At 38.1% G+C, this 72,089-nt stretch overlaps 1 protein-coding gene across 1 annotated transcript; it reads left to right on the top strand.

The window, feature by feature from the left end:
* Positions 1 to 52,904: 52,904 nt before the first annotated feature.
* LOC114651021 (olfactory receptor 52D1-like) lies at positions 52,905 to 71,236 on the top strand. Its single transcript, XM_051926152.1, has 4 exons — positions 52,905 to 53,056; positions 53,170 to 53,203; positions 53,252 to 53,396; positions 71,232 to 71,236. The coding sequence occupies exons 1-4, from the start codon at positions 52,905 to 52,907 to the stop codon at positions 71,234 to 71,236; spliced, it is 336 nt and encodes a 111-aa protein (XP_051782112.1).
* The last annotated feature ends 853 nt before the right edge of the window (positions 71,237 to 72,089 follow it).

The following is a 72,089-nucleotide window of genomic DNA, read 5'->3' as shown; positions in this document are numbered from 1 at the left end:
TCGAGGCAACTCAGGCCCCTTCTTCAGGCAAGATATCTTGCCTGAAGAAGGGGCCTGAGTTGCCTCGAAAGCTTGCATATTGTAATCTTTCTAGTTAGCCAATAAAAGGTGTCATTTTGCTTGGCTTTTCTCTTTGTGTATATATTAAATATTATATAAATGAATGCACTTGATTCTTTATTACGATACAGTACAATCCATTGTATCGTATTGCAAAATTTTCCATCAAGCAATTTCCCATGGTAGCACTGAAGAGTAAGTTATATTCAAATACTGCACAAACCATTCCACACCAGATTTTAAAATATTCTTGTTGAAAAAGTTGTCTTTAGTATTTTCAGAAAATAAATGCTTCCCTACCAAATTTTTAGTTACAGTAGAGCCAGATCCACCTAAATTCACAATCTTTCCTCAAAGACTATCTGTGTCATGATATGGATTCAAATTTATAGCAAAAAAGTTTGTGAGGCCCCAACAGCCTTCACAGACCATACCAAGACCCTTATGCCCGTTTGAATTAGGCCCCACTTAATGGGCTTGACTCCAAGTAGCTGGTGGTGGATTTTAGGAGGCCCAGGCTCCTCATGGACCCCATGATCATCAGAGGTGACTGTGTGCAGAGGGTGCAGACCTATAAATACCTGGTAGTGCAGCTGGATGATAAATTGGACTGGACTGCCAATACTGATGCTCTGTGCAAGAAAGGACAGAGCCGACTATACTTTCTTAGAAGGCTGGCATCCTTCAATATCTGCAATAAGATGCTGCAGATGTTCTATCAGATAGTTGTGGAGAGTGCCCTTCTTCTACGCAGTGGTGTGCTGGGGAGGCAGCATAAAGAAGAAGGACGACTTACGCCTGGACAAACTGGTGAGGAAGGCAGGCTCTATTGTAGGCACGGAGCTGGACAGTTTGACATCTGTGGCATAGCGACAGACGCTGAGAAGGCTCCTGTTAATCATGGAGAATCCACTGCATCCACTAAACAGTATCATCTCCAGACAGAGGAGCAGCTTCAGCGACAGACTGCTGTCACTGTCCTGCTCCACTGACAGACTGAGGAGATCGTTCCTCCTCCACACTATGCGACTCTTCAATTCCACCCGGCGGAGTAAACGATAACATTATACAAAGTTACTGTCTATTATACCTGCATTTTTATCACTCTTTAATTTAATATTGTTTTTTATCAGTATGCTGCTAGTGGAGTATGTGAATTTCCCCTTGGGGATTAATAAAGTATCTATCTATCTATCTATCTATCTATCTATCTATCTATCTATCTATCTATCTATCTATCTATCTATCTATCTATCTATCTATCTATCTATCTATCTATCTATCTATCTATCTATCTATCTATCTATCTATCTATCTATCTATCTATCTATCTATCTATCTATCTATCTATCCTAGCCCTAAAGGACTGCTATAGCATACACAAGACTAAAATGGTAGAAACTTCAAAAATAAACTTAAAGCTCCCAAATATCCAAAGTACCTCTCAAAGAAAGGAAACTGCAAAAAAAGTTTTGGTTGAAGATACATAACTCAGCAAGGAATCTTTAAAAATAAATATTTATTAGAAAAGCCAAAAATGTCAAAAAGGCTCAGAAACAAGTAAAAAGAACTGCATAAAAAAGCTATACAAAACAATGAAGTCCCAATTCATAATCAATAAGAATATACCAATATCAGAGTGAAATGCAGGAAATCCATCTAGAACCACACTACTCACAAAAACTCCAGCAGAACTTCAATGTATCATGTCTGAGCTCTTCTTGACCTAAATAGCCAGAGGGAGGGATCTTCGGGTTTCACAGACAAATAACATGGAACATAAGTAAATTTAAAGTGACAGAACATAATTATAAAAATAACAGAAAACACATAAAAATAAAACAAATACAAACTCAGAAAAAACACAATAAAATACACAAATACATGTAATACCATAACAATATGAAATCATTCTACATATTGCGAGCAACTGGCTTTCAATTTTTAGAGCTGATTTAATTGCAGAGAAAATAAACTTTCATACAGATACTGATGTGGAATTATATGCACATTTGCCTACATCCTTGAAAAGTGTCATATCTCATAGTAACAAAAAGCTTTACAGCTGAGTAATCGCCAATATATTCAGATTACTCCACAGCTGGTGTCTCACTCTCTCATGGACATGGTGCTTCTAGTCTCACCTATCTGCAGTTCAATAGCACTGAGCAAGATGCATTTGAATTCTTTTAATTCACTGGAACTCATGACAGGAGTGAAACGAGTGAAGACGTTTAACATTGTTGGTGTGTATTTAAAGGACTCCAAAGTTTTTCTTTAATTTCAAGAATAAGGTGTGTTTAAATTGACTTTTCTGACTAGTTTTTTGCATTTTCTGAATCCAATATGTGAGAAGTGGTACCAAAAGTGGGGTTGTACAAAAACAGGTCAACAATAGCAATACTACGCACAGCATGTCTTGCTTCCCGTTGGTCCTGAAGAGAGGGTCTATATATGTGCAAGACGTATGCTACAAAAAATAACAGCTACCAATGACCTTGAGTGTTTTTAATTTACTTCTGAGTGCAGACAGAGAAAAGTTAAGTTAACCTCATAGAAGGGCAAACAGCAGGAGGTTGAGAGGGAGAATATTACAGGAGGTTAAGGGGCCAGAGGGTGTAAAATAACTGTAGCAGTTATATAATCTAATTTCTTTGGCTTCAGTTTTTTAATTTTACCATTTAAATTAAATCATTTCATTTTAATTAAAAAAAGAAAAAGTTAGTAATCCTAAATCAAATTTTAAAAATGAAGCCAGTGCAATGCAAGTCCTGCTGGATGTTATAGACTTTTTAAATGACGGCTTGTAGGAGCCAGTCTTCTGTGGGGTCTACATCTGCAGGAGATGCCAGCTGATCCTGCACCTAGAGCTTAGGGTCACTGAATTTTAGAGAGATAGTGTGCACCCCTAAGGTGGTGTGGGATTAGATTCCAGACCAGACAGGAAGAAATAGGTGGGTCATGGTCACATGGTGCAAGGTAAAAGGTGCACTCTGTCTGGGAGCATCAACCCCAGAAATGAAACTGTCAAACCGTTTTTAGGTCCTTGTGAAGCTGGACCTCTGATAATTCAGAGGTGGTAGGCAGGGATGAGGAGCCCCAACAGACCCCCTCAAAACCACTTCTCAGAAACAGAGAGTTAGTGATAGTTGAGGACTCAGTCATTAGGGGGATTGAAGCACAGGTTTGCTCCAAAGATAGAGTCTCGCATGGTGTGTTGCCTTCTGGATGCACGGATGGGAGACTTCCCTGAAAGAGTGGATAGGCTTTTGGCCAGAGTGTGGGTGGATCCAGTTGTCATTGTCCATGTTGGAACAAATGACATACATAAGGGTAGTCTGTCACTCATTCTGCGATCCAAATTCAAAGAGTTAGGTGCCAGACTGAGGATCAGAACTGACAAGTTAGTCTTCTCTAAAGTTCTACCTGTGCCATGCACAAGTCCAGGTAAGATTGAGGAGATTAGAAGGATTAATGTATGGCTCAAATCTTGGTGCAGGGTAGAAGGATAAAGATTTATGGGGCATTGGGACTCCTTTTGGAGCAGATGGTGTTGGAGCGTAAAATGCACCAGAGATTCTCACATTGAAAGAAGGCTCTAGGAGTCAAAGGATAGGCAAACAGAGTAATTAGTTTTATTGCAATAAACAATAACATAGACTCAACCCAATTAAGGCAAACTGAGTTGAGCCCTGAACTAGCCAAAAGTTACAGTTTATATAATCATTTCTTATCATTTTGACCTCACTTGAGACAGCTCATTCGCTGCTCATTCTGACTCCCCACTCCAGCTGGTCTCTTCCAGGCCCTCTCTGAAACCACCATTATCATTTCTTGCTTCCCTTATTTCCTAAACGGCCCTCAACTGGCAGGTGCTCCCCTTTCTCTGACCTCGGGCTGTCTCCATTCATCATTCTCCCCCTTCTCTGTCCTTTTGGGTTAAGAAATATTTCTGGTTTCTCTCTGAGCTCAATTAAAAAAGAAATATGGCATATGCCTTTATTTAACTATTTACTTGGCATACCTGATTCATGTAAAAGTTCACCTTAATTTTTAATGCTTATAAAAGTTCATACTAAGTTTATATCTACTTGTGCTCATACATAACTTTTTATTTTCCATAATGGGATCAGTTCTTCCATGACTGGTTACATCTGAAACACTGGGGCACCAATATACTGGGGAGGCGAATGAGTATGTTAGTTGAGGATTGTTTAAACTAGGGAATGGGGGGACAGAGAGTTTAGGACAGGCCAATTTTAGATTTATACATGGAGGAACAAACAATAGTGTAAAAATACAAATGCATAGTATAAATTCTAACCCAATGTCTAAATGTAAAAGGAGTAACACATTTAAAATAGCTTGCCTAAATACTAGAAGTATCAAAAATAAGGCAAGTGAGTTGGAGTTGTATGTAGCAGAGCATAATTATCATATTATAGCTATAATGGAAACCTGGCTAAATAACGAAGATGGGGATGGGTAAAACATAGAGGGATACATATTTTTTAGGAAGGATAGACATAACAGAAAAGGAGGTGGGGTTGCTGTTTATGTCAAACAGAATTTAAATGCAAGTCCTCTTCAATTGGACGATGAGTCCCATTTTAGTGATGACATGTAGCTTCGCCTGGAAAGTATTATGGAAGAGGCCTTATTTTAGGTGTGTGTTATAGACTACCAAATGCAGGCAGTAATTTCAGCACACATCTTTTTAGTAATATCAAAAAGGTGTTTACAGGGAGATATTATAGTCATGGGGGACTTTAACTACCGTATATACTCGTGTATAAGTCAGGTTTTGAAACCGGAAAAACTGATCATAAAATCAGACCCGACTTATATGCCCGTTCAAAAAGGCGACACTTAAATTTTTTTTTACACCTTCTTGCCTCCTCCAATCTCACATCGGTTTCTCAGACACATTGAATTTTGTTGCAGCTGTGCAGTTACCAATTTGTTTCACCACTTCAATGACTTTTAATTTAAAACCAGCTTCACATTTTCTTCTAATCGAACGCTCCATCGTAGATAAGGGATGCTCTCATGATAAAGGTGTATGAAGATGTGAGATGCAAAAAACACAAAACAGTGCAAACATCACTTCAGAATAGTTTGAATATTATTGTGAGGTCACAAAGGCACAATACAGTACATAGAAAAAAAAAGGCAGTGTGCTCCATTGTTACTCTCTCAGGTGGATGTTAGCATATCATAATCTTTTGGACCAATAACGTGAGTTTTCCACATTGGACTTATATGACCGACATTATAAAATATTGGAAATTATACGGTAATTAAAAGATACAGACAGTGACATAGTGGATGCTCTAAACTTGCATTTTTCTAAGGTCTTCACAAGTGAGGAAGTGGATAACCTCCCAGCGGTAATTGGGACTACTAAAGAGGTTCTGAGTGATTTAGAAATTATAAATAGGCCAAAATCAAACAAATCACCAGTACCAGATAATATTTACCTTGAATTCTTAATTAAGGAGGCTAGTGAGCACATATATAAACACTTGACACATATTTTTAGAAAGTCTCTGTGCACTGGCAAGATTCTGAAGGACTGGGAAATGGCAAACATTATCCCGTTATATAAAAAGGGCGACTGGGTAGATCCAAGCAACTATAGGCCAGTAAGCTTAACATGCATCACAGGAAAATTAATGGACGGAATTATTTAGGATAAGATTGAGCAGAACTTGGCAAGTCCAGGAGTTTTTCTGAACAGTCAGCATGGGTTCAGAAGAGTTTCAGTAACATGCTGGAATTCTATGAGGAAGCAACAAAAGGATATGATCAAAGTGGAGCATATGATATTATTTATCTTGACTTTCAGAAAGCATTTGATAAGGTGCCACATGAGAGGATGGGCATCAAACTAAAAGAAGTGGGAGTTCAGGCTGATGTTTGTAGAAGGGTGCAGAACTGGTTCAGACAGGAAGCAGAGGGTTATTGTATGAGGAACCTTATCAGAATTGGCTGATGATAAGAGTGGTGTTTCACAGGTTGCTGCTATTTTTAATAGATATAAATGATCTGGATAGGAATATAAGTAATAAGCTGGTTAAGTTTGCAGATGATACCAAGATACGTGGATTGGCAGATAATTTGGAATCTGTTAAATCATTACAGAAGGATTTGGACAGCACACAGGCTAGGGCAGATTTGTGGCAGATAAAATTTAATGTCAGTAAATGTAAATTATTACACATAGGATATAAAAATGCTAGGTTTGAATACACAATGGGAGGTCTGGAAATCGAGAGTACACCTTATGAGAAGGATTTAGGAGTTGTAGCGGTCAGAGACAGTGCTCAGAATCATTTAAGAAGGAAAACAAAATGTTAGGTTATATAAAATGATGTATGGAGTACCAGTCCAAGGAGGTTATGCTAAGCTTTAAAATATATTGGTGAGGCCTGATCTGGAGTACTGTGTGCAGTGTTGGTCTCCAGGCTACAAAAAGGACATAGCAGTATTAGAATTATTAGTTTTAGAATTAGATTAGGTCCAGAGAAAAGTTATTTGGCACATTCAAGGGCTACAGGGGATGAATTATGAAGAAAGATTAAAAGAACTGAGCCTTTTCATCCATCCACCCATCCTCTTCCGCTTATCCGAGGTTGGGTCGCGGGGGGCAGCAGCTTGACCAGAGATGCCCAGACTTCCCTCTCTCTGGTCATTTCTTCTAGCTCTTCCAGGAGAATCCCAAGGCGTTCCCAGGCCAGCCGGGAGACATAGTCCCTCCAGCATGTCCTGGGTCTTCCCCGGGGCCTCCTCCCAGTTGGATGTGCCCGGAACACCTCACCAGGGAGGTGTCCAGGAGGCTTCCTGATCAGCTGCCCGAGCCATCTTATCTGGCTCCTCTCGATGCGGAGGAGCAGCGGTTCTACTCTGAGCCCCTCCCGGATGACTGAGCTTCTCACCCTATCTTTGAGGGAGAGCCCAGACACTCAGCCGCTTGTATTCGCAATCTCGTTCTTTCGGTCACTACCCACAGCTCATAACCATAGGTGAGGGTAGGAACATAGATCGACTGGTAAATTGAGAGCTTTGCCTTACGGCTCAGCTCCTTTTTCACCACGACAGACTGATGCAGAGCCTGCATCACTGTGGATGCCGCACCGATCCTCCTGTCGATCTCCCGCTCCATTCTTCCCTCACTCGTGAACAAGACCCCGAGATACTTGAACTCCTCCACTTGAGGCAGGATCTCGCTCCCAACCCTGAGAGAGCACTCCACCCTTTTTGGATTTGGAGGTGCTGATTCCCATCCCAGTCGCTTCACACTCAGCTGCGAACCGATCCAGAGAGGGCTGAAGATCACTGCCTGATGAAGCAAACAGGACAACATCATCTGCAAAAAGCAGTGACCCAATCCTGAGTCCACCAAACCGGACCCCCTCAACACCCTGGCTGCGCCTAGAAATTCTGTCCATAAAAGTTATGAACAGAATTGGTGACAAAGGGCAGCCCTGGCGGAGTCCAACTCTCACTGAAAATGGGTTCGACTTACTGCCGGCAATGCGGACCAAGCTCTGACACCAGTTGTACAGGGACCGAGCAGCCCTTATCAGGGGGTCCTGTACCCCATATTCCCGGAGCACCCCCCACAGGATTCCCCGAGAGACACGGTCAAACGCCTTTTCCAAGTTCACAAAACACATATAGACTGGTTGGGCGAACTCCCATGCACCCTCCAGGACTCTGCTAAGGGTGTAGAGCTGGTCCACTGTTCCGCGACTAGGACGAAAGCCACACTGTTCCTCCTGAATATGAGGTTCGACTATCCGACGGTCCCTCCTCTCCAGAACCCCCGAATAGACTTTTCCAGGGAGGCTGAGGAGTGTGATCCCTCTGTAGTTGGAACACACCCTCCGGTCCCCCTTCTTAAAGAGGGGGACCACCACCCCAGTCTGCCAATCCAGAGGCACTGTCCCTGATGCTCATGCGATGTTGCAGAAACGTGTCAACCAAGACAGCCCTACAACATCCAGAGCCTTGAGGAACTCCGGGCGTATCTCATCCACCCCTGGGGCCCTTCCACCAAGGAGTTTTTTGACCACCTCGGTGACCTCAGTCCCAGAGATGGGGGAGCCCACCTCCGAGTCCCCAGGCTCTGTTTCCTCATTGACTCATGAACACTCCTATGCTTGAAAATGGTGTTCGTTATGGACAATCCACGACGAGCACAGAAGTCCAATAACAAAACACCACTCGGGTTCAGATCGGGGGGGGGCCATTCCTCCCAATCCTTTTCAGTTTAAGCAAAATAAGATTAAGAGGTGACATGATTGAAGTGTTTTAAATTATGAAGGGAATTAGTACAGTGTATCAAGATGGTTATTTTAAAATAAGTTCAACAAGAACACTGTGACACAGTTGGAAACTTATTAAAGGTAAATTTCACACAAATATTAGGAGGAACCATAGTCACTTGGAATAAGCTACCAAGTAGTGTGGTAGACAGTAAGACTTTAGGGTCTTTAAAAACTAGACTTGATGTTTTTTTAGAAGAATTAAGTGGATAGGACTGGGGAGCTTTGTTGGGCCGAATGGCCTGTTCTTGTCTAGATTGTTCTAATGTTCTAATTAAAACTCAAGCTTTGTGAATGTAATTGAGAGCTGGTTCCAGGATAACACTGTGGAGTGATATACAGTCTCATATAGACTTAGTGAGAGGACTGGAGAGCACACAGGCCAATTGGGCAGTGAAAAGCTCCTTAGGGAGAAAATGATGCTCAACACAATTTCATACTAAAGCCACACCTTCAGAGTACTGCTCAGGGCACCCTAAGTTATGCTTGTTGCCTGGATATACTGTAGTCTCCCTGCAGGATTCTGCCCAAGCCAATCAAAGTAGTGATACTCCACTGTTTGTGAAGGAACAAATCAAACAAGTAATTTGGTTAGAAGACGTGGCTGTGGAAACTCATCAGCTTGTATTAAATGCATTTACATCTGCTGGGTCCACCTTGATCAGATCACCTAGGAGTGTCGCTTTTCCCCAGCACAATAATTGAGAGATCAGCCTGACAGAGGTGTCTTATTCTATGGCTGTACACAAGATAGGAAAAATGGATATGTTTTTTGTATTTCTGTGAAATTAGCAGGACAATAAGTACTTGCTTTATTAGAATCAGGCAGTAATCTCTGCATGATCTGGCAATTCCTGGTACAAAAGCTGAGCTGTAAAAGGTTTATGTGAGTAGACATTCACATTGTCCATGGTGATGTTTAACAATATGAGAGTGTACTATTTCCTGTGAAATACAGGGGGAAGACATACAGCAATTTCAGACACTTATACTTGGCTGATACTAATAGGGAAACTAAATTGTGTTTTCCTTCAGATCCCTAAGATTTGTTGAGCATGAGATTCTCCTGCTTCTTTAAAGACTGAAAATGTTCAAGAAGAGGAAGATCTCATCACAACTGAAGTTGGTATGGACGTTAATTTAGAAACAGAGCCAGATTTGACTAGAAAACATTGAGAAGAGACTCCTACCACAGATTTAGAGGAACTATTCAAAGAGTTCTGAGAAAAAAAAGTCTGCACCTAAACCGGATGGTGTAGTAACTTCAACTACCTCTTGTCAATTCATAGCGCTCCAAATATTACACAACCTTCATATCTGTATTTGCAAAAAGAATATGCAATTATAGACTTTGCATTTGTTTGGCAGGTGATTAATATTATAAAAAACAAGACGCCCAAAATTTGAAAATTCCACATTTTATGATAAAAAGGTGCTACTCATATTGAGTGATATCTGACTGCATCACTTCAGATTTAATATAACAGTATTTTTCCACACTCTCAAAGAGAGACTGTTTAACACCTCCTTGCATTCTCATGTGTTGGGTGGCCATCTTACCTCTGAAAAAATGATAGAATCTAGTTTGAAATGGTTTTTTGGGTAAATTTGGCTAAAAATGTAAAACAGTTTTGAAAGTTTTATCCTTATTGTGAGATACTGTCAGCACATTGACTTTCACGTGCTTCCGTTGTGTCAATGCTAATTTTACAGGTACCTTTTGAAAGAATTGGGATGGATATTGTTGAGCCCATGAGTAAAAACACGTATATGTATACTTTTATTAGTAGATTAAGCTACCAGTTATAACAAAGTGGTAGATTTGTGGAAGACAAATTTGCTAAGTGTGGTGAAAGCACTGACAGGTCATTTACTTCTAGACTCATGAAAGAATTAAGTCTTGCTATGAATAAGTTGAGCACAACTGTTTATAATCCTCAGATTAATTGATTAACTGAAAGATTTAATAAGACATTGAAACAATTTATTGGGTGTCTCGCTCATGATGACTTAATTTCCTGGAACACTGTATGGCCATTACTGATGTATGCTGTGAGATAATTTCTATAGACATCTAGCAATGTAAATTTGTTTGAACTGAATTTTGACAGACATCCCTGAGGCATGTTAGATATTTTAAGAGAAAACTGTTCGGATTGTGACATGGATGATCACAAATATAAATTAGCAGTACAGATTATTTCTTTGCAAGAAAATGTTTCTAATTTGTCTTTGTTTACGATGGAGCATTTGCAGTGTAAACAAGAAATGCAGAAACGTTCATATGATAGAAAGTGTAAGCTCTGTGAATTCCACAAAATTGATCTTCCTGTTCTTGTTTTGACTGAAGCTCATTAATTGCTAATTTTGTTGATTGTGCTGCCCCTTTAACTTATTTGATAAAGGGCCTTTAAGAGTTGCAGTACTATCTGGTTGGATGTCTGTGAAAAAGCTTTTATTGATTTAAAAGGCAATCTTTTTTACCTTGTTCTGTATCAGTGCATGCTCCTAAACTCTCTCTCTCTCTGTTTTCGACTAAAGAATTATGCAAATGGATGCCAACATGTATTTGTTGCGAGTTGTGTTATCTCAGGTTTTCAATGATCAGGAACATCCCATTATGTACCTGAGTATAAAATTGATCCTGAGTTAACATAGTTATTCCACTATTGAAAGTAATGCCTGAAGATAAATTGGAGAGTCAAAACACTCCATTATTAATTAAAGGATTTAAAGTTTACTTTGGAAAGCAATCATGCACTACTATAATGACTCTGTTGGAAAAGGCACAAATTCTAGACTCACTAGATGGTTTACTCAGTTCACTTTCCTATTTCACTGAGCCACCGTTAAAAAGTTGCTTCAATTAATGAAGTGAACAAAATTAAGAGGGAAAGTGGTAATCAGGTTCTGCTTTTGCTTTTTAGAGCTGATTGAATTGAGAAAACACACTTTCAGACAGATACTGATTCTCAAGATACAGGATTGGTTGCACCTTTGCATGCAGCTTTGCATAAGTCTCATATCTCACTATAACAACAACCATTACAGCTGGGCAGTTGCCAATACAATCAGTTCATTCCATGGCTCACGCTTTCTCTCTAATCGACTGCCCAGGGTGCTTGTGCTTCTTCCTCTCCGCAGCTGGATATAGCTGAGGAAGATGCCTTTGAATTTCTTTTAATTCCCAGGAACTCTAGACTGAAGTCAAACAAATGAATGCGTTTAACACATTTACGGTGTTTCTTTAAAGGACTCAAAAAGTGTTCAAGAATAAAATGTGTTTGAAAGGACAGTTCTGAGTGTTTTTGTGCAACTGTGAACCCAATACAAGATACTATTTTTTATGATAGGCAGTAAGTTTTATGTCATTAATTTTTTAATGAGACCCAATCACTTATTACTGTTAAACTATGATTTGGGGAGTTTTGGTCCCTTTGCTTTTGGAAACATATCACTATTGGATTTTTTTTCAGTATATGTACGAAAATGGTCGGCACGGTGGTGCAGCGGTTAGGAGACCCGGGTTCGCTTCCCAGGTCCTCCCTACGTGGAGTTTGCATGTTCTCCCCGTGTCTGCGTGGGTTTCCTCCAAGTGCTCCGGTTTCCTCCCACAGTCCAAAGACACGCAGGTTAGGTGCATTGGCGATCCTAAATTGTCCCTAGTGGGTGTGTGTGTGTGTGTGCCCTGCGGTGGGATGGCACCCTGCCCGGGATTTGTTCCTGCCTTGTGCCCTGTGCTGGCTGGGATTGGATCCTGCAGATCCCTGTAACCCTGTAGTTAGGATATAGCGGGTTGGATAACGGATGGATGGATGTACAAAAATTTATTTATACAGTGCATTATTGGAGACTGCTGAAGGTGGCTGTCACCTGATTAGATTGTAGCATTATTAATTTATTTGATTTCTACTTCTTTGACCAATAAATAGATCCCATTTCCTGGGATCTATGGCTGAAGTCTTGCCTGTCTTTCTTAAAGATGTGTCAGGTTCTTTTATTTTCTTCTGTTAACATATTACTTAGGCAAAATCTTTGCTCTGCTGTATCTAGATGTGCCCTTTCTATTACCTAAAGCACCTATACCATCTATTGATTGAAGGGACTAGATCTTGCATAGTAATTGTATCCTCTTATGGTCAAGCAATCATTCAATCAATTTATTTAAACAATGGGTAGGCACGTTACATGGCTTATAAGTTTACTAAACAATATCAAATTTTACATTTACAAATAAACAAGCAAACTCATGGCAGATACAACATGTGCATTATTTTACAGATTTTAAACAGCAAGTATCAAAATAAGTCCTAGAATTCTAGAGGTGCTATAATGAGAAATTACAAAACTGAGGAAAGAGAAATAGCTGTACTGCCACAATTTTGATCATAAATTGAAAAATAAATTCTACTACTGAACCAGGAGATGAAAGAGAACTGTAGTAAAAATGGGCCAATGTTAAAAAAAAAGAAAAAAGAAAACTACAGAAGAAAAGCCCAATAATTTGGCAAGAATCATCAGGGGATATTTTAAAAAAAGAGAGCCCCTACAAATGGCAGATTACTTTTTTTTAATCCAGATTCTTCAATATTTGCCAGCATGTTGTCATATGAAATAGAGATGACATAATGACATGAATCATAACTTTGATAGCAATGAGCTCCTCAAGCTTGCATGTATTTGAGAAATGAGTTTTAAAAATGGATGAATGATCTAGTCCTGCGGTGGGTTGGCACCCTGCCTGGGATTGGTTCCTGCCTTGTGCCCTGTGTTGGCTGGGATTGGCTCCAGCAGACCCCCGTGACCCTGTGTTCGGATCTAATAATAAATAACATAGGTCTCAAATAATTAAAAAAACACTTTTTTTTAAGAAAGCACCTACACTGTAAAAAATGTTTTGTTGGATCAACCTAAATAAATTACTTCACAAAGTAACAAGCAATTTAATTGATTTCTTTCAAATTTTAAAAAGTATTTGAGTAAACTTAATTCATTTGAGTTTGTTTTAACCTTTTCAAAAACTTGAATAAAAGCAAAAAAATGTATTTAGCTCAAACCAAATTTCTTTAAAAACTCAAATTAACTGTGGTGGGCTGGCTCCCTGCCCAGGGTTTGTTTCCTGCCTTGCGCCTGTGTTGGCTGGGATTGGCTCCAGCAGACCCCCGTCACCCTGTAGTTAGGATATAGCGGGTTGGATAATGGATGGATGAACTCAAATTAAAATTTTGTCCATTATTGTATTCACTGTAATGCCAACTTAAATTCTTAATTGGACTCAACTAAATATGTTCTTTATATGGTGTTGAATTCACTATTTGTTAGGGTGAAATTGTTTTTAATAAAACAAACCACAACAATGTTTTGCTTTAAACAATGGAAGCAAATTTATTTTAAAATTAGTGCTACATGTTGTACAGTGCCTTCAAACATGAAACATGTTTTTAAACTGATCTAATGGTGGTGAATGTTACTGAACCAGCTATAGCAAAACTCTTTTGCATATATTACAGAATATTTGCAACACAAAAATCAATTTTTTGGTCATTCCTTGAACATGTTTTTTCTGTAAATATTCAAAACAAACATTTCACAAAAAATACATATATATACATATTAAATACAAAATATATTTTATAGGCTTTTCAAAATTTTTTTTTATAAATTATACATAAAATATATATTTGAAATAATTATATATACATATATTAAATACACCTTATATTTTGAACATTACATAACATTATATAGTATACATGTACTAATGTATATATATAGTCACAAACTCGAGACATAGTCATATAAAGGTTTGGGGTAGCCACCCGTATAATTTGCTTTTCAAAATAATACAGCACTGATGTGCACAAAACCGAGTCCAAACAGAACTGAAGGAATAGGGAAAAGGTGGAGGCTTTTAAAGGGGGAGACAGGAAGTGAAGTCAAAGGGGTTGGGCTCATGTACGTCTTCTGCCATTGGTGCGAGCCCGAACGTGACATCACAGGTGTCGGAGCCGGCAAAGTCTCCGAAGCGATTTTTTGCTTTAGACTTAATAGAAGAAGTTACATTAAGCGACAGCAAGGTTTTTCAATTTGAAGTAAGGCAAAAAATTACGTTAGGTGAACAAACATATTAATATAATTCATTACAACTACTAAAATGACCTTAAATCAAAAAGAGCCCTTTTTCTCTTTTTAGAGTGTACACACACATACATATATATGCTGGGCAAATAAGTATAGGATGAGGAACAGCTGAAACATATAATAGCACCATCAAATGAAAGGCATGGACCAAATCTGGATGGAATGCAAGTACTAGTCAATTAATAATAGTGAAAAAAATCATAAAGATAATTTCTGGCAGACATCATTCAGGAATGTCTTTTACGCCGGATGATAGTGGATAGGGTCATAGTTCTCTATGATAATGAAATAAAAAAAAAGACAAATTCAGATTCTTGATTAATGGACAGTCTGAAAATATGGCTGTGTGAACCAAACATTGTTTACCATTTAAGAAAAAAAAAATCAAAAGGAACGTGCTGCATTTAAAATGGTGGCCAACTGTTTAACATGATGGTTTCTTGTGATGTCTCTGCACCCGAATGACTGTTCATCAAAGTCAGTATGCTTCTCTCTAGATGCAAAGATGGATTTCATTGGATGTGCTTTACCTTTATATTCGTAGTCTTCTGGTGCAGTTTGAGTTTAATTACAAGTGATTATGTAATATTTGCGCCTTTTTTACAAAAGCGGATAAAGTACACAAGATTTCAATGTACAGAATTCGCATAATTAGCAACATTTTAAAAAGATACATTCATTCACGATACCTTTAGTATATGTTATATCAAAACAAAAATGAGTAAACCAACGTAAAAGACAAAAGACAGATCATAGTATCAGGAAATTAAAGAAATCTAGCAATTGCTTTGTTTGGCAGTTAACACGACTTATATCGAAGAATAAAAACTGAGTTTGTCACGGTAAGTCACTCTAGCGCTTTATTACAGCATTATATGATTTTTTATCTTACATGTACGTGATATATGGAGTAAAAATGTGCCTTGGTTGTAGTATATAAAAGGTATACAGATAATAATATAAGTACGATCTTACTGTTTTGAGTATGTATCAGTATGAAAATAAATAAAGACGACAAGTCAAACAAATGCAAATCGCATTATTTCCTTATTTTGCGTGTAACAGACGATGGTACGAATGAATAATAGATATTTAAATATATTACTTCCGAAGAAAGAAAGAAAGAAAGAAAGAAAGAAAGAAAGAAAGAAAGAAAGAAAGAAAGAAAAGGTATTTTTTTAGCAAACCAACTCAGTTGCTTTAGCATAAAAGAAGGCAGAATGACAAACGCAATACTCAAAAGATTACTTTTCTAAAGCAAATAAAAGTACGCCTTAGTTTACTTTTATTTTTGCTACGGACTTTTCATTTATTTAACACCTCCAATCGTCAATTATCATATTCTAACACCACAGCATGTTTAGTTAGGCAACGGAAAGGAACAATTAAATTAAGCACTCATGGAAAAGTGAAAACAATGCTGAAGTGTAACTATAATCGCGAGCCTAATGTTATGAAGTACTGTTCATCTTTTGTTATAAGGTGTATTTTGAAACGAACACTACTATTTGTACGTGGAGAGCTGTACGCGCTCTTACACCAAATTACTCTGGCCCTTCAAGGTTTGTTCATACTTTGCGTCTTGTACTACCGAAATTGGATTAAACCGGCCCATGAAATGAAGTGACGAATTGAAATTACTTCTAGCGTTCCAAGAGGCTGTACACGGGCATGGAGTCATTGAGTGCCTGCGTGGTTTGAATAAGTACATAATTTTACCTAACTATATTTTAATCTGCGATTACAATCTCTTCTGGGTCTGGATAAAGATCCCATATTAGGGCTAAATTAAAGTCAACTTTTAAGAAGAGAATGGGAAACACATTTGCCTTTCCACTTGCATGAAATGTGATTGACATCCATTTCTGAACAGTAGTTGGAGTGATCAAAGTGCATTTATTTATTTCTTTTCCATCGTGATCGGATCGCCAAAAACGCCTGTTAAAGTCGAATGTAAAAGTGTTTAACCACCTGTTCCAGCCAATAACCATCTCTGCAAGTTGTGAAGCATTTTAATGGGATTTTCATCTTGAAAGTCGCTGTATAGTTAAGATTAATTATTGCGTGATAAAAAAATAATAAATGTTTAATTTTATTTCAGGCCTCAGCTGGAAAATGAACAACGTTGTAGGAAACACATCGGGATTCATTTTGGAAGGTTTCTTCTTTCAGCCAGAAGCCAGAGTGCCCCTGTTTCTGTTAACCCTTTTTGTTTATATAATAATTGTGTTTGTGAATGTTACGCTTTTTTTAATTATAGCTTTTCATAAGAATTTGCATGGACCAATGTATGTTATGTTGTGTAACTTGATTGTTTTTGACTTAATCGGCAGCAGCGCTCTAATGCCGAGATTGATGTCTGACTTTTTCGTTGATGTGAAGATGATATCATTTGAAGCGTGTATAATCCAAGCTATATGTATTAGTATATATCACATAGGGGCACATCTTATACTAACAGTGATGGCATTTGATCGATACGTTGCGATTTGTAAACCGCTCCACTACACAACAATTATGACAGCACGGATGTTAGTAATATTGTGTTCGTTCGCCTGGGGGAGCGCCATTGCTGTGATCTTAGTTATCTCGTCAACTACCTTAAGACTGACAAAATGTAGTTCCTTTATTGTGCATGCTTATTGTTTCAATGGGGCTATATTTGTATTGGCGTGTGGAGATTACTCAGTGAATAATATTTTAGGTTTAAGTGTTACTTATCTTATAGCTGCATTTTCTTTGTCGTCTATTGCCTTCACTTATGCTAAAATTTTAACAACTTGCTTTCTGAATTCGCAAAACAACCCCAAAACTAAAGCCATGTATACCTGCGTTTCACATATAACGGTCTACGCCCTATTTGAGACAACTCTTCTATTTTCAATATTGTCCATGAGGTTTCCAAATATTAGTCCTAATTTGACGAAAACATTTGGCACATTAATGATTACCGTCCCGCCCTGCATGAATCCCCTAATTTACGGAATAAACACTAAGGAGATTCGTAACAGTGCTCTGAGAACCCTTAAAAAGAAAATAATATTTAAGTGATGGGTTGTTGAATAATTTGACAACACAAGAAAAAGTAAAGTTTCAAGGAAATATTTTTAAAGTTCATAATGCACTTGTCAGGTTTTGTATAACGAAAAGGTAGGTACATGATAAGGTAAGGGAACAACAAACGTTATACAATTAATTATACATTTCTTTCTAAAGTACCTAATTGTTTCGAATTAAAGTGTGAGTGATGATTACTTCATGGGTCAGATTTATTGAACTGCTATAATCTTAGTAATTTAATTAAAATTATTGGCCATGCAATCCTTGATTCATTTTTCGTTTATACTTATTGACGTTTTAGATTAAAATTAAAAATTATAATTAAAAATTACCTGCTGGCTTAAGTAATAATGTTTTTCAGTAATATATAAATAGGTTTGTGTGGGGTTCCACATATATACCCTGCTAATACTGTACCTATTTAAAATTTACCCTTGAAAAAGTAGTCACCATGCAGCTTCATTGTAGCCTTATACATCACAATTTATTTGAGAAATTCCAGTCTGGCTTCCACAATGGTTGTAGCACAGACATAGTACTGGGACATAATGTAAATGACATTATCATATCCTGTGATGAAAGAAATGTTACAGTAATTAAGTTGTTAGAATTAACCGCAGCCTTTGACACCATTGACCATTCTGTTACATAGGCCAGTAAATGATTTTGCACTCTCACAAACCATCCTTGCATGGATTAGTTCATGTTTATCAAATCAGTTTCAGTGCATTCAGAAATGTGCAGACAATACTCTGTAATTATACTGAAAGTTAAATATGGTATTCCATTTTTGATTCCATACTTGGACTTTTGCTGCTCAAATTAACATGATTCCGTTAGGAACTTTCATTAGAAAAGACATCAGTCATTTTCACTTTTATGCAGATGATGCCCAGCACTATGTTTCTTTTAAAATAAATTACTTTTCTCTGATAGTGTCTTTCATTAATTGTGTCAGTGAGACTGTATGGATGAGAACTGCTTGTCTCTAAATGGAGAAAAAACAGGTGCTTCTGAAGTTGGCTCTTTGTGCTGTGAAAAATTTCCTACCATGTGGAAGAGAACTGAAATTTTTAAAGTATGGTAAGCTACCTAGCAGGACACTAACAAACATGTTATCAACAATTCATGGTTATTTACTATATGGAGCCTGCTGCAGATCTTAATAAATAAATGTGCTTTCTAGAACCTTCATGTGAATAGATATTTTGGGAGCCAAAAAGAGTTCTTGTAGACATCTGTAGCCAAATTCCAAATGCATTAATTTATTAAAAATGGGTAATTGAGGCCATAAATAAATAAATACAAAAACCATGCAAATTAGCTGATGGAGAGAAACTGATACTGACATTCAAGTAACCTGACAAAAACACAGAAATAGACAAATGGGAACAACTCAGGCAAGCTATCAAAAGAGAGTAGGTGTGCCCTGTGGTCTCCTGGTCAGTTTCTGGGACTGCAGTAACTGTACTATTTTCTATTCATGGTATGCAAATAAAAGATCGTGCCCATGTTTATTAGTTGCATTCTTGTATTATGTGAACCTTGAAGTGTAGTGAAAACATGAAATCTCTGACAACTGTGCTGAACCTTAGAGCTCACCTTCTGACAGATGGAAGATGTCACTTCTGCCCATACCTAAGATAATATGCTTTCCGCACCATCTATCTTTTGAAGTGGGACAGCGTTGACTGCAGTAATGCCTGGCAGCATCATGCTTTTGCCAGTAGCTCTCCATCAAATATTATATTATTATGAGTGTTAAGCCAATATTAAATGGAAGCTAAGTACTGTGAATTCTTATGTTAGTGTTACTGGGTCTGAGGTGCAACCTGTCGGCGTCGGATGCACCGAAACATAATGTCCCAGAGGTGTTCTATTGGATTTAGGTCAGGTGAGCATGGGGGCTAGTCGATGCTATCAATTCCTTCATCTTCCAGGAACTGCCTGCATACTCTTGCCACATGAGGCCGGGCATTGTTGTGCACCATGATGAAGCCAAGACCCACTGCACCAGCATAGGGTCTGAGAATGGGTTCAAGGCTTTCATCCCAATACCTAATGGCAGTCAAGGTGCCACTGTCTAGCCTGTAGAGGTCTGTGCATCCCTCCATGGATATGCCTCCCCAGACCATCACTGACCCATCACCAAACCACTCATGCTGAATGATGTTACAGGCAGCATAACATTCTCCACTGCTTCTCCAGACCATTTCACGTCTGTCACATGTGTTCAGGGTAAACATGCTCTCATCTGTGAAAAGCACAGGGTGCCAGTGTTGGACCTGGCAATTCTGGTATTCTATGGCAAATGCCAATTGAGCTCCATGGTGCCAGGCAGTGAGCACAGGGCCCACAGGAGGTTGGGCCCTCAGGCCACCCTCATGAAGTCTATTTCTAATTGTTTGGTTTCAGAAGTTCACACCAGTGCCCTGCTGGAGGTCATTTTGTATGGCTCTAGCAGTGCTCGTCCTGTTCCTCCTTGCCCAAAGGAGCAGATACCGGTCCTGGTGATGGGTTCAGGAGCTTCTAGAGCCCTGTCCAGCTCTCCCAGTGTAACTGATTGTCTCCTGGAGTCTCCTCCATGCCCTTGAGACTGTGCTGGGAAACATAGCAAACCTTCTGGTAATGACATGTATTGATTTACCATCCTAGTGAAGTTGGACTACCTGTGCAACCTATGTAGGATCCAGTTATCGCCTCATGCTACCAGTAGTGACACTGACCATAACCAAATGCAAAATTAGTGAAAAAACAGTCAGAAAAGATGAGGAGGGAAAAATGTCAGTGGCCTCTACCTTTTAAACCATTCCGGTTTGTTGCCGCTCTAGTGCAACTTTTATTAATTTCATTAACACAAAGCAGCTGAAACTGATTAGCAACCCCCTCTGCTACTTAACTGACCAGATCAATATCCCAGAAGTTTCATTGAGTTGATGCTATACTCTGATTAAAAAGAGTTCCTCTAATTTTTTTGAACAGTATATATATAGAGCCTGTATGTTGGTGAAATTTACAAATGTGTCTTCATAGCAATAAGGCTCAGAGCACATAATATATCAACTAAAGATAGCAGTCTTTAACAATGTGTAGAAGTCCTGCATCTCTATATAGCAATAAAAAGAAATCATTAGCCATGTTTCTGCTAGGTACTGTAACATCAGGTAAAATATCTGTTAAATCAAAACTGCTACACATGCAGTTTGCTAATGTTACTCCATTATTACTTCAGTAAATTGCCATCTTTAGTGTGGTGGCAATTGCTGTAACACTCACTAGCTTAATGGACGTTAGGCAAATTTAGATTCCTAAACACACCTGCAAGTGCAGCATGAGCTGCTTCTTCGTGCTTTTACTTGAACTCCTCCACTTGAGGCAGGATCTCACTCCCAACCCTGAGAGGGCACTCCACCCTTTTTGGATTTGGAGGTGCTGATTCCCATCCCAGCCGCTTCACACTCAGCTGCGAACCGATCCAGAGAGAGCTGAAGATCACGGCCTGATGAAGCAAACAGGACAAAATCATCTGCAAAAAGCAGTGACCCAATCCTGAGTCCACCAAACCGGACCCCCTCAACACCCTGGCTGCGCCTAGAAATTCTGTCCATAAAAGTTATGAACAGAATCGGTGACAAAGGGCAGCCCTGGCGGAGTCCAACTCTCACTGAAAATGGGTTCGACTTACTGTCGGCAATGCGGACCAAACTCTGACACCAGTTGTACAGGGACCAAACAGCTCTTATCAGGGGGTCCTGTACCCCATACTCCCGGAGCACCCCCCACAGGATTCCCCGAGGGACACGGTCAAACGCCTTTTCCAAGTCCACAAAACACATGTAGACTGGTTGGGCGAACTCCCATGCACCCTCCAAGACTCTGCTAAGGGTGTAGAGCTGGTCCACTGTTCCGCGACCAGGACGAAAACCACACTGTTCCTCCTGAATATGAGGTTCGACTATCCGACGGTCCCTCTTCTCCAGAACCCCCGAATAGACTTTTCCAGGGAGGTTGAAGAGTGTGATCCCTCTGTAGTTGGAACACATCCTCCGGTCTCCCTTCTTAAAGAGGGGGACCACCACCCTGGTCTGCCAATCCAGAGGCACTGTCCCTGATGTTCATGCGATGTTGCAGAAACGTGTCAACCAAGACAGCCCTACAACATCCAGAGCCTTGATGAACTCCGGGCGTATCTCATCCACCCCTGGGGCCCTTCCACCAAGGAGTTTTTTGACCACCTCGGTGACCTCAGTCCCAGAGATGGGGGAGCCTACCTCCGAGTCCCCAGGCTCTGTTTCCTCATTGACTCATGAACACTCCTATGCTTGAACATGGTGTTCGTTATGGACAATCCACGACGAGCACAGAAGTCCAATAACAAAACACCACTCGGGTTCAGATCGGGGGGGTCCTTTTCAGTTTAAGCAAAATAAGATTAAGAGGTGACATGATTGAAGTGTTTTAAATTATGAAGGGAATTAGTACAGTGTATCAAGACGGTTATTTTAAAATAAGTTCAACAAGAACACTGTGACACAGTTGGAAACTTATAAAGGGTAAATTTCACACAAATATTAGGAGGAACCATAGTCACTTGGAATAAGCTACCAAATAGTGTGGTAGACAGTAAGACTTTAGGGTCTTTAAAAACAAGACTTGATGTTTTTTTAGAAGAATTAAGTGGATAGGACTGGTGAGTTTTGTTGGGCCGAATGGCCTGTTCTTGTCTAGATTGTTCTAATGTTCTAATTAAAACTCAAGCTTTGTGAATGTAATTGAGAGCTGGTTCCAGGATAACACTGTGGAGTGATATACAGTCTCATATAGACTTAGTGAGAAGACTGGAGAGCACACAGGCCAATTGGGCAGTGAAAAGCTCCTTAGGGAGAAAATGATGCTCAACACAATTTCATACTAAAGCCACACCTTCAGAGTACTGCTCAAAGCACCCTAGGTTATGCTTGTTGCCTGGATATACTGTAGTCTCCCTGCAGGATTCTGCTCAAGTCAATCAAAGTAGTGATACTTCACTGTTTGTGAAGGAACAAATCAAACAAGTAATTTGGTTAGAAGACGTGGCTGTGGAAACTCATCAGCTTGCATTAAATGCATTTACATTTGCTGGGTCCACCTTGATCACATCACCTAGGAGTGTCGCTTTTCCCCAGCACAATGATTGAGAGATCAACCTGACAGAGGTGTCTTATTCTATGGCTGTACACAAGATAGGAAAAATGGATATGTTTTTTGTATTTCTGTGAAATTAGCAGGACAATAAGTACTTGCTTTATTAAAATCAGGCAGTAATCTCTGCATGATCTGGCAATTCCTGGTACAAAAGCTGAGCTGTAAAAGGTTTATGCGAGTAGACATTCACATTGTCCATGGTGATGTTTAACAATATGAGAGTGTACTATTTCCTGTGAAATACAGGGGGAAGACATACAGCAATTTCAGACACTTATACTTGGCTGATACTAATAGGGAAACTAAATTGTGTTTTCCTTCAGATCCCTAAGATTTGTTGAGCATGAGATTCTCCTGCTTCTTTAAAGACTGAAAATGTTCAAGAAGAGGAAGATCTCATCACAACTGAAGTTGGTATGGACGTTAATTTAGAAACAGAGCCAGATTTGACTAGAAAACATTGAGAAGAGACTCCTACCACAGATTTAGAGGAACTATTCAAAGAGTTCTGAGAAAAAAAAGTCTGCACCTAAACCGGATGGTGTTGTAACTTCAACTACCTCTTGTCAATTCATAGCGCTCCAAATATTACACAGCCTTCATATCTGTATTTGCAAAAAGAATATGCAATTATAGACTTTGCATTTGTTTGGCAGGTGATTAATATTATAAAAAACAAGACGCCCAAAATTTGAAAATTCCACATTTTATGATAAAAAGGTGCTACTCATATTGAGTGATATCTGACTGCATCACTTCAGATTTAATATAACAGTATTTTTCCACACTCTCAAAGAGAGACTGTTTAACACCTCCTTGCATTCTCATGTGTTGGGTGGCCATCTTACCTCTGAAAAAATGATAGAATCTAGTTTGAAATGTTTTTTTGGGTAAATTAGGCTAAAAATGTAAAATAGTTTTGAAAGTTTTATCCTGATTGTGAGATACTGTCAGCACATTGACTTTCACGTGCTTCCGTTGTGTCAATGCTAATTTTACAGGTACCTTTTGAAAGAATTGGGATGGATATTGTTGAGCCCATGAGTAAAAACACGTATATGTATACTTTTATTAGTAGATTAAGCTACCAGTTATAACAAAGTGGTAGATTTGTGGAAGACAAATTTGCTAAGTGTGGTGAAAGCACTGACTGAGGTCATTTACTTCTAGACTCATGAAAGACTTGCTATGAATAAGTTGAGCACAACTGTTTATAATCCTCAGATTAATTGATTAACTGAAAGATTTAATAAGACATTGAAACAATTTATTGGGTGTCTCGCTCATGATGACTTAATTTCCTGGAACACTGTATGGCCATTACTGGTGTATGCTGTGAGATAATTTCTATAGACATCTAGCAATGTAAATTTGTTTGAACTGAATTTTGACAGACATCCCTGAGGCATGTTAGATATTTTAAGATTAAAATGTTTGGATTGTGACATGGATGATCACAAATATAAATTAGCAGTACAGATTATTTCTTTGCAAGAAAATGTTTCTAATTTGTCTTTGTTTACGATGGAGAATTTGCAGTGTAAACAAGAAATGCAGAAACGTTCATATGATAGAAAGTGTAAGCTCTGTGAATTCCACAAAATTGATCTTCCTGTTCTTGTTTTAACTGAAAGTCATTAATTGCTAGTTTTGTTGATTGTACTGCCCCTTTAACTTATTTGATAAAGGGCCTTTAAGAGTTGCAGTACTATCTGGTTGGATGTCTGTGAAAAAGCTTTTATTGATTTAAAAGGCAATCTTTTTTACCTTGTTCTGTATCAGTGCATGCTCCTAAACTCTCTCTCTCTCTTTTTTCGACTAAAGAATTATGCAAATGGATGCCAACATGTATTTGTTGCGAGTTGTGTTATCTCAGGTTTTCAATGATCAGGAACATCCCATTATGTACCTGAGTATAAAATTGATCCTGAGTTAACATAGTTATTCCACTATTGAAAGTAATGCCTGAAGATAAATTGGACAGTCAAAACACTCCATTATTAATTAAAGGATTTAAAGTTTACTTTGGAAAGCAATCATGCACTACTTTAATGGCTCTGTTGGAAAAGGCACAAATTCTAGACTCACTAGATGGTTTACTCAGTTCACTTTCCTATTTCACTGAGCCACCATTAAAAAGTTGCTTCATTAATGAAGTGAACAAATTTAAGGGAGAAAGTGGTAATCAGGCTCTGCTTTTGCTTTTTAGAGCTGATTGAATTGAGAAAACACACTTTCAGACAGATACTGATTCTCAAGATACAGGATTGTTTGCACCTTTGCATGCAGCTTTGCATAAGTCTCATATCTCACTATAACAACAACCATTACAGCTGGGCAGTTGCCAATACAATCAGTTCATTCCATGGCTCACGCTTTCTCTCTGATCGACTGACCAGGGTGCTTGCGCTTCTTCCTCTCCGCAGCTGGATATAGCTGAGGAAGATGCCTTTGAATTTCTTTTAATTCACAGGAACTCTAGACTGAAGTCAAACAAGTGAATACGTTTAACACATTTACGGTGTTTCTTTAAAGGACTCAAAAAGTGTTCAAGAATAAAGTGTGTTTGAAAGGACTGTTCTGAGTGTTTTTGTGCAACTGTGAACCCAATACAAGATACTATTTTTTATGATTGGCAGTAAGTTTTATGTCATTAATTTTTTAATGAGACCCAATCACTTATTACTATTAAACTATGATTTGGGGAGTTTTGGTCCCTTTGCTTTTGGAAACATATCACTATTGGATTTTTTTTCAGTATATGTACGAAAATGGTCGGCATGGTGGTGCAGCGGTTAGGAGACCCGGGTTCGCTTCCTGGGTCCTCCCTGCATGGAGTTTGCATGTTCTCCCCGTGTCTGCATGGGTGTCCTCCAAGTGCTCTGGTTTCCTCCCACAGTCCAAAGACATGCAGGTTAGGTGCATTGGTGATCCTAAATTGTCCCTAGTGGGTGTGTGTGTGTGTGTGTGTGTGTGTGTGTGTGTGTGTGTGTGCCTTGTGGTGGGATGGCGCCCTGCCCGGGATTTGTTCCTGCCTTGTGCCCTGTGTTAGCTGGGATTGGATCCTGCAGACCCCCGTAACCCTGTAGTTAGGATATAGTGGGTTGGATAACGGATGGATGGATGTACAAACATTTATTTATACAGTGCATTATTGGAGAATGCTGAAGGTGGCTGTCACCTGATTAGATTGTAGCATTATTAATTTATTTGATTTCTACTTCTTTGACCAATAAATAGATCCCACTTCCTGGGATCTAGGGCTGAAGTTTTGCCTGTCTTTCTTAAAGATGTGTCAGGTTCTTTTATTTTCTCTGTTAACATATTACTGAGGCAAAATCTTTGCTCTGCTGTATCTAGATTTGCCCTTTCTATTACCTAAAGCACCTATACCATCTATTGATTGAAAGGACTAGATCTTGCATAGTAATTGTATCCTTTTATGGTCAATCAATCATTCAATCAATTTATTTAAACAATGGGTAGGCACATTACATGGCTAATAAGTTTACTAAACAATATCAAATTTTACATTTACAAATAAACAAACAAACTCATGGCAGATACAACATTTGCATTATTGCATATACTATAGGCCCTTAGAGCTATAATTTACAGATTTTAAACAGCAAGTATCAAAATAAGTCCTAGAATTCTAGAGGTGCTATAATGAGAAATTACAAAGCTGAGGAAAGAGAAATAGCTGTACTGCCACAATTTTGATCATAAATTGAAAAATAAATTCTACTACTGAACCAGGAGATGAAAGAGAACTTAAGTAAAAATGGGCCAATGTTAAAAAAAAAGAAACAAAAAGAAAACTACAGGAGAAAAGCCCAATAATTTGGCAAGTATCATCAGGGGATATTTTAAAAAAAGAGAGCCACTACAAATGGCAGATTAATTTTGTTTTAATCCAGATTCTTCAATATTTGCCAGCATGTTGTCATATGAAATAGAGATGACATAATGACATGAATCATAACTTTGATAGCAATGAGCTCCTCAAGCTTGCATGTGTTTGAGAAATGAGATTTAAAAATGGATGAATGATCTAATAATAAATAACATAGGTCTCAAATAATTAAAAAAACACTTTTTTTTAAGAAAGCACCTACACACACATACATATATATGCTGGGCAAACAAATTTAGGATGAAGAACAGCTGAAACATATAATAGCACCATCAAATGAAAGGCATGAACCAAATCTGGATGGAATGCAAGTACTAGTCAATTAATAATAGCGAAAAAAATCATAAAGATAATTTCTGGCAGACATCATTCAGGAATGTCTTCTACGCCGGATGATAGTAGATAGGGTCATAGTTCTCCATGATAATGAAATATAAAAAAAGACAAATTCAGATTCTTGATTAATTGGACAGTCTGAAAATATGGCTGTGTGAACCAAACATTGTTTACCCTTTAAGAAAAAAAAATCAAAAGGAACGTGCTGCATTTAAAATGGTGGCCAACTGTTTAAAATGATGGCTTCCTGTGATGTCTCTGCACCCGAATGACTGTTCATCAAAGTCAGTATGTTTCTCTCTAGATGCAAAGATGGATTTCATTGGATGTGCTTCACCTTTATATTCGTAGTCTTCTGGTGCAGTTTGAGTTTAATTACAAGTGATTATGTGACATTTCCGTGGGTTCCCTTCCCGGTTCCTCCCTGTGTGGATAGCGCTTTGAGTACTGAGAAAAGCGCTATATAAATGTAATGAATTATTATTTAAACCAACGTATAAGACAAAAGACAGATCATAGCATCAGGAAATTAAAGAAATCTAGCAATTGCTTTGTTTGGCAGTTACCACGACTTATATCGAAGAATAAAAACTGAGTTTGTCACGGTAAGTCGCTCTAGCGCTTTATTACAGCATTATATGATTTTTTTATCTTACATGTACGTGACATATGGAGTAAAGCCTTGGTTGTAGTATATAAAAGGTATACAGATAATAATATAAGTACGATCTTACAGTTTTGAGTATGTATCAATATGAAAATAAATAAAGACGACCAGTCCAATAAATGCAAATCGCATTTTTTAATTATATTACGTGTAACAGACGATGGTACAATGAATAATAGATATTTAAATATATTACTTCCGAAGAAAGAAAGAAAGAAAGAAAGAAAGAAAAAGAAAGAAAGAAAGAAAGAAAAGCTATTTTTTTTAGCAAACCAACTCAGTTGCTTTAGCATAAAAGAAGGCAGAATGACAAACGCAATACTCGAAAGATTACTTTTCTAAAACAAATACGGTAAAAGTACGCCTTAGTTTACTTTCATTTTTGCTACGGACTTTTCATTTATTTAACACCTCTAATCGTCAATTATCATATTCTAACACCACAGGATGTTTATTTAGGCAACGGAAAGGAACAATTAAATTAAGCACTCATGGAAAAGTGAAAACAATGCTGAAGTGTAACTATAATCGCGAGCCTAATGTTATGAAGTACTGTTCATCTTTTGTTATAAGGTGTATTTTGAAACGAACACTACTATTTGTACGTGGAGAGCTGTACGCGCTCTTACACCAAATTACTCTGGCCCTATAGTTCATACTCTGCGTCTTGTATTACCGAAATTGGATTAAACCGGCTCATGAAATGAAGTGACGAATTGAAATTACTTCTAGCGTTCCAAGAGGCTGTACAAGGGCATGGGGTCATTGAATGCCTGCGTGGTTTGAATAAGTACATAATTTTACCTAACTATATTTTAATCTGCGATTACAATCTCTTCTGGGTCTGGATAAAGATCCCATATTAGGGCTAAATTAAATTCAACTTTTAAGAAGAGAATGGAAAACACATTTGCCTTTCCACTTGCATGAAATGTGATTGACATCCATTTCTGAACAGTAGTTGGAGTGATCAAAGTGCATTTATTTATTTCTTTTCCATCGTGATCGGATCGCCTAAAACGCCTGTTAAAGTCGAATGTAAAGGGGCAGAAGTGTTTAACCACCTGTTCCAGCCAATAACCATCTCTGCAAGTTGTGAAGCATTTTAATGAGATTTTCATCTTGAAAGTCGCTATATAGTTAAGATTAAATATTGCGTGACAAAAAAATAATAAATGTTTAATTTTATTTCAGGCCTCAGCTGGAAAATGAACAACGTTGTAGGAAATACATCGGGATTCATTTTGGAAGGTTTCTTCTTTCAGCCAGAAGCCAGAGTGTCCCTGTTTCTGTTAACCCTTTTTGTTTATATAATAATTGTGTTTGTGAATGTTACGCTTTTTTTAATTATAGCTTTTCATAAAAATTTGCACGGACCAATGTATGTTATGTTGTGTAACTTGATTGTTTTTGACTTAATCGGCAACAGCGCTCTAATGCCGAGATTGATGTCTGACTTTTTCGTTGATGTGAAGATGATATCATTTGAAGCGTGTATAATCCAAGCTATATGTATTAGTATATATCACATAGGGGCACATCTTATACTAACAGTGATGGCATTTGATCGATACGTTGCGATTTGTAAACCGCTCCACTACACAACAATTATGTCAGCACGGATGTTAGTAATATTGTGTTCGTTCGCCTGGGGGAACGCCATTGCTGTAATCTTAGGTATCTCGTTAACTACCTTAAGACTGACAAAATGTAGTTCCTTTATTGTGCATGCTTACTGTTTTAATGGGGCTATATTTGTATTGGCGTGTGGAGATTACTCAGTGAATAATATTTTAGGTTTAAGTGTTACTTATCTTACAGCTGCGTTTTCTTTGTTGTCTATTGCCTTCACTTATGCTACAATTTTAACAACGTGCTTTCTGAATTCGCAAAACAACCCCAAAACTAAAGCCATGTATACCTGCGTTTCACATATAACGGTCTACGCCCTATTTGAGACAACTTATCTATTTTCAACATTATCCATGCGGTTTCCAAATATTAGTCCTAATTTGACGAAAACATTTGGCACATTAATGATTACCGTACCGCCCTGCATGAATCCCCTAATTTACGGAATAAACACTAAGGAGATTCGTAACAGTGCTCTGAGAACCCTTAAAAAGAAAATAATATTTAAGTGATGGGTTGTTGAATAATTTGACAACACAAGAAAAAGTAAAGTTTCAAGGAAATATTTTTAAAGTTCATAATGCACGTGTCAGGTTTTGTATAACGAAAAGGTAGGTACATGATAAAGTAAGGGAACAACAAACGTTATACAATTAATTATACATTTCTTTCTAAAGTACCTAATTGTTTCGAATTAAAGTGTGAGTGATGATTACTTCATGGGTCAGATTTATTGAACTGCTATAATCTTAGTAATTTAATTAAAATTATTGGCCATGCAATCCTTGATTCATTTTTGGTTTATACTTATTGACGTTTTAGATTAAAATTAAAAATTACAATTAAAAATTACCTGCTGGCTTAAGTAATAATGTTTTTCAGTAATATATAAATAGGTTTGTGTGGGGTTCCACATATATACTCTGCTAATACTGTACCTATTTAAAATTTACCCTTGAAAAAGTAGTCACCATGCAGCTTCATTGTAGCCTCATACATCACAATTTATTTGAGAAATTCCAGTCTGGCTTCCACAATGGTTGTAGCACAGACATAGTACTGGGACATAATGTAAATGACATTATCATATCCTGTGATGAAAGAAATGTTACAGTAATTAAGTTGTTAGAATTAACCGCAGCCTTTGACACCATTGACCATTCTGTTACATAGGCCAGTAAATGATTTTGCACTCTCACAAACCATCCTTGCATGGATTAGTTCATGTTTATCAAATCAGTTTCAGTGCATTCAGAAATGTGCAGACAATACTCTGTAATTATACTGAAAGTTAAATATGGTATTCCATTTTTGATTCCATACTTGGACTTTTGCTGCTCAAATTAACATGATTCCGTTAGGAACTTTCATTAGAAAAGACATCAGTCATTTTCACTTTTATGCAGATGATGCCCAGCAATATGTTTCTTTTAAAATAAATTACTTTTCTCTGATAGTGTCTTTCATTAATTGTGTCAGTGAGACTGTATGGATGAGAACTGCTTGTCTCTAAATGGAGAAAAAACAGGTGCTTCTGAAGTTGGCTCTTTGTGCTGTGAAAAATTTCCTACCATGTGGAAGAGAACTGAAATTTTTAATGTATGGTAAGCTACCTAGCAGGACACTAACAAACGTGTTATCAACAATTCATGGTTATTTACTATATGGAGCCTGCTGCAGATCTTAATAAATAAATGTGCTTTCTAGAACCTTCATGTGAATAGATATTTTGGGAGCCAAAAAGAGTTCTTGTAGACATCTGTAGCCAAATTCCAAATGCATTAATTTATTAAAAATGGGTAATTGAGGCCATAAAAAATACATACAAAAACCATGCAAATTAGCTGATGGAGAGAAACTGATACTGACATTCAAGTAACCTGACAAAAACACAGAAATAGATAAATGGGAACAACTCAGGCAAGCTATCAAAAGAGAGTAGGTGTGCCCTGTGGTCTCCTGGTCAGTTTCTGGGACTGCAGTAACTGTGTACTATTTTCTATTCATGGTATGCAAATAAAAGATCGTGCCCATGTTTATTAGTTGCATTCTTGTATTACGTGAACCTTGAAGTGTAGTGAAAACATGAAATCTCTGACAACTGTGCTGAACCTTAGAGCTCACCTTCTGACAGATGGAAGATGTCACTTCTGCCCATACCTAAGATAATATGCTTTCCGCACCATCTATCTTTTGAAGTGGGACAGCGTTGACTGCAGTAATGCCTGGCAGCATCATGCTTTTGCCAGTAGCTCTCCATCAAATATTATATTATTATGAGTGTTAAGCCAATATTAAATGGAAGCTAAGTACTGTGAATTCTTATGTTAGTGTTACTGTTTCTCTCTTTCCTTTTAATCACCTATACCACTAGAGAAAGTGGGCATGCTCCTAATGAGATGACAGATGGTGTCCTGGGGGATCTCCTCCCAGATCTGGACCAGGGCATCACTGAACTCCTGTATAGTCTGAGGTGCAACCTGTCGGCGTCGGATGCACCGAAACATAATGTCCCAGAGGTGTTCTATTGGATTTAGGTCAGGTGAGCATGGGGGCCAGTCGATGGTATCAATTCCTTCATCTTCCAGGAACTGCCTGCATACTCTTGCCACATGAGGCCGGGCATTGTTGTGCACCATGATGAACCCAAGACCCACTGCACCAGCATAGGGTCTGAGAATGGGTTCAAGGCTTTCATCCCAATACCTAATGGCAGTCAAGGTGCCACTGTCTAGCCTGTAGAGGTCTGTGCATCCCTCCATGGATATGCCTCCACAGACCATCACTGACCCATCACCAAACCACTCATGCTGAATGATGTTACAGGCAGCATAACATTCTCCACTGCTTCTCCATACCATTTCACATCTGTCACATGTGCTCAGGGTAAACATGCTCTCATCTGTGAAAAGCACAGGGTGCCAGTGTTGGACCTGGCAATTCTGGCATTCTATGGCAAATGCCAATTGAGCTCCATGGTGCCAGGCAGTGAGCACAGGGCCCACAGGAGGTTGGGCCCTCAGGCCACCCTCATGAAGTCTATTTCTAATTGTTTGGTTTCAGAAGTTCACACCAGTGCCCTGCTGGAGGTCATTTTGTATGGCTCTAGCAGTGCTCGTCCTGTTCCTCCTTGCCCAAAAGAGCAGATACCGGTCCTGCTGATGGGTTCAGGAGCTTCTAGAGCCCTGTCCAGCTCTCCCAGTGTAACTGATTGTCTCCTGGAATCTCCTCCATGCCCTTGAGACTGTGCTGGGAAACATAGCAAACCTTCTGGTAATGACATGTATTGATTTACCATCCTAGTGAAGTTGGACTACCTGTGCAACCTATGTAGGATCCAGTTATCGCCTCATGCTACCAGTAGTGACACTGACCATAACCAAATGCAAAATTAGTGAAAAAACAGTCAGAAAAGATGAGGAGGGAAAAATGTCAGTGGCCTCTACCTTTTAAACCATTCCGGTTTGTTGCCGCTCTAGTGCAACTTTTATTAATTTCATTAACACAAAGCAGCTGAAACTGATTAGCAACCCCCTCTGCTACTTAACTGACCAGATCAATATCCCAGAAGTTTCATTGAGTTGATGCTATACTCTGATTAAAAAGAGTTCCTCTAATTTTTTTGAACAGTATATATATAGAGCCTGTATGTTGGTGAAATTTACAAATGTGTCTTCATAGCAATAAGGCTCAGAGCACATAATATATCAACTAAAGATAGCAGTCTTTAACAATGTGTAGAAGTCCTGATCTCTATATAGCAATAAAAAGAAATCATTAGCCATGTTTCTGCTAGGTACTGTAACATCAGGTAAAATATCTGTTAAATCAAAACTGCTACACATGCAGTTTGCTAATGTTACTCCATTGTTACTTCAGTAAATTGCCATCTTTAGTGTGGTGGCAATTGCTGTAACACTCACTAGCTTAATGGACGTTAGGCAAATTTAGATTCCTAAACACACCTGCAAGTGCAGCATGAGCTGCTTCTTCGTGCTTTTATGTCTTGTTTTATCTTTAATTTTTTTCTTTTCCATTGTCCTGACTGCTGTTGACTTGAAGCCATTTCTCTGCTCATTAATGGAGAAAAATCACATGAATGAACTATAAAACCTTTAGGCAGGCCTCTCCCCCACTGGTCCTTCGATCACAGGCCCCACACGCAGTGCATGATGTGCGTATAGGAAGGGACATTATCTTTGAAACTAATATATCTTTTAAAACACACAATACAAAATTATCTATAACCCTTTTTCCTTCTTTAAAAAGACTGGAAAATTTAGATGGTTATTAAATATAGTGGATACTGAGAAATTCATTCTTGCATTTATTTCTCGTTGAATTGACTATTGCAATGCGTTATCCTCTTAAAATTCTTCTTTCTGGAGCTTTCAGTCAATTCAAGAATCATGCTGCAAGAATCAATTGAAGAACTAGAAAATATGACCACATAACTACAGTTTTTAAGTCTTTCAGATATGCCTAGGACTGATTTTTAGATTCTCTTTCTTATGCAGCCATATAACACACACTTCAGAACAGGTCATTCATCTGAAGCTAAGCATTTCCAGGCCTAGCCAGTACTTGGATGGGAGACCACATAGGAACAGCTTGGGATGTTGGTGGAGAAAGTGTTGGTGAGGTCAGCAGGGGGCACTTACCCTGTGGTCTGAATGTGGATCCCAGTGCAGTGATTGAGACACTGTTCTGTAAAAATTATGCTGTCATTTGTATGAGACATAAAAACAAGGTCCTGACTTTCTGCAGTCATACATGTCCTCGGGCATCCTTCGTGAAGTGTAGGGTGAAATCCGATGTCCAGGTTAAATTTCCCACCATGGCCTAGTTATTCCGGACCTCTAATCATCCCTTGTCTCTAACTGGCTGTCTCTCTCACTACTTCACCACCTAACAGCTAATGTGTGGTGAGCATACTGGCGCAAAAATGACCGCTGTCACATCATCCAGGTCAGGTGGATTCTACACATTAGTGGTGGTTGAAGTGGCTTCCCACTAACTGAAGCGCTTTGAGTAGTGAGAAAACCAGTATATAAATGTAAAATTATTATTATTGTTATTAATTATCACATAAAAAGAATTAAATGGCCATAATGCTGCTTACCTATGTGAACTTGTCCTTACTTACGGAGCAGTAAGTGCAACAAGATCTCAAGATGCTGGCCTAATAAAGATGCCAAAAATTAATAAAATAACAGTGGGAAGTTGAAGTTTTAGTTGTGGAACCCCAAAGCTGTGGAACAATCCATTTGTTTATATAAGAGATTCTCCTCCGATATTAAAGTTTAAATCCAGGCTGAAAACTGACTATTTCAGTCTTGCATGGCCCTGTACTAACAAGATATAACAAGATAGTGTACTTTTCATGAAAGATATGAGGGGATTAGAAAGTAGTAGTGTATTGTATTGTATTTACCCCCTTCTTTTTGACACCCACCTGGAAAGGGGTTCTCTTTATAATAATAATAATTCTTTGCACTTATATAGCACTTTTCTCACTACTCAAAGCACTCAGCAATTGCAGGTTAAGGGCCTTGCTTAAGGGCCCAACAGAGCAGAGTCCCTTTTGGCATTTACGGGATTCGAACCGGCAACCTTCTGATTGCCAGTGCAGATCCTCTTTGAACTGCCTTTCCTGGGATCACCACCAAAGAATGCAAGCTGACCAACAAATTGAAAATGCAAGGCAAAATCAAAAGTTTACAGAAACAAAGCAATTTAAATTCCAGGAAGTATTTTAGCAAGAATTACATCTGCATACAAATACTTCTTTTGTTCAAAACTCAGATATGAAAGGGATGTACAAGTTGTTTTTCATATAGTCTTTCCGGTGACAACATGTGTCATGCACTTCCAGGTAGTTCTGGGATAGATCATTGCGGCAATTGCCTCTGCGACTGCTCCGTAACTGGTAGCGCTTGTAATAAAACAAAAATACCATTGTGGTAAGATAGTAAATATGTTATACTTTTTCATTTCACTATAAAATGAAAAAAAAAACCTGTTATAAAAATTTTATTTTTAGATTAAAAAATATCTAATTAGACATCATCATCATCATCATCAATCCTCTTCGTCCCTTGTGGGACATAAGGCTTCAATGAGCTCCCTCCATCGCCTGCTGTCCTTTGCAGCATGTTGTGCTTCTCCCCATGACAGGTTCATCTGTTGAAGCTCTTGTACCACCGTTCTACGCCAGGTGTTTTTGGGTCTTCCAGTTTTTCTTTTTCCAGGTGGAGTCCATCTTAAGGCAACTCTTGGGATGCGGTTTTGCTCCATCCTTAGCACATGTCCAAGCCATCTTAAGCGTCTTAATGTAATGTCCTTGGTGATGCATTTGTTTTCTTGTATAATTGTTGGTTTGATATTTTGTTGGGCCAAAAGATCTGGCAGATTCGTCTGAGACATCTGTTGTGGAAGACCTCAAGTCTCCTCATGTCTGTACTGACCACATGCCAACACTCTGAACCATACAGGAGGACAGACTTTACATTGCTGTTGTACAGGAGCATCTTTGTTTTTAGGCAGTATTGTTTAGACCTCCAGATGGAACGGAGTTGGGAAAAAGTGCCCTGAGCCTTTCCTAGCCTTGCTCTAATGTCTTTATGGACAGCGCTGTCCTTGCTGATAAGGCTGCCAAGGTAGGTAAAGTCCTCCACAAACTCGAGTGCTGCTCCATTTACCTGGATGGGTTCTGTGGGGATGGTGTTTATGCACATCACTTGGATTTTGGAGGTGCTGATGTTAAGTCCGGCCTGTCTGGCATATTTATGAAACCTGTCAGTTTTCGATTGCATGTTGGAGTGGTTTGTTGAAAGGAAAGCAACGTCGTCTGCAAAGTCCAGGTCTTCCAATTGAGAGGACAGGGTCCATTGGATGCCTCTGGATTTGTCTGCTATTGTATTGGTTGTGATCCAGTCTATTGCAAGTAGGAAGAGGATGGGAGAGATGATGCACCCTTGTCTCACTCTGGACTGTACAGGGAACTTTTCAGTGAGAGTGTTGCCCATAAGGACACTACACTCAAATTTTTTATAGAAGATTTTTATGATTGTAATTATCTTATTTGGGATTATGATGGCTACTCCATGTGTATGGGCACTCTCATGGCCTGAGTGGAGAATGATGGATCCATCTTGTAGAGCTTGGCGTTTGTACCCCTTCCAGTGACTTTCACTAATCCCCAGGATGTCCAGGTGGTATCTCTTCATTTCATTGAGGACTTGTGCTGTCTTGGAGGTCTTGAACATGGTTCGGACATTCCATGCTCCCAGGCGAATCTTGGTCTTTGGCCCAAGCAGTCCCCCCGTTGCACCTCAGACTTCCTTTTGGCTTTAATTAGACATGCACTGTTTGAAAAACTATTCCGGAAAAGATAAAAGTAAATAAAGACTGCTAATCATAACAACTATAACTGCTGAATAGCTGTGGATATTGCACTTCTGTTAAGTAACACAGTAATTATGAACTGTTACTAAACCTCCTCTGTTGTGTTTTTTTCCCTCAGTATCCCGATTTAGTGCTGCTGCTCTATGTCAGATTATCTGGCCCACCACAAGCTGTACTCTAGAATGTCCAGGAGGGGGCCAGTTGGCCTAAGTCTCCAGGACTCTGACTGTGTCTATCTCTGTCTTTAACATTTGCCTGCTATAATTGATTGTGGACCCGTCACAGCTTTATTTTCAAAAGAGATGCTACTGACTGGAGTTTTTGTTTTCCTCTTCTCCTCTGGCAACAGTCCAACAATTAAATAAGGGAACTGATATTGCTGGGCTTTATTTATGTTAATCAGTTTCAAACCACTTTGTTTTCCTGTCTGATTAAAAAAAATCGGTGTCTTTATGGGTACTCATTATGTAATTAGTAATTTATAAAGTTTGTATTTGTATCTACCTCTGACCTTGTCACAGTAATCCGTGCCTGTGACAAGCAGTAAGCATATAGCTCATATTTAAAATAGCTATATGAAAACAGATTGAATGTAATTGCTTAATTAGCTACTAAATACAGTATCCTAAAATTTGAAGAATTAAAAAATATCACCTGATATAATGTATTCTGGTTCCTTTTGATTCACACTTATTGGAAGGCCATGACATGTAATTATGCATTTCTGGACACCATGGAGGAGTCTTTTACAGAATCTCTGTGTTCTCTTTTTGTTTTTCCTTTAAAGTTACTAGACTTTGGCAAACTTTGTTTTTTTAACAATTATTAAGGTTAAGATTAGATCGGATCTGTCATCTGAACTTATAAAAGGATTGTAAATTAATAAAATATCACTGTCATCGCAAGCCAGAGAAATAGCTCATCCTAATTGACTTTTGGACAAGCTGCAAACTAGAGAGAAGATACAGGAAGAACAAAGAGGATATGAAGGATACCTTATGTCTGCAACATCTGAGAATGTAAGAGACTTTGATGTGCAAAAGCTGGGTATATTAAATATTCCCACACTCAGCTGGTAGCACTGCGATCATTAGTGCATAAGGAGCTGTAGAACATCTTATCAAAGAAGCTACTCATCCATAGATGTAAGATTAGGATAAAGGATGTTGGAAAGATTTCAGAACTGGCTTGTTTCCATATAACAAGGAATTTTGACTCACTTTTGAAAAAGCTTAATGAAGTGTCATTTCTCATGGCATGTGACAACTTGTTCATGTACTATGGCATTTTGTGTATTGAGCAGAACTGGCTTGAACATCTTATTCCAGGTATTATTTTAATACTGGATGGATTTAATCTGATACGATCAGATGGAGCGAAAAAAAGGCAGGTGGGGGAATGGAGATCCATGTGAATGAGCAGTAGTGTAAAAGCAACCAGCCTCCACTAACATTTTGTGGTAGAATTCGACATAAACAAGTCGTGCAAGAAAAACCACAAGTATCACTGAGTTGTGAGCTCAGTGTGGTAGGTAAATAGTAATAATAATAATAATAATAATAATAATTAAAATAATGTGGGGAAATAATATACAATGTTCAAAAAATAAGATTAATAACAAAAATTGGGTAAAGGTTAATACCTAAACCAGAAATCTAAATCAAATAACAATTGGAGATCCTGACTCCCTTAAAAGATTTTAACAGCTACAGCTTTAGAGTTTTATTTTGTGAATCCAGAAACTGTAATAATACAGTTTTTCCTTTTATTACAACACTTTAAAATTGTTACAGTCAGCCAATATGCTGTTTCCCACAATTAGTCTCAATCTTACTCTGGCTGCTGGTTTGAAACATGATGCCTAAAATAATATTAGAAATATTCAGACCAATTTTATTAAAATATTGCTGCATCTCTGAAGGTAGAAAAAACAGGCAGACTGTGTGGACCCTTGACTTGAAACTATGATGGTCCCACTTTTCCAGATGAGCCAACAGATACCAACTGGATTTTTATTTTGAATGTCATGATATAAACAGTACCCTGCTGCTTGACCGTTTGACATCTCCAAACTATTAAAACAACTCTGCCTTTGACCTGTCTGCTTCTTGCCTGCTCGTTTGTGCAGAATGCAGCTGCTAGAATCCTTACCAGGAAAAGAAAATCCGAACACATTTCTCCAGTTTTGATGTCACTACACTGGCTACCTGTGTCATTCAGAATTGACTTTAAAATTCTGCTTATGGTTTATAAAGCTTTAAAAAATCTCGCCCTGGCTTATATATCGGAATGTCTGACACCTTATATTCCAAATCGTAACCTCAGATCCTCAACTGAGTATCTCCTTAGAATTCCAAGAGCAAAACTTAAAAGAAGTGGTGAGGTGGCCTTCTGCTGTTATGCACCTAAAATCTGGAATAGCCTGCCAGTAGGAATTCGCCAGGCTAATACAGTGGAGCACTTTAAAAAACTGCTGAAAACACATTATTTTAACATGGCCTTCTCATAACTTCACTGTAATTTAATCCTGATACTCTGTATATCTAATTCATTATAATAACTATTCATTCAAAATCTGTACTAACCCCTACTCTCTCTTCTGTTTCCTTTTCCGGTGTCCTGTTGGTGGTGGTGTGCGCCACCACCATCTACCCAAAGCACCATGATGTTCCAACAATGATGGATGGATTAAAAGCCAGAAGTCTGTATGACCATCAGCATCAAGTGACTCCATGAAAAACCCGAACTACAAAGAGGACTTTTTCATTTATGTTAGGTAGAATGCCCAAAGGGGACTGGGCGGTCTCGTGGCCTGGAACCCCTACAGATTTTATTTTTTTCTCCAGCCTTCTGGAGTTTTTTTTTTGTTTTTTCTGTCCACCCTGGCCATCGGACCTTACTCCTTTCTATGTTAATTAATGTTGTCTTATTTTAATTTCTTATTTTGTCTTTTATTTTTCTTCCCTTCATTATGTAAAGCACTTTGAGCTACTTTTTGTATGAAAATGTGCTATATAAATAAATGTTGTTGTTGTTGTTGTTTACTACTCTTGCTATTTTTACCCTGTCACTGTCTTATTAAATAACCTGTATTTCTTTTGATCTCAAACCACTCTGCTGCTTTGGCCTGAAAGTACTTTTTTTTATCTCCTACATGAGTCACTGAACCCTCCCTAGGTAAGATGCTCTGTTTTCTCACAAAAAACACTTTCGTTGGACTTCACCCCAGCCCTGCTTTCCATTTCCCACAGCTGTCCTTGCAGCAGCAAGACACATCATAATACATTTGTAATGCAGGACATCGGATAAGTGCTACAAATGGGACCCAAGTTTAAAAAAGTAACAATATTAATATTAATTTAGTGAAGAATGATGCCAGCTCCTTTTCATGGCTGAATTTATGTCTCACTGTGCTGGCAATGACTTGCTCACCCAGTTGTCATTATTAGGCTGAATACAGGAAGGTGGTGCTAATGCCTCCCTTTTATACAGTGCAGCTTCGTGGGATTTCTGTTCTATTGTTCTATTTAAATAATGTTTTCCCAAATACTGATAAGACTTTTTTTTGTTGGTGTTTGTTCTTCTGCGGTGGGCTGGTGCCCTGCCCAGGGTTTATTTCCTGCCTTGTACCCTGTGTTGGCTGGGATTGGCTCCAGCAGACCCCCGTGATCCTGTAGTTAGGATATAGCGGGTTGGAATATAGATGGATGGTGTTTGTTCTTGCTGTGGTCTCTGCTGCAGTCATTACAAGGATAATAAAGTATAGAAAAGCATGTGCAAATATACATGTAATACTCAGAACCATTAATCTAAGTTTGAATATACAGTATTGAAATATTTGCTTATTTTTAATTATGATTTTCAAACTTTATTTTTTGGCTAATTTGACAGCCCTACTTAATTGAATAATTTATTGGACTATTTATGCATGAACACTGTTTTTTTAAATCCATCCATCCATCCTTAGGACATTTTCTCTGAACCAAGTCAGAGGGACACAGCTGAAAAATTAAGTACATATCGATAAGTAAGAAACATGCCCATAATCCTGTTGTACCAGAGACTATATGATTGCTATAGTCAGGATCTTCTGTGCATTTTTCTGAGATATTTCTGAAGGTATTTTGCTCCTTTTACATTTTTATCCAAGTTTAAAAAAATGCAGCATTTATGTCTGTTCTTTAAATATTTTTCAGATTGATTGCTGAATGTTAATCTTTCAAGTGGGTCTTGTCTCTGTTTGTTTTTTGCAGGTACCGTCATTTGTTGGGCTTGTTGCTACAGTAGCTAGCTTGAGTAGTGCAATACATTATGTCATTGACGTGACTGCAAATAGGTCAATCCGGAGGACTTTTAGGCTGTCAGTAATGGGTATGAAAACAAACTCTGTTAGACTGGTATATGCTTCATATTGAATTCTCATTATTTAGAATCCTTCCAATAGTTATTTTGAGTATAATTTAGGGGTTTTGATTTATGTTTTGATGAAAGACAGGATGAATTTTTTGGCTTTTGTATTAGGCTCAGCTTCATCTTCTGATCACTCTAAAAAATAAAAATATTCATTATCGTCTGCAGATAATGATGTAGAACTTTCCAGTCTTTAACAACTGTTTAGTTCAAGAAGATGTATCAGCATTAAATATCAACCTAAGCTGTATTAACTTTAATGTTCAAGTATTGTATCCTCCATCACTGGGTGCTGTTAGGCTAGCATTTGTTTGTGACATAAACAAAATGAGACTATTCCTACCATACAGCTGCACCTTTGCTGGCATAGAATGCTGGCTCCTTCTTTGCCTATTTAGATGCGTAGAACAGTGTTGTTTTTGTATCTTGATAACCACTGTAGTTATTGGGTAAACATGCTGCATGCATTTGTAGTAGGTTAATAAAAAAAGTAAGTTTGGTTTTTGGTGTACATGTAGATCAATGTGTTATTGTACAATAAACTGCTCATAAGTTTCAATAATTGTGACCATTCGTCATTCAACATTGTGTCATAAATCGTCAGTAACTAAGTCTCATCAAAGTACAATGACAGCAACTGAACTCCAGAATTAAATGAACATACATTGACAGCATGGCAAAAGGATTTCATAAATCCAAACAATTGGTTTTTGATGGCAATGTCATGGATAACTGTTGTGTGTTTGAACAAAAATATGATATTTTCATAGCACATTCAGATGAAGACACGTGCACAAGAGTGCTTCATTCATTCATTCATTCATTTACCATGTCTTATCAGTAAGACCCATACATCTCTTTCCACAGACGCACTTATAATGTGGGATCCCAAGACATTCCCAGGCCATCTGGGAGATATAATCTTCCTAGGAGGCATCCTTATCAGATGCCCAAACCACCTCAATTGGTTCCTCTTGATGCGGAAGGTAAGCAGCTCTACTCTGTGCTTCTCACCCTATCCCTAAGTGAGATCCCAGTCACCCTGTGGAGAAAGCTAATTTCAGCCATTTGTACCTGTAATCTCATTCTTTCGGTCATTACCCAAAGCTCATGACCATATGTGAGGGTAGGGATGTAGATCAAATGGTAAATCAAGAGATTTGCCTTCTGACTCAGCTCCTACTTCACCTTAATTATTCAATATAGCGACAGCATAGCTGTACTCGCCATCCCTATCTGTCTGTCTGCCTCACCATCTCTTTTCCTCTTACTTGTTAACAAGATCCTGAGGCAAAGTCCACCTTTTTCCTACTGAGAACCGTAGCCTCAGATATTGAAGTGCTGATTCTCATCCCTGCCACTTAACACTCATTGGCAAAACATTCCAATGTGTGCAGAGTACACAGCCTAATTAAGCGAACAGGACCGCAACATTTGCAAAAAGCAGTGATGCAGTTCTAAGACCACTGAACTGAAACCCCTCCTCTCCCAACCTGTTCCTTGATATCCAGTCCATGAAAATCACAAATGCACCCTCCACAGAATGCCTCAAGGAACACTGCCATACACTATCTCTAAGTCCACAAACACATGTAGACCAACTGGGTGTATTCCCATGTTCCCTCCAGAATCCTCAAGAGAGGTAAAGAAGTGCTTATGCTTATCAATTTGTCTGTTTTGGAAGTTATCAAATGAGAACATACTTTTGTATACACACCCACTGTTTATGCAGGAGAAGCAGAAAACTGTCTTGTCATTGCTTACGCTGAAACATGCAAAGATACGGAAATCTTAAAGTGTAAAGTCCAAGAAATGTGTAACCCACAGATTAATATTATGATAAGGGGATCACACTCCTCAGCCTTCCCGGTAAGGTCTATTCAGGGGTGCTGGAGAAAAGAGTTCAGTCGATAGTCGAATCTCGGATTCAAGAGTAACAATGCGGATTCCGTCCCGGCCGTGGAACACTGGACCAGCTCTACACCCTGGCCAGGATCCTGGATGGGGCATGGGGGTTTGGCCAATCAGTCCACATGTGTTTTGTGGGTTTGGAGAAGGCATTCGACCATGTCCCTCGAAGCATCCCTTGGGGTGTGCTCCAAGATTACGGGGTACAAGGCTCATTGTTACAAGCCATTCAGTCCCTGTACAGGAAGAGCAGGAGCTTGGTCTGCATTGCCGGTAATAAATTTCCTGTTGAGGTTGGACTCCGCCAGGGCTGCCCTTTGTCACCGATTCTGTTCATAAGTTTTATGGACAGAATTTCTAGGCGCAGCCAAGGACCGGAGGGGGTCTGGTTCAGTGACCTCAGAATCTCATCTCTTCTATTTGCGGATGATGTAGTTCTGTTGGCTTCATCGGACAGTGACCTCCGGCTCTCACTGGAGTGGTTTGCAGCCGAGTGTGAAGCGGCGGGGATGTGAGTCAGCACCTCTAAATCCGAGGCCATGGTTCTCTGCCGGAAAAGGGTGGAATGCTCTCTCTGGGTTGGGATCACATTACTGCCTCAAGTGGAGGAGTTCAAGTATCTCGGGGTCTTGTTCACGGGTGAGGGAAGAATGAAGCGGGAGGTTGACAGATGGATTGGTGCGGCATGGTGAAGTGGTCCGTCATGGTAAAGAGAGAGCTGAGCCAAAAGGTGAGGCTGTCGATTTACCAGTCGATCTACATTCCTAACCTCACTTATGGCCACGAGCTTTGGGTAGTGACCGAAAAAGCAAGATCGCAGATACAAGCGGCCGAAATGAGTTTTCTCTGCAGGGTGGCTGGACTTTCCCTTAGAGATAGAGTGAGGAGTTCAGTTATCCGGGAGAGACTCGGAGTAGAGTCGCTGCTCCTCTGCATTGAGAGGGATCAGTTGAGGTGGTTCGGGAATCTGGTCAAGATGCCCCCTGGATGCCTCCCTAGGGGGGTGTTCCGGGCATGTCCCACTGGGAGAAGGCCACGGGGCAGACCCAGGACACGCTGGAGGGATTATATCTCCCGGCTGGCCTGGGAACGCCTCGGGGTCCCCCCAGAGGAGCTGGAGGAGGTGGCTGGGGAGAAGGAGGTCTGGGCTGCCCTGCTTAGGCTGCTGCACCCACTACCCAACTTCGGATAAGTGGTGGACAATGGATGGATGGACTTTAAAGACAGACTAAAAATGCTTCCATTAGAGTAAGTGAAAGGTGGGATTAAAAAGTTAGTTTGTCATTGAGATTGGGAGATAATGTTGGATCCAGGAGTGAGAATGAGCTTAGCTTCTTTTGTGTGTGTGTGTTTTTTTTTAAAGTATATTTGAATCCCTGTGAAAGAACACAAATGGAGAGATCACTGTGGAAATAATGAAGGGATGTGAAGTGTTCCAACAGTACAGTAGGCTTTTGTCGGGTCTTTGATTTTAATTGATCAGATGTGCTCCCTGAAATAGTTTGTTAGCTGTCCCCCTATTTTAACTTTGTACATGGCTGAACACTTACTTCAAGAAATGCAGTAAAATAAGACGTTCAGGCTGGCAAGAGGCCCACTGCTTAATATTAAACAATGATAATCTCTCAAAGTGTCTAATTGTCTGCCTAATTTGTTTTTAATTTTGTTGTCCTAGATCACTTGGTTGTTATCAACCTCTAGTTTTTTATTTTATATAAGTCATTTGGGTGTAAACCAATGAACCAACCAGAGTAAATGTTTGCACTGATTGACACTGTAAGTAAATTCAATAGCTTATAAAATGAACCTTATTTCTTTGTTTCTCTGATCATTCTGACCATGCTGTAATGGACTGCTTTTGAAGAATGTTCCCTCCAAGGCATTTTGCCAAGGAGTAATTAAAAGATACAATTAACTGATTTTCTCCTGCCTTATTACTGATTTGTTCTGTTAGAGGATCTTTCTTTCTTTAAAAAATATAAAATTTCTACCACAGGTTTTGGCATCCAGTACCCTGGAGGGAACTTCCAGCAGAATCTCAAAACATGCAAAGCCAATGAGGTAATTATGGTGCGTCCGAAATTGGGACCGACTTGTTCCCATATGCATGGGACTCCCCTCTGGAGGATGCGATCGTCAGAACACTGAAATGATTGGAGGAGGTATGTTCAATTGTTCTAAGGCGCTGGGTTAGACGTCATGCTGTTAGAATAGGTTATTAACAATAAGAGCAGCTCACTACTCAGAATAGTAAATTTGGGAAGCAGCTGATATCGAAACCGCGACCTCTTGATTGGAAGGCAGCAGTTCTTAACATTGCACCACGCAAGCTGTCGTATCAACCGCCTGTCGTAACCTGCTTTCTTTTTTCATCGGTTAAATTCTTGAAAAAAAGTGGACTTGTTTTGTTATACTTGTAAGTTTTGTGAAAGTGTTTATTTCATATTTGTATTTCAGGCTCCACACATTATACATTTCATGTCTACATTTTGTCAATTATTACTAAAACATGAAAAACGTTTCTGTGTTAACGACGTTTTTACATAGATTGTTGATGACACTGAACACACATGAAATGTATGTATTCTGACGATGTACTTTTTTACTCTATAAAGCTACAGCACTTCACTCAAAGATAAACACTGAGCACTGAGAAACCTCTTTGCGAATTGAACTGCGGTAGTGGGCGGGGGGATGGGATACCAGGCTGCTTACTGCTTATCGACACATTTACAGAACAAAAGACACTGACGGAGAGGTGAGAAAGGATTTAAGGTGGGCTGGATTTATGAGTTTTCTCGTAGGCTCTGGTAATTCTAGTGTTAACCCATCAACAGGACCGGTACCTGCTCCTTTGGGCAAGGAGGAACAGGATGAGCACTGCCAGAGCCCTACAAAATGACCTCCAGCAGGCCCCTGGTGTGAATGTCTCTGACCAAACAATCTGAAACAGACTTCATGAGGGTGGCCTGAGGGCCCAGCATTCTCTAGTGGGCCCTGTACTCACTGCCCGGCACCATGGAGCTTGATTGGCATTTGCCATAAAATACCAGAATTGGCAGGTCCACCACCGGTGACCTGTGCTTTTAACAGATGACAGCAGGTTCACCCTGAGCACATGTGACAGACATGAAAGGGTCTGGAGAAGCATCATTCAGCATGACCGGTTTGGTGGTGGGTCAGTGATGGTCTGGGGAGGCATATCCATGGAGGGACACTACAGGTTAGACACCAGCACCTTGACTGCCATTAAGTATCAGGATGAAATCCTTGGACCCATTGTCAGACCCAATGATGGTGCAGTGAGTCCTGGGTTCCTCCTGGTGCACAACAATGCCCGGCCTCATGTGGCAAGAGTATACAGGCAGTTAATGGAGGATAAAGGAATTGATACCATTGACTGGCCCTCACGCTCGCCTGACCTAACTCCAATAGAACACCTCTGGGACATTATGTTTCGCTCCATCTGAAGCCACCAGGTTGCACCTCAGACTGTCCAGGAGCTCAGTGATGCCCTGGTCCAGATCTGGGAGGAGATCCCCCAGGACACCATCCATCATCTCATTAGGAGCATGCCCCGACATTGTCAGGCATGCATATAAGGACGTAGGGGGCATACAAACTACTGATTACGATTTGGAGTTTCTGCAATGAAATTTCGGCATAATGGACTAGCCTGCCACATCATTTTTTCACTTTGATCTTCAGGGTGTCTTTGAATTCAGCCCTCTGCATGTTGATAATTTTCATTTCCATCAAATGATGTGGTATCCTTTCATTGCTAACACATTACCTAGTTCATATTAGTATAGATATCCAGCATGGTTTTTATCCCACTGAGATCTGATGTGTTTTCTAAATGTTCTTTTAATTTTTTTGAGCAGTTTATAAATCTGCATAAATGCTTGGTGGCTATACATGAATAAAATATTATAAGACTTAAATGGACATTAGATTATTCAGATCTGTGGGAACAAATGAAGAGCCTAAATTGCAACTGAGATAAAGCAGCAAAAATGCTAAGACAAGAACATATAAACTGCTGTTGGAAAATTGTGTATTTGCAGTTTTTTAAATATGAGCTAATAATATTTATTGTGTGTGTTTTATTTTAGTGCATTTTAATTTTAGAAGTACAGTAGTTAGAAATGGCCCTTAAGCTATGTGACTAAGGCAGTAACATTTTGACATTCTGTAATCATAATGTTCTGTAACTGAAATAGTAAGCAGCTACAAATGACCTCATGTGATCATTATTTTTCATGAGGTAATTATCCAAGACTTTCAAATTTAGGATCAGATAAAGTTCTGTGGTGAATGCAAAATAGACAGAAATTCTGGAAAAATAAGTATGCAATTGTTAAAAGGTTATTATTGTTTATTGTATTGTATCTGTATGTTTAAACTTAGGTAAAGTGACCAGTGTGTGTATGTTTGTAGGAATGTGTGAAATGGGACTTTCATGTCTAGCTAAAGGTAACTTAATAAACAAACAACCAGACCATGGGAACTTATTGGTTGTCCGAATTTTTTGACTGATGCAATATCTTACACAACGCAGTTAGTTAGCAAGTCTCTATAAATTCAAAGTACTTTAAAATAAGCCTGAAAGGGAGAAAGAGAAAAACACCTTTCAAAGAGAAGACTACTCAGTCCAAATTTGCCAGCTACAGATTGCCCCTTCCAAGCATTCTACCTGGTTGAAGAAAACATCAACAACCAAAACTATAGCCACTAGATACAAAGCTTGCTTTGCGACCTTGATTTGAATCGTTCAGGTTGTATGTTTTTATTTCTAATGTTTACACCTGGCTTCACCTTCAAATGAACATAATTAATGACTGAAATGGTTTTGAATATTGCTTTGCTGTTGTTTACTGACATTTAGCAATGACTGATGATTGTTAATGAAGAGAAGGGTTACCATTTAGGTTATGTACTGTCAGTGGTAGTGATCAGCCCTCGGCTCTTGTTAAGATTGTGTAGCCCTTTCAAAAGTATCCATTGGGATACAAAATCCCGACAGGAGTAGTGGTTTCTGGCTTTTGCTAGGGTATTCAGAAATGTAGCCTTTTTTGGGGAAGCAATCTGAAGACAGATTGACATGTGAGTGGAGGGGCTTCTAGCCCCATTGTAAGGTATTGAAGTTTAGGTAGCTGGCCTTGGCCAGTGTTGACATATTCTTGTTACATATTTGAGCTTATCAATGCTGAATAAATATGTGTGAATCAAGGCTAACAGTTTTGTCATTTCCAGTATTAACTTGTCCACCAATATAGAAAATATCACAGAGGCTAAAGTGCCTTTACTGGACACTTTTACACCATAAAGCAAACAATCCATATTACTAACCGAGAATGGTAAACCGGATGGCATGGACGCAGGTACACGGCGATGGGACCATGAGACGTACTGCGCAGGTGCGTACAGCTCAACTAACGGAAATAGCAAATAAAATAACCGCCATATTGTGAGTGGCACTACTGCGGAGTGAAGTTAGGAATAATGTGCTGCTTGGGATTGTACAAACAGCTGAATGCTCTACACCAAATTCAGACACAATACAGCTCAACGATACACACACAAGCCCACATGGATAAGATCAATGAACGCAGGCGCCTACAACAAGCGTCAGAAACTGCGGAAGCAAAGCTGGCACGGGTTAAGACACTACGGGTCCGCAAAGGTCCACAAACATATAGTACGGAATATATAAGGTATTGTAGCATAATCTGCTGCTTGGGATTGTACAAACCGCTGAACGCTTTACACCAAATTCAAACACAATACAGCTCAACGATACACACACGAGCCCACCTGGATAAGATCAATGAAGGCAGACGCCTACAACAAGCGTCAGAAACTGCGGAAGCAAACCAGGCACGGGTTAAGACACTACTGGGTCCACAAACGTCCACAAAGATAGAACGGAATATATAAGGTATTGTAGCGTCCCACCCAGGTTGAGGGCTTTTTGCTTTTTAGTGACTGTTAGGTCCGATTGAGGGAAGGCGGAGAACAGAACGGAGGACTGATAGCGGGGTATTCATTTCATGCGGTAATAGGGGGGGCATTGAAGAGGGTGCTAGAAAGTTGTGTTTGGGGTTAGGAAGTCAGTGAAGTTAGGAATAATGTGCTGCTTGGGATTGTACAAACCGCTGAACGCTTTACACCAAATTCAAACACAATACAGCTCAACGATACACACACAAGCCCACCTGGATAAGATCAATGAATGCAGGCACCTACAACAAGTGTCAGAAACTGCGGAAGCAAAGCAGGCACAGGTTAAGACACTACAGGGTCTGCAAAGGTCCACAAAGATAGTACGGAATATATAAGAGCACACCAATCAAAAAATAATCAATCGTGTAAATTAAAAGCACATGGTACACACACATCATGTGCTCTCAGCGCATAGAAAGTGTATAACAAAAGGTGATTAATCATCAGAACCAGATGTAATTGAAAAAATACCAGGACAAATTGAGGTCTGAAGATACACATGCAGACAGAGGTACACAATATGAAAACAGTAAAATTCAAACGTATTGTAGCGTCCCACCCAGGTTGAGGGCTTTTTAGTTTTAAGTGCGTCCACTATTAATGAACATTCATTAGGATTAATGAATATCATTTGCTGTCATTGTCATTCACTTAACTTCCCCGAAGAAACAACTGGCAATACAACTAATGAGTTTACACGTTGTTGTCACAGGGGTCAGGTTAGACTGCCTCCTTTAGATGGATATCCTGAATATCTACGGATGTTTCTAACTAACAATGTACCTGAAAGTAAAAACATTATTGACTACAATAGATCCTACAATAGTTCATGCACTTTATCAACGATTTTACTACAAATGTTGTGTATAAAGAAGTACTCCAATAGGTCCTTCTAATGTGCCATGCTATGGGTTCTTTACTTCCTTTGTTCGTCATCTACACCTTTACAATTCGATATATCTCATACATTCATCAGTGTATTTCGGGTTACCCAACCCCGGGGGTAGGCGAGCGAAGCGAGCAGGGGGTGGAGCCTCCTTGTATGAAAGAAATACAACTTTTTAAATGCATCGAAAATGACACCCATAAATGGAAATAAACTGAAATAAAGTTTTCAGAAATGCACAGCTTAATTGAGAGAGACAGAAAAAAACTTGAAGGATTTAAAAAGATGGCAGCTAAAAAGTAAATATGAGGTGGAATGGTTTCTACTCATTCTCAGATAGCTGGACCTTTTTGCTTGATTGTGACTTGATTCATTGCTGTAATATTGCCTTCTTTTTTAGCCTTTCATAAAAAAGAGTTAGTTATGACTATTTTTTAATAAACTAGAGGGTGGCATTAAGGCATGTTAGTTAGTGCTCCAACATAATGGATCCAGAGTTCTGTTTCTGAATCCTGCACCAAGATATTGTTTGGTGGAGTTTACAGGTCTCAAATGTGTCTTTGTTGGTTTTCACTGGGGATTCAGTTTCCCTTTATTCCCTGTTTTACTGAACATATAAATTGTGTTTCAACATGTAAAATAGATGTTAAAAATACAAACAATGTTATATTATAAACATTGATGTTGAAAATAGAATTGAATTAAGTCAAACTCAACACCCCTCTCCTTGCAATTTGAACGGTATATGTAAAAAGATTTGTAATTTCTTGAAATAAATTGTGGATAAAAGCAATTTATTGGTAATGTTTGTAAATAGGTTGTACCTTCATCATGACTGACTTGTATAGGCTCAGCCATAGATATTGTTGGAAGATTGTAAATGTTAACTGGTTGTTTTGAAGAATATCTTCAACTTGTACATAGAATATGGGCCATTTTACTGAAGTATATAGCTGTGGCATAGTTTTTCAAATGATGAATTCACATTGTCAATAAATAGGTCAGTAGATGTCTAGATTTCTAATGAACTAAGCACTGTTTAAATTAAACATAAGTGCATTATAATGTACATTTAAAGACTGTGCATGTTAGAGTGATAGACCCTGTCAAAGTGAGTAGGAAAGGGTGTGCAACTTGGACCTGTGATGAACCGGAGCCTTGTCCAGGGTTGGTTCCTGGCTTGTACTTGATGCTGTTTTTTTCTTTACCCATTTTTTTTTCTCAGTTATTTAGTGTTCATGACAAACATATTTATCTAAATTTGGATGTACAGTACTTGTCATTTTCTGACTGAAACCAAATAGGCTGAAATGTGTGAAAGCACGGCATCTTCTCTAAAAGTGGTGAGGAGATATAATTGTTTTCTTTCAAGGCAGCTTGCTTGGGGAGCTTACAGAAAGCCAATGAGAGTCTCTCAAGATATTTTCTCTCGAGAAACTCTCCTGTCACCACTGTAACTTTTCATGGAAACAAACATCTCAATTGGTGGTTTGTATGAATCTGTAATTTACAAAATATAAATAGAGAAGGTGTGATTTTGGAAGGAAATTATGTAGGTGAAGATGTTATGTGCACTTTTGAACCTATAGGTTTATATTGTATTTGTATTTGCAGGTGCTTATTTGTCTTGAAATAAGGTAATTCTTTTGTGTTGTCTATATAAGAAAAAACATGTACAGAAACAAAGAAAATAAAACAGCTGTTTTCCTATAAAAGCACACTTTTAATGTATTTCTCCAGGTAAAGTTTATAATACTAAGACAGGGAATATGTACATTCCTGGATAATTTATTGGTTAATTTAGAGAGATTCAGAATACTTTTTCAGATAACATTTTTTAATTTAAGTATTCTAGTTTACAGTTTTAAAATGTAATTCAAAGTTTACTTTGATGTTATTATGCAGTAACATAGCAGCTTTGATTTGTTAGAAATAGTATAGTAAGCAAATAATTTAATTTGACAGATGCGGCTATTTAATTTTATAGAAAAATGTACAGGATTAACAGTGTTAACACATTTCTTTACTGTTTTTCTGTTTTATTGACTCAAGATCAACAGTAGTCCTTTACTTTAAACATGAATTATACATTTATTTTCTTTAATATAAAACTTCAAGCTGGAGAATAGAATACTTGTGTCTATAATCCTCTACATGAAAATATGTTTCATGATGCCTGAATAGGTAGACAATGCTTGTTTTTTTTCATCTCACAGCTAGTGGTGTTCTCTGCTCAACATGCTTTTCAGATTTAATTACACTGTTAAACAAAACATCTTTCTAGTTAAAAATAACAATACATGGGCATATTTCTGAATTATTTCAAGCCAAAGTTAAATAGATTGAGAATACTCTTCTAAAGCAAGTGTTTTTATTCTAACGGTGCTTATTGACTAATTACAATATAACACATCTTTATGTTTCATATTTATGATATGACTATACATTTACATGAAAACAGTTTTAAGGAGTAAATTAACAGTTATGGAGCAGGCTCATTTATAAGTTTGTACAGTAGATATTTCATCAGAGAAAAAGGACTGATACTTTAAGACGTTCTTTTACTTTTTACCTACTGAGAGATCAAAGTATTCATTGAAGTTAAAGAAACATTGAACAGTCTTTCTCTGAAAGAATTATCTTTAAGCTAGACAATACAATAGTCTGCATTTAAACAAACCCTGTATACAGAAATATTCCTTCTGAAATCTGAACATGCACTCTGTATAATGCTTGGCTTATGATAATTCACTGCTCTACTCGGTACAGTATAGCTTTTCTAATAAGATTATTGTTTATTTTTGAAGTAGTAGTGAAATATTTTTATTTTTGTGTTTCAGAACACATTCTACTCATCTATCTAAGCATGAATGATCAACGCAAAACTCTTCAATATTAATATTGGAAGGTTTCAGCTTTCCACCTGAGTTTCAAGTATTAATGTTTATTTTTTCTGTTGCCATGTACATTTTTGTTCTTTCTGGCAATTTAACACGTTTATTTGTAATTGCTTTCCATCGCCATTTTCATAAACCAATGTACATGTTGCTTTGCAATATGATAATCTGTGATCTAATTGGAAGCACTGCTCTAATGCCCAGGTTGATGTACGGGTGATTACTGATGATAAACTAATATCAATTGAAGCTTGTGTCATTCTGGCTTTTTGCATTCACTCATACGGAAGTGCTACTCAGCTTATATTAACAGTTATGGCTATGGACAGATACTTTGCAATCTGTAATCCTTTGCGATACCATGCGATTATGACTACCAGGACCACAATTAAGCTTTGTTTTATCGCCTAGGGAGTAGTTTTTGTGTTGCTTTTTATTCTCTTTTCTCTTATATTAAGACTTCCACGATGCAGATCTATTATAGTTCATACATATTGCTTTAATGGAGCTTTATATTTATTATCTTGTGTTGATACTACTGTGAACAATATTTATGGTTTATTTATCACATATTTTTTTAGCACAGTATCATTTTCTACAATTGTATTTACATATACTAAAATATTAATTGCATGCTTACTGAAAACAGAAAACAACAGCAAAAGTAAAGCAATCCATACGTGCTCTTCTCATTTAACAATTTATTTTATATTTGGAAATATCTGTTATTTTTTATTGTAGCTCTAAGATTTCCGAATTTCTCACCAAATTCTATAAAAGCAATTGGAACTTTATGTGTTATTTTGCCGCCACTTGCAAATCCAATCATTTATGGTCTTACTACCAAAGAAATTTGGAATATTGTTCTGAAACACATGAAAAATCAAATATCTCTCTCTCTCTCTCTCTCTCTCTCTCTCTCTCTCTCTCTCTCTCTCTCCCTCTCTCTCTCTCACTCACTCACTCACTCACTCACTCACTCACTGCACACTTAGTATTATTTATACCTGATCCCTGGCTCCATTCTCACTCACTTCCTTTTTTTCACCTCAAAATTTATCCTGCATGCCACCAATCAATGCTGTCTAGCTGTGCAATCCCCTGCCACCAAAATGCAGTCTCTAATCTCTTCCTTTACTCATATAAGTCACCCTGTGTTCCTACTTCTTCTTAAAATATGTATTCACCACTGCGATTTCCATCCTTTCTTCAAAATCAACTACCATCTTCCCTTCATCATTTGTCTTCTTAATAACATACCTACCCATCAACTTCTCATTACCATTTTTCCCTTTGCCAAAGTGACCATTAAGGTCTGCTCCCAATCATCACCCTTTCTTCTTTGGGTATAATTGTCACCATTTCATCTAACTCACTCTGGAAATCTTCTTTCTCCTCCATCTCATATCCCACTTGAGGCGCCTATGTGCTGATAACATTTAATATTACCCCTTCGATTTCCAACTTTATGCTCTCTAAAACACTCCTAGCATACTTTTCCTTCAGAATTACCCCTTACCCCATTTCTCTTCCTGTCCACACCATGTTAGAATAGTTTGCACCCACTTTTGATGGTTCTCGCCTTACTCCTGTTCCACCTGATCTCCTGTACACACAGTACATCCACCTTTCTACACTCTGTAATATTGGCTATTTCTCTTCCTTTGACAGACATAGCACCAACATTAAAAATTCCGACACTGAACTCCACACTCTTTCCCTTCTTCCGCTCCCATTGTATATGAACCCATTTTCTCCTTCTTGTTCTCCTTTGCTTTCTTCGCCCAGCAATAGCATAGTTTCCACTGATACCCTTCTGGACAGCAGCATCGATGTTGGTTGTTGGTAACCCAGGCCTCGACTCTGATCTGGTATGGACATTTTGTTTCTCATCCGCATGTTTGATTTGACACAGGTTTTATGCAAGGTGCCCTTTCTGACACAACTCTCCCCAATTTACCCAGGCTTGGGACAGGTCCTAAGACCACACTGGCTTCTGTGACCCCAGTGGCTGGGTTACTGTATTTCCTTAATTCAATACAATAGAACATTAAAACAATTAAATAGTACATGTATACTTGCAAGAATTTGGCAGCTGGATTGTCAGTTAAAATCTACACTCATTTGGTTAAAATAACATCCTTAAAATATTTCTAGGAGTCATCTAAAAATATTTTTTCCTATAATTCCAACCAAAGCATCCACCAATCTCCCCCAGATTTTCCTTGTAAAACTTGATGAGCTAAGATATATTCTTAGGTCTCCATGCATGCACTGCATCACTGAGATGTCCCTGAGTTTTTTTATTTTGGTAATTTTCAGGTCTTGGGATTATAAAGGCCATTCAATTACCTGCTTATTTACTGTGTTTATGTATGTCTTTCATGACTGATTTTAAGATAATTCTTGACAGTTGTATTGCTTAATGTTTTTTTCTTTAGTCACTGTGCTTTGTGTCATAAGCTTCTAGGATTTGTTGATATTTAGTATGATATTTAGTAGAATTATGTTCTTTCTTCAACTAGAACTATATTTCATGTGCTGATGACCTGCTAGATCCAATAAAATTTTTACTGTTTTTCCAGATTCATTCAGGTATTTTGCTTTATTTCTCAAAATGTATCTTTTGTGGCTGTGGTCAATTTTTTTTTGTTCTATTAAAATTTTTGTTTATGTAGTTTTTTTTTCTTGAAATGTTGACTTTGTAATGAGGTCATGAAAGATCACAGGAAATGTTTCCTTTTAATGACAACAAGGTGGATCACTTCGGAATAGCTATTGATGTACAGTGGACCTGTGGACCTCACCCTTTTGTAAACAATGCTACAGGTGCTTTTTAGTAATATACGGATTGTGTATGAAATATCTGTCCAATTTATAAACGGATTTAATCATTTTTTTCTGTGCCTTCAAAATCTTTCCTTGATTTTAGCAGCTCTCAATAACAAATGTTTTTTGAAGTCAAAATTCCAAACAGGAAGATATCATTTATAACCAGTCCCTGCTTTGTGGAGGATCAGTTTTCTTTAAGTTGTGTCTCAGATACTTAATGGAGACCTTAGTTGTTTAAACAAGGTTAAAGGAGGGTAAGACAATGTATTTAAATCACTATCTGCCTTCTACTAAATCTAGACAAGCTTCAGCCTGTACTGGTGCTTTAGCATACTGTGTTAAAAAGCAGTCACCGATTACTTCTATAAACTCCTGCTCTTGTGCTCCACTGTTTGCAAGGTTATCACAGCAAATATCTGGATAGTTAAAGTCACCCATGTCTATACTATCCCCCCACCGTAAACTTGCCTTTTTATTATTTCTAAAAAGATGTATGTTGAAATTACTGTTTGGATTGTGCAGTCTATAACACACTCCTACAATCAGGTGTCTTTGCCTAATGCTTTTCAGGCGAAGCCACATGCCTCACTAAGATGGGGCTCTTCATCAAGCTGAAGAGGATTTGTGTTAAATTCTGTTTGACAAAAACAGCAACCCCACCTCCTTTTCTGTTTAAATGTGTATCCCACTATGTTTACTCATCCCCATCATTTTAATTTAGCCAGGTTTCCATTATTGCTATAATATAATTATGCTCCTCTACATACAACTTCAACTCACTTGTTTTATTTTTCATACTTCTAGCATTAAGGCAAGCTATTTTTAATTTGTACTCCTTTTGCTTTTAAATTTTAAACAGCGGGTTAGAATTTACATTACTATGCATTTTCATTTTTACACTGTTGTTTGTTCCTCCATGTGCAGTTCTAAACCTGGCTTGTCCTAAACTCTCTGCCCCTCCCCCCCATTTCCTAATTTAAACAACCTTGAATAACCTACTCATATGCCTCCCCAATACATTGATGCACCTCTGGTTCAAATATAACCTGTCATGGTTAAAAGGAGTCCCAACGCCCCATAAACCTATACCTTTCTATTCTATACCAAGATTTGAACCACATGTTAAGCCTTCTAATCTTCTTAATCTTACTTGGACTGGCACACGACTTAGGCAGAACATCAGAGAAGACTATGTTGTCAGTTCTGATCCTCAGTCTGGCACCTAACTCTTTAAATTTGGATCATAGAACTGACAGACTACTCTTATATATGTCATTTATTCCAACACAGACAATAACAACTTGATCAACCCCTCTTGTCAAGAGCCTATCCACCCTTTCAGGGCGGTCTCCCACCTGTGCACCCAGAAGGCAACACACCGTGCAAGACTTTCCGCAGCAAACCTCTGCTTCAATCCCCCTAATTATTGAATCATCGACTATCACTACGTCTCTCTTTCAGGGAACTGGTTTTGAAATGTCCCATTGGTGCTCCTCATCCCTGCCTACCACCTCAGAATCATCAAAGGCACTGTCCACCTCTGTAAGCACCGAAAAATGAATTGAGACTTCCAGTTCTGGGGTTGATGCCCCCTTCGACAGTATGCACCCTTTACCTTATGCCTTGTGACTGTGACCCACCTATTTCTACCTTTCTGGTCTGGATTTTCCTCCCGCGCCACTTTAGGGGTGCACACTATTTTTCTAAAGGACATCTGGGCCAGGTCCATCAATTCTATACTACAATGCAGGCCAGCCAACTGCTCCTCCTCCAGATCAGTGACCCTGTGCTCAAGGTGCTGGGTCAGCTGGCATTTGCTGCAGATGTAGCTCCCATAGAAGACTGGCTCTCTCCAATTTGTTATCTAAGAAGTCCAACAACCAACAGGACTTAAATTGCAATGGCCTCATTATTAAAATTTGAGTTAGGATTACTAAAACACTGACAAATTTTGGAAACAAAGTTAGGATTACTAAAACATATGATAAATTTGGTCTCACATTAATGTAAAGGCTAAAGACTCACTTATTCTACATTTAAGAATGAAAGCTGTAATACATAATTATGCCTCTATTATGTTGTCTTAGATCATTTGGTTGTATTCAATCTCTGTTGATCCAAAGAAATACATAAAGTAAATAATAATAAGTAATTCTAACTGAAATATGTATTATTTAAATTAAACATAAAAGAAGCCCCCAAGTCCCTCCCAACACCCCCCAGCTCTAACACGAGGAGCAAGTAGTAGTTAAGGTTTTAGACTTCAAACCCTAAGGTTGCAGGTTCAAATCCCATTACTGACACTTTGTGTCCATAAGAAAGTCACTTGACCTGCCTGGGCTCCAATTGGAAAACCAAAAAAGAAATTTAACCAATTTTATCATAAATGTAAGTCGCCTTGGATAAAGGTGACAGCCAAATAACTAAATGTAAAGAAGGAAGGAGAGGGTATAATGTTGTTGAGAAATCTTCAGAAAAAATGAGCAGAGTCTTCAGAAAGGCATTCAGAATTTAAGACTTTATTGCATAGAACAGAAAAAAATTGCAGAGCACATAAAGCCTGTCTCACTTCATGAAATGAGTCTGGTGGTTTGTGGTTAGTTTTTATTTCAGTTCTAATCACAAAAACATCCCCATTTCGTATATAATTCTCGTCCTCCACTTTACAAGTTATCGTCATAATAATGACCTTGTGCTGTACCTGTTTTCATAACAATTGCCTTGTAAACTTCTTTCTCCTAATAATAATCACTCTTTGCATAAAAATCATTAGGACTCGAACATCATATCTGCCACCTGGCCCGGAGATAACCATCATCTGATGATGTTTTACATTCCTCACATTCCCAATCTTGAGATAATAAAAATGGGGAGCCACATATTAAAAAATGAACTGTTCAGTTAATTCTTGCTTGTTGCACCAGCATCCAGTAAGACTAAAATCAGAGGCAGCAGTGCTGGTAAGCACAACACGCAGCTTTACTGATAAGAGCTAAACTGCTGCAGCCGAAAGCAGGAGAGATGCCTTGAGTCAGCAAGCACCTTACTAAAGCCTTTATTAATGAACCCTTAAATTTTTATATTGCTCAAAGCCAGCTGATATAGCATGTGTTTTTTGACCTTGATTAGTTAAGATATTGATTCATGAGAAAGCATTGACATAGGAATGTAAATGCTATCTAGAATGTACGTATGTACAGTATACAGGCCAATGTTACAGCCTGAGAGCAAAGACAGCTGGGTCATCAGCCAGTGAGGCACAGCTACATACGATTTGACTTACCAATACAGGGGCTAACCTTGATAATCAATTCTTAAAGCTTCTACATAATTCAACAAAACTAACACAATACAGCTTGCTTTTAATCTGACCATCTGAAATTTTCATAAGCTTTAATATATAAATTTAAATGCTAAAATGTTTATATGTTTAAAGTGTTTATGTGCTAGCATGTCAGTTTACTTAGTTTTCCTTAATGTCTGGGGCATTGAAGGTTTTTCTAAAATTCTTGTTTAGACTCTGGTGAGTCAAAATGCCCAGCAGATTTACCATGTCCAAAAAACAAAATCTTGTTCCCTCAAAAACACAGCATCATTGGTTCTTAAAAAATAAGGCAAGTGAAAAGCAAGCAAACAGGCCATATTAAAAACAAAAGCAATGGCCTTTAATTAATAGTGCCTTTAATTAATAAGCCACTTAAAAAGATGTCAAGCAACTCCTTTTAATAAAGAATAGCTCTAAAACAAATAACAAGGCATATAAACTTAAGTGCTAGCTAAATTAAATATAAATGTGCATGCTAATATAAGAGCCCAGCACCATTAAGTCATGGCAAGCAGCTGCACAGTGGTCTGACAGAGGCCAAGCTACTGCTTACATCACGGCACATGTTCAGGAAAACGTTCCTAACTTTCAACAATCAACTCTTAAGCCCCTATAGTGCCCAATCTAACTAATATCATGATATATTGTATTTTAATCTTATTGCCTTAGGTATTGAAGATCCCTAATACTTCTAAATGTTATTTGAGTGCTTATATGTTATATGTGCTAGCTTGAGAGCATGCTCTTTAATCACACATGCAAAGGTCCTACACTTGTATTCTTAAAACAAAATCTACGTGCTTGCTTCCTCAAAGAGCATGATGACCTTGTCTCACAGCTTGACTCACAGAAGCTCAAAACAAAGCAAGTGAGAAGGACAAGCGGCCTCTTTAACAAAGTAAATGGTGTCTTTTTAAAGTTGCTCCAGGCCTAGGCATTTCATAGTTACAAGCACTAAAACTAATAATAAAGCATATTGATCCTTAATCAAAATTCTCAACAATAATAAGTCAAGAGTTTGTAACGGAAATGTTGCAGGTCACGAATATTTAAATATCTGCAAGTAAGCTGATACCCTCACTGCTCTGGGGCAAGAAAGGACATGGACCAAATATCAATGTATGGGTGTGCCAGCCTGGATAGGAGACAATGGTACACTCCTCCAAGGGCATAAGAAATAGAAACACATAAAACTAGAAATAAATATAAATGTAAATAGATAACCAATTACATATTGTTCAGATTGAAGCATCAAACAACAAGCTTGGATAACCAGTACTGCTAATTTTTATATCAATTCAATGATGATTTAACAGGTTGCAACCTCAAACACTGGACCACCTAACAATTGTTCACTGCATCATGGAAATTAAGCCACAAAATGACAGCATCCATAAAAAGCAAAAATAAGTCTACAAAAATGCAATATATTTCAGCACCTCCAAATAATTAGTTTAGGAAAAAAGAAATAATCAAAATCAAGTTCTGTATGCTGCGGTGGGTTGGTGCCCTGCCCAGGATTGTTTCCTGCCTTGTGCCCTGTGTTGGCTGGGATTGGCTCCAGCAGACCCCCGTGACCCTGTGTTCGGATTCAGCGGGTTGGAAAATGGATGGATGGATGGAAGTTCTGTATGTTTGAAACCCCCAAAATGGGTGAAAAACAGTCCAGAAAAAAACATAAAATAAAAATATTACATAAAACCAAATCATAACACAAATAATGCAGAAGGTGTACTCAAAATTATATAATTGTAAATCTGGTAAGGTACCCCAGTGTCCAAAGTATCATAGTCTAAGGTAGAATGCATAATATAGGTTAATTTTACATTCAACATGATTTGAGAACATAAACAAAGAAACCTTAACTTAGACCACCATTTGGCAGAGGAGTAGATGGAAGACATAATGCTGGTAAGATTGAAATGAAGAACAACACTGTTTTATTGATCAGCAATTGTGAATGCAAAAACAAGAGGGCAGAGGAAAGAACAAGAAGGCAGAGGGAAGAGACCAACAGGAGAATTTGGTAATGCTTCTCAGAGCTTGCCAATAGTATTAAGACTACAATGTAATGTAAAAGAATATGACAAAGTATGTAAATTAGCTTACCAATGGGATGGATAGAGGAAGACGGCACTGTTAAGAAAGACAATTTAAAGGGAGAAGGAAGAATGTAAGCTAACTGACATTACAGCAACACATGCTCTTATAGGATCATACGCTCACATTAAGAAACAATGCACCAAACCCTATAAAACTGAAATACTTCGATTTTGGTTTAATAAAGTTAATATTGTTTCACATATATTCAATTCATTTAGCCTTTTACAGTAGTAATCATATTGGGACTGTTTTGTTTATTGTTGCTGTCATTCTTGTTGCTATCATGGTAAAACCAGAAATGTGTGATGCAGTTTGTATAAAATGTGTCATCAAGCACTTCCAGGGTGTCCTAAATTGTGGATACTTTCTTAAAAGAATTTTTAATAGTTCTGTTCTATTTCCCTTTCTGGTTCCTGAAATTGATTTTGACTTTGTGTTTTTTTTTCCTAGTCTGATGCTTAATCTGCTGTCTTCTTTGTTTTGATCCTTGGTCTGTTTCTGATGATGGTTTATTTCCTTCTCCACTCTAGACAGACAGACAGACAGATAGATAGATAGATAGATAGATAGATAGATAGATAGATAGATAGATAGATAGATAGATAGATAGATAGATAGATAGATAGATACTATCTATCTACTTTATTAATCCCAAGGGGAAATTCACATACTCCAGCAGCAGCATACTTATACAAAAACAATATTAAATTAATAGTAAGAGTAATAAAAATGACTTTGAAAAATGTTAACGTTTACCCCACCCCCCGGGTGGAATTGAAGAGTCGCATAGTTTGGGGGAGGAACGATCTCCTCAGTCTGTTAGTGGAGCAGGACAGTGACAGCAGTCTGTCGCTGAAGCTGCTCCTCTGTCTGAATATGATACTGTTTAGTGGATGCAGTGGATTCTCCATTATTGATAGGAGCCTGCTGAGCGCCTGTCGCTCTGCCACAGATGTCAAACTGTCCAGCTCCATGTCTACAATAGAGTCTGCCTTCCTCACCAGTTTGTCCAGGCGTGAGGCGTCCTTCTTCTTAATGCTGCCTCCCCAGCACACCACGGCATAGAAGAGGTCACTTGCCACAACCATCTGATAGAACATCTGCAGCATCTTATTGCAGATGTTGAAGGACGCCAGTCTTCTAAGAAAGTATAGTCGGCTCTGTCCTCTCTTGCACAGAGAATCAGTATTGGCAGTCCAGTCCAATTTATCATCCAGCTGCACTCCCAGGTATTTATAGGTCTGTTCTATTATTGTTTATTATTATTATTGTTCTCTATTAAGCATCCATTTATTTTCAACCCAAAGGCTGTACAGATGTTTTTTTCAATCTATATTCTCTTAAAAATGCAAAGCTCTTGGAATCACCAGAACCTGAGTTAAGTGTTTTGAGGTACAGGATGCAACAAATGAGAATTTTCACAGCACACTTGTAAGGACAAGTAGCAAACAGCTTGTCCTTCTAGTGGAATTGCTGAATCCAACTTGTTAGGAAGATTAAAGCTTTCCATGTCATTCATCCTGCTACTGGGGTAAATTCACTAACATTGTTTTATTTATCCATAGTAATAAACTTGGATATGACAATGTGAAGCAAAAGCAGTGCTTCGATGTATTGCTAGATAAGGAAGAAAAGCTATTGGCTAAAGTAAAAGGGAGAGCAACAGTGTAGCAAGTGTATAATGCAGTTTAGGAAAATAATGCAAGACATTGTTCCATTCAGGTTCAATGGAATGTCTCGGTGAAACCTTTCCTGACGCCCTCAACAATCTGTTTGCAAATACTACTATATGTTATATCAAAATTGTGGTCACCAATCTGTCCCTCATGTACCTTAATCTCCCTGCGTGGAAGATAAGGGAATTCGCTTAGAGAGGCTGTCCTCTTTGGGGCTGCCTGTGGTAGTGTTTACAGTTGTGGTGGGAGGGATTTTGGCACATCTCTATTGTTAGGCACAACAGGCTCAGTGCTAGTTATGCTTCTGAAGTGTTGAGGCTGCCCTCCCAGCCCATCATGGAAAACCAAGTGCTGCTCTATGTTCTGGCCTGTAATGGTAGAATCTGTACTATATTCAGTGTGCGGTCATGTGGCATGCACTACCGTAGTGGTTGTGCATGTGTCTTGTGCCTGGGTTACCACATTTGTAAGGCCAACTAAATCACGATTTTCAATAACTCTACATACTTGGTCATTTAACATTAATAACTGGCTCATACCTTCATCATCAGAATTCGACAAGTCATTACTTTGTATATACTTAAGTATATAGTTAATACATCCCTCTTCATCAGAAGGCTCCAGTGCGTCAGTCTCTTGATCAATTGCGATGTCTTATGCAAGCTGAAAAGCTTCAGTGTCTTTGAGTCTATACAAATTTTTCTTGATTCCCCTGATGAGTTCTTTGCACACCATTTTCTTTGCACACCATTGTCATGACGTATCCCTCAGCTGTGTCTCTCCTTTTGGCATAATCAAGACTCTCCTCGAGGTCTGATCACCCTCTCTGAACGCCCAATAGCTGTTGTCTTGACTGCAGTTGTATCTGCTCACCTTGATCTTGTGGTTCTGATATCACTGGATCCACTTCCCTGAATTACTCAAGTGAAAGCAGATCACAGACGAGACCCCAGAATCTGTTACTGGCCCCACTAGTGGGCTAAAGCAATTGAAATGACGAAAGCAGCAAATCCCGAAGTATATGCGAACTTCGCCTCCACCAGAGGATGAGCTACATCAACCAGGTCTGGAACTAAACTCCACTGGCCCTCAATGGTGACGTAATCCAGGTCTTTGGCCCTGTGGAATAGGAAAAGTGGAGAAGCATCGAGAGCACACCACTTTCAGTTTGTTGTCCAAGTTGTGTCTGAGGCGTGGGCAGAAGTTCGTCCCTTTACCGCAACCCTGACGGAACCAGTTCAGTGTGAAACATACTCCTACCAATTACTGCTCATTCCACAGTCTGTTTTCATGGTCCAATTGAAAACAGGGACCCTTTGTTTACCAAATAGTATTCACTTTAGGTGATTTATTACATTAGTAAGAAAAACTATTGTGGCCACTTTTTTTTTTTTTTTTGAGTTTGCCACACTTTGATATTTAAACGCTAATAAATCAACTGGAACAAGCTAACTACAAAGTAAAACATGATTGGTTACATTTCAGCTTAGCAAAGGCCAATTACAAACTCTAATTCCAATGGGGTACTACTATATTTTAAAGAAAAATAACACTTAAAGTGTTATACCATCTATTTATTGCCTTTTCAAAAATGAATTATTAAAACACTAAATTAAGGTCAGACTGCATTAAGGCTGATGAGTTACACTGTACAAAATTACCAACGTTTGAAAGGAATTACTGTAACTGTAATTTGTCACAATAAAATACTGTACTGAAACATATATCACGTAATCACAGAAGGCTAAGCCATTTTCTGCAGTAAGACACCAAATAGTGTAAAATGATATATGGATTGGTCCATGTTGTATTGTGGCACATTTACACTTCTATGTGTGATAAGATGATGGTGAAAAGTGAATTAGGACACAAGGACATCAATGGATACTTGTTTAATATTGTACAAACATTACAATGTTTTATTCACACAGAACCACAGCCAAAAGTAATCAGTGACCAAACTGTGAGGTGGACAGAAGGAGAGAACTTTAGGTACCTTCAAAACTCAACCTGAAGTAAATCTTGGGCAAAATAGTGAATACATTGTAAAAAAAATACTGTAAAATACTGTAAAAATACTGCATTTTCACAGCCAAAAAAACAAATGCAATAAATGGTTAAAACAATGTTATTAAATAGATAAATACACACACTTACTGTATATTTAAGCAGTGTTTTAGCTGTTAATATCAATTAATTATTTCAATGAGTATGACTCATTTTATCAATGATTCCTGATAAATACACACACTTACTGTATATTTAAGCAGTGTTTTAGCTGTTAATATCAATTAATTATTTCAATGAGTATGACTCATTTTATCAATGATTCCTCTACTGCTGCAAAGTTATATTGGCCATTTATATAAAGATGGTATATTTGCATAAGGAACACCCACTTTGCAGCAACACTATAAATTGCTCCTGATGACTCCCACAACTTTGCATCATGAAAAACAAAACTTAAAGAAGGCTAGCAAACTTATTTTTCTGTGTGTACTGAAGGTTTTTTTGGTTATTGTGATGAAGTATTTTTTTTTTTTTGTTTTTGATAAACTGATTAACTGGTTGCACATTCTACATCACAAAAGGAACCTTTCCTTTTCCACCAGACAATATGAAAAAAAGTGCTAGACATTGTAGTCTTAGCAGTGGATGAAAATAATGGTCTGAATGCCCGTGTAACGGATGGCAGAGCTGGGCTGACATCCCAGTAGGGATAAACCCTGGACCCTTACCTGGCAGGGATGAACAGGTGGGAGACTGTCTCCCAAGAGTAAATGCTTCTAGGACACAATGGGTGGCAGCAATTCCTGGACCAGTATTCCTGTACCTACAGGGCTTGTTGGGAATAGCGATCTTGTGGGGCAACCCTGCTGGGTTCCCTGGGCGCAGACAGAGGGAGCTGCTGGAGAGGGCTGTCCCTAATTTCAGGGGCATCCGCCTGACCCGAGTGTACTTCCTCCTTGACACCGGATGTATTCCTGGGTCCGGAATAAAAAGGGCCGCCTGTGTCCAGTGGGTGGTCAGGAGGAGGTGTAGAAGGAGAAATGTATTCCTTGCTGTGCAGTCTAGAAGGAATAAAAATGAAATGCTGTGGAGGTATTGTCTGAAATAATTGCCTTTCATTTGAACCCAGGACTGTGTTGTGAAGTTGTGTCTGGGGTTTGGGGTGCTGCAATGCTCCTAACAGGCCACAGTCTGTCTTAATGATAAAATGATTTATAAATTACTACTACTTTTCTTTGAAGTTTAAGATATTTTTTTCCACAATATCTTCAAGTAGAATTTTTTAGGTAAACAGCACATTACTGGCTACCAAATAGCAGTGCTATTATAGTTATCATGTAATAGTAAAGGAAATTACAAATTCAACAGCAGCATACTGCTCCTGTACATCACATTAATTTTGTGACTCAGTTTACTGTGAAGTCTCTGTATAGTATTGCATTTCTGTTGTGATATGCAGTCATATAATACAGTAAAACAAAGTAAACATAATGCAACTAGTAGCCAGTAATTTACTGTAAATTTACAGTATTTTTTTACAGTGCATTCACTGCTTCAATTGTTGTTTAAACTTTGGGTTAAATTGATATATCCAAGTTTTATCCCCAGTTATGAAAAACTTCTTAAATATCCCCCAGTCATGTATCTTTGTTGTCGAGATTATCTTTGAAACTTTGGATGTGGTGAGGCTTTATTTCTTGAGTCAGAATTCTGTTGACTGATCTTGATCATGTTTACCTATACATTAACCGTGGCTGTAAACTGACCAATGACTAATTCCTATTGTAAATTCTATCTTACACTCCTCTCTATTATGATTTGCTCCACAATGGTAACATTTTTGTCTGTTATCAATGTTGAAAGCAAGCCAGATCCTGTGTTGTCTTTGAGAAATGTCCTGCCATATGTGGCACTAGAAAGGGACTAGTCCTAGTACATATTGAGTAGGTGAGAACAAATTTTCTAAAGGCACATTTTTGTCAGTATTAAAACTCAAGAAACATTTGTTGCAGAAGGGCAACAGGCAAATAATACAATATATGAAAACATGGAGTGACAACCCAGGGCAGCACGTTTTCAAGAACTGAATCCAAATTTGATTTTTTTCTCTCAAAGAGATGTCATTACATTTTAAGAAGAGTCAGTGAGAGTGTGAAGCATGGTGGCAAATAGGTTAATGGCAGATTTCAGCAAGATCTGATCAAAATCAGTAGGCATGGTGACTGCAGAGAAATATAGACAGATTTTGATACATCATACTGTACCCCTGAGAAAATTGCTCTTTTGCAAAAATTTAATTTTTCAGCATGATAGTGACCTCATGCAAACACAAGCCCTACTTGTAGCAGATGTCTGCAGAAGGAATTAGATTGACCACCTCAAATCCTAGTCCTCAAAAGAAGTGAAGTTGTGTGGATTTCATTTGGACAGGGAAAGGAACAAAAAGCAGCTGAAAGCAAAAGAACAGATGTAGCAGATAATGCATGAAGCTTGAAAAAATTTAGCACATGACTAATTGGAAGAATTATACAGCAGCATGCCGAAGGAATTTGCTCTGGTTTTGCAATCTAAGGGAGGCCACACCAAATACTGAGTTATTTTAAAAACACAAGACTTTCTTATTACTTGTGTGGTCAGTATAGAGACAATACTTTGACTTGATTGAGTGTAAAAAAGTAAATAGGGATCCTCCAAATGGTCATACAAGTATGGCGGATAATAAACACTCAGGATGGTCATCAACACTGAACACCAATGAAAACTGGTAAAAACCTTCGGCCATCATCCTCACTGAAAGTCATTACATTCTCAATAACTATACATTGTCACCCATCTCTTATATATTGTTTCCTGAGTGGCATTTATTGCTTTTCACATTCCATTTATAGTCAGCGTTTTAAATTTAAACTTTCATTTCAATAAACGACTTGTAGTTAGTAGATGATGTGATGGCAAGAGGAGTATGAAATGTGGTTAAATGAATTGTGAACTTAGGGCTAATGTTTACTTGTCAAGTCTTAATGGGGGCCCCTGTAGGCATTAATTGTAGAGTACCAATTGCAATGATGTCGCTTATTATTTATTAGTAGCTCCTGTTGACTTTCAGACATTTTTGTACTCTGACAGAATGTTTGAGCAGTACCCATTACAAAGGTACAAGATCCCTTTCTGAGTACAGAAGCAGCATTTTTTCTGTCTATTCGCTGATATTTTAGGAGCACAATAAATATCCACCATTTTGTGAAGGAGTACCCTCACTTTTTCCTTTCACATTTATGTGTAAGCTAGCAGAGATATACAGTATGACCCCTATCACATGAAACATGTCCAACCATAGTAAATTTGTCATCTTCTTAGGGCAAATGGCAAATTTTCCAGCTCATCCTGACCTTTCTCTGTGAGTTAATACCTTCCTCATAGCATTTCTTCTGCAGTAATGTACTCTGTCATAGGCACCATTCAATCACTGTAACTAAAAGAAAAATCAATAAAGAACTGAAATAATGCTATCATTGTACTTTTAACATGTATCTTTTTTCTGTTACAGGAAATATCATTATGAATTACTGCTTTTATTTTTAAAGTGGAGTACCACTTCACAGCACATCTAGACTTTGGTAAGTCTGGCCATGGCACTGTTCCTCCGTTTTGTGTTTCTGCGTTGTAGACAAAAGCCATTGGGCACACTACATGCAATCAAAACAAAAGGTGCTCATATTCTACTAAATAGCAATAAATAGCCGTCTATGAAATAACCAAGTATGTACTTTCAAAAACCCCAGCACCAGTCGCAGCTAATAGGCTGTGTCTATCAAATACTTTATTAAATATTTGTGGAAAGTCCTTTTCCTACCATGAAGTCTCAAATCAAAACCAAAATAACTTTTTTAAAAACTGGACTACTCCCTTTGAGTCTGATAACAGTGGTGAAGAATACCTGATATAATATATCTGATATCTGTAGCAAAACCAGCAAGCAGTGTCTACTGGTAAGAGCACCAGTGAAGTCATCAGTACACCTTAATCTATTGATTTGAATAACTTCAAGCTGAGATATCCATGTTGGCAGCTGGGAAAACAATTGTCTTTCTAGATAAATGTAGTGAACATGGTGTGTGAAAAATATGTAAAGATATTAAAATTTACAAAGCAAATGATATTTTGACTTGCTACAGTTATCACTGTGTTCTTGAAAATGGTATTTTGACATTTCTTTGTTCCTGTGTGTTGTACCTGCATTCTGAAAGGAATCATCATACTGTGAAATTAGCTTGTATGAATAATGACAGTTTCGTGGCATCCACTTCTGCAATCATACAATACTTGCAAAAAGTTGTCGTTCTCATTGACTCAAACACTTTGCATGCCAAATCAAAATGTCACTGAATGCAGCCATCTTTATAGCTCTACATTTTGCCTTTCTCCACCTAGATTAAAAAGATAACCATGGAAGGATGTTATTTATTGACTGTATCTTTGTCTCCAGCACAATTGTTCCTTCTAAGTTGATTTTGAAAACATAAGACCAGGACTGAGGCTGTAATACTCCATATGTAACTGGATAGTATCTAGCAAAGTGATGTACTGAGAACAACCTGGTCATGAATATTACTGCTTCAGTAGAATACACTGTGGACTGGAGGAGACACAAATGAAGCCACATCTTGGTGAATCTCAATCAACAACTTTTTTTCTAGTACTTTGAATTTAACAGATACACATTGCAGACCAATGAGAATGGAGAATAGTCCTGAGATCTTGGGACATCTTGTACATTTCTAAGTACCAGTAACAGTAATAAGCTATTTAGGCAAAGTATGAAAATTTATTCAAACTTGTGCACAATATAATTTCAATAAACACAAGTGCCAAGAATATGTGTCTTATGCTTCCTTCATAGTCCTATTTTCAGTCTTTCTTGTACATTTTGTAATTATTTTGTCTGTCTTAATTATGTTACCTCTGTATATATTTGAATTATTCTTTGTTTTATTATTAGTTTTGCATGTAATGATATTTTTGTTTATCCATGCTGGTGTTACCATGTTCCCTGTATTATGTCTGTGGTTCCTCACCGAAATTTGAACCCCAACCATTGGAGGAACCTAGACTGAAACATAACAATATGGAGTGTTTTGTGAAAACTAAACTAAAAATTATAAACAAAAAATATCCTTTTCCATCAGTATACTTTTTGCCCAGTATACAGTGTAACCTAACAAAATATGTGCAGATACCATCTTAGTACTGTGTATGAAAAAACTGAACTCAAAAATGACAATGCTCAAACAATGGATTGAGTGCCATATCAAGAAAGGGGTTTCTTTCAGTGTCATGAAGGCATATGCTAAATTCTGTGAACTTTTGAGCAGTGGTTTGACTATTTTTGATCCTGGTATTAAAAATCATGGACTTCACAACTTGAAGCCAAACAGATGGAATCGCTCAAAAGCTAAATTTGCTAAGACTAATAAATGCAAATTGTAAAAAATATAAGAATCGGCTCATTTACTTTTTGAATTATAGTGTCCACAGACACACATCTTTCCAATAATGCTCATAACAGGATATCAAAATGAAAGCCAGAACCTGGATGGGACACTAGTCAACACACGTTTAAAAATACTGGTTCTTTAATGGCACTTTATTGGGTTGTGTAGTATATCCTTTTAGAACCATTGCCTAAATAACTACCATTTTTATTCTGTGAAGGATTTATTTGTTGTTTGAGCTTTAAAAACGTTTCCCTATATGTGGACAAAACAGAAATCTAAATGTGCACTAATACTAGGGTGCTGTACCGTGTTAGCCATTATGAATGTAGAGAAAAGCCAAGCAAAATGACACCTTTTATTGGCTAACTAAAAAGATTACAATATGCAAGCTTTCGAGGCAACTCAGGCCCCTTCTTCAGGCAAGATGTAATCAAGATGTAATTGCCTCGAAAGCCTGCATATTGTAATCTTTTTAGTTAGCCAATAAAAGGTGTCATTTTGCTTGGCTTTTCTCTACAATGTACACTAAGTAACCTAGCAGGATACTTGCAGATCAAGACAACCTGAACTTTGCCTGTGTTATCATCTGCACCAAGATATCTTTTAAAATAAGGAACCTATTGGTATTTCACAAATCTATTTTCATCTGTTTATGGCTATTTAAGGAACTTGTTACAATAATGGATGTTTCTGTAACCATCATGTAGATAGTTCTTTTGGGAACCAAATATCAGCACTCTGAAGAACCACTTTGGTATCTTTTTTTTGTAACAGTGTAGCAACTTAGGCACACAATCTGGAGTTGCTAATAAATATAACTTTTGAGAGGGGTGTTTACTTTCTTTCCAAAATCAAAACTGGCTGTAGAGTACTTTGACAAGAAGACAATGGCAGGGTACTAAGGCAAGTAAAATAATGCTCAGATTTCCTTTGTTCTTTTTCTTTTTTAGGTTAGAACTGTTGCTGCTTCATTCTGTACTAGCTGTAGTTGATAGATGTCTTTCTTAAGTAGTTTTGTTAACAGGGAATACAGTGGAATAATTGGTTTAATAGGAAAGCATATATTCATTGTTCAGCACCTTGAAATGTTATAGAAGTTCTAACTTTTGCAATGAATTTTGATGACAGAACACAATCTTAGTAATATGGTTAATGTGTAATTATAAATGAATCTTCCATAAGACACTAACTTAAAAAAGAAAAAAAAAACATTACTCAAAATGTTTATCTGTGCTGTAAACAATTTAGATTGACACTGCAACGGAGACATCCAGCTCTCTAGAGAATATTTCTCTTAGTAAGACTTTTGTAACCTCTCTAGAGAAAAGCTTTAAAGATAATTACAGAGGATGAGCTTTCTCCTTTATATCCATACTCTGCAGATGCAGAATTACTCTGAACAGACACTTCATTTAATCTTTCTCCGAATATCCCTGTATTATTCAGCAATCTTGGCCTTCGGATAAGGTAAAGGTTTCTTTTGTTATTTCTAGAGCCCATGGAGAATATTATCAAATACAATACACATTGAGCGTGAACTTTACACTACTATCAGAAAATGAAACAGTGCATAACATATTCTTAGAAATTCGGCATAAAAATTAAATCAATGCAGTCAAAGTAACATTTTAAGCAGTTGTACCTTAGTATAAACGTTCACTTAAATAATGCGGTGTATGGATTAAAATATACAAATGAACGTGTTCTATACGCAGTTGAAATATAAAGCAATCTTTAGCTACAAATTAATAGACAGCAATAAAGAAAAGCTTTCTCAAATGAAATTTAGTGCAGTGTTCGTTTCTTAT

Source organism: Erpetoichthys calabaricus, chromosome 4, assembly GCF_900747795.2.
Source record: "Erpetoichthys calabaricus chromosome 4, fErpCal1.3, whole genome shotgun sequence".
Classification (NCBI taxonomy): domain Eukaryota; kingdom Metazoa; phylum Chordata; class Cladistia; order Polypteriformes; family Polypteridae; genus Erpetoichthys; species Erpetoichthys calabaricus.
Note: the sequence above shows the minus strand (reverse complement) of the source record. Positions and strands in the feature narration are given on the sequence as shown.

What these genes read in the sequence shown, in the direction of transcription:
- LOC114651021 (XM_051926152.1), top strand. Translation starts at nt 52,905, where the DNA reads ATGTACATTTTTGTTCTTTCTGGCAATTTAACACGTTTATTTGTAATT. An exon ending in ATGCCCAGGTTGATGTACGG is followed by an intron (nt 53,057 to 53,169) that starts GTGATTACTGAT and finishes GGCTATGGACAG; the next exon opens with ATACTTTGCAATCTGTAATC. An exon ending in GTAATCCTTTGCGATACCAT is followed by an intron (nt 53,204 to 53,251) that starts GCGATTATGACT and finishes TTTATCGCCTAG; the next exon opens with GGAGTAGTTTTTGTGTTGCT.